Source organism: Impatiens glandulifera, chromosome 3, assembly GCF_907164915.1.
Source record: "Impatiens glandulifera chromosome 3, dImpGla2.1, whole genome shotgun sequence".
NCBI lineage: Eukaryota > Viridiplantae > Streptophyta > Magnoliopsida > Ericales > Balsaminaceae > Impatiens > Impatiens glandulifera.
Genome location: NC_061864.1, coordinates 39983730 through 40055818, shown reverse-complemented (window position 1 = coordinate 40055818; position 72089 = coordinate 39983730).

Genomic DNA, 72089 nt, shown 5'->3' with positions numbered 1-72089 from the left:
ACTGGCAAGTTCCACTCGTGTTTTTTCTATCAATTTTGCACCCTGCATAATCTGCATCTGAGAAATTGATCAAATTGAAACTGGAATCCTTTAGATACCACAATCCCACATTTTGAGTTCCCTTAAGATATTTAAAAATGCGTTTAGTAGTAGTAAAATGAAAAAGTTTAGGATTAGCCTGAATTCTTCCACAAACTCTAACGACAAACTGAATGTCTGACCTACTAGTAGTCACATATAGCAAGGATCTGATAAGTCCTTTGTAGGATGTTACATCAACACTTTGACCAGCTTCATCTTTATCCAATTTACTAGAGGAGCTCATTGGAGTAGCTCCTATTGAGTAGTTCTCTATTTCAAACTTCTTTATCAGTTCTTTGGTATACTTGGCTTGATTGATGAGGGTCTCTTTTTCCAACTGACGGACTTCAAGCCCAAGGAAGAACATTAATTCTCTCATCATGCTCATTTCAAATTTGTCCTGCATCAGCTTATAAAATTTCTCACACAATTTGGGGTTAGTTGAACCAAAAATAATATCATGAACATATATCTGAACAAACAGAATTTGAGAATCTTTAGTGAATATAAACAAGGTTTTATCCACAATTCCAATAACAAAATCATGATCAAACAAAAATTCAATTAAGGTGTCATACCGAACTCTAAGAGCTTGTTTCAGACCATACAATGATTTGTCAAGCTTATAAACATGATTAGGTAACACATGATCTACAAATGCAGGGGGTTACTCAACATACACTTCTTCACTCAAATTGCCATTTAAAAATGCACTTTTCACATCCATTTGAAAGACCTTAAAGTTCTTAAATGATGTATATGCTAGGAAGATTCTTATTGCCTCAAGTCTTGCTACCAGTCGAAAAGACTCATCAAAGTCGATACTTTCCTCATGTCTGTATCCTTGAGAAACTAATCGATCTTTGTTTCTAATGACTAGACCATCTTCACTAAGTTTGTTTCTAAAGACCCATCTTGTTCCTATGACTGACTTATCGGTTGGTCTAGGAGTTAGATGCCACGCTTTATTTCTCACAAATTAGTTTAACTCCTCCTGCATGGCATTGATCCAATCTGGATCAACTACGGCTTCACCAATTTCTTTGGGTTCAATTTGAGAAATAAATGTAGAATTGGCCATTTCATTCATCAATTGATGTCTTGTCCTTCGAGGAGAGAAGGGATTTCCGATGATCATTTCAGGTGGATGATTTCTGTTTCATCTGAAGTTGGATCCAAAGGGATTGGTCATCTGAACGGGTGACTTCGCGACGTCTAAACTCTCAACATCTTGTTGAACAGGAGTTTGTACGTTTGGTTGAACCTAACCGGATCATCCACTAGATCAGACAATGCAATCCGTTTATCGAGAGCTTCTTCTTCTTCACTCACAGACTCAAAATTTGTCACTTTTAGTCTGTCAGCAAGATCAATGGAGTCAATGGATTTTCTCTCAATAGGCTCATCAAAAACTACATGGACGGATTCCTCAACGGTTTGCGTTCTGTTGTTGTATACTATGTAAGCCTTGCTTACTGAAGAGTATCCCAACATGAATCCCTCATCTGCTTTAGCATCAAAAGCGGTAAGATAAACCTTTCTATTGTTATGAATAAAACATTTACACCCGAATATCTTAAAATAAGAAACTGTAGGAATTCTCCGATAATACAGTTCATAGGGAGTTTTATCAAAACGTTTGTTGATTATTGACCGATTTTGTGTATAGAAAGCAATGCTTATGGCTTCTGCCCAGAACCTCTAAGGCACGTCTGATTCAGCTAGCATGGATCTCGCTGCTTCCTTCAGAGTCCTCACTCTTCTCTCAGCATGGTCTTACCCTTCTTGTTGTCACCAAAAGTAATCTTAGGTCCAGAGCAATCTGCAATATCAGTAAGAAGCCATCTATTTCCTATCATATGCCTGGAACAGTTGCTATCAAGATACCATACAGATTCCTCCAGCCCATCTTTTATTTGTAACTACATAAAGGAATATTTATAATATTTTGGTACCCACTTTTAATTGGGTTCTTGGTCAATTAGTCCCTTAAGAATCCATATTTGAGTTATTCTGATGGATTTCCCATTTTGTACTGTGATTAATGCGTATGATTTTGTCATAGCAGACGCCTTCCTGCTAGCCACTGATCCTTTAACTTTTGAAGACGATTTTCTTTTAAAACTCCTTGACTTTGAGTCAGGTTTTAGATTTCCAGATTTGCTAGATGCTTCTAACTTATTTTTCAGCCATATAATAGTCGGCGGAACATAAATTATTTCGTTTTTGAAAGCTACTTCTTCGTGAATAGGATCAGATTCACTATCAGTCACACTCCTTTTTACAAAACTTATTGGCCTAAGCTTGCTATTTTCTTAGTTTGACTTTTTGCAAGTCAAGTTAAGGTCATTTCTATCAAATCCTAAAACGGATCTAGATCCAGCAGGTTTTAACATACTGATCTAATGTTTGACATCATCTCTAGACATTGTCCAAGCACTAACTACATAAATTAGCCTTTTGTTTTCAGCAGAAAGAGTTTGAATATGTTCTTTGAGCATTTCATTTTTTGATAAAATCTCTACTTCTTTCTTTTCAAAAACGTTTGTTTCAGAAGTTTTATGAGAGGAAGAGGTGTTGGCCTCATATTTTATTTTCATCTCATAAAACAAATCTAATAACTTCTTGTACTCAATGTCCATTTCATTGAGTGCAGTAGTCAACTCTTCATTTGTAAATTCTGGTGTAGAAACATCATTTACATTGGATTGGTCGTCTGCCATCAAGCATGTAACAACTTCAGTCTCTCTTTCAACAGGAGACTCCTCTGAATCACTATCAGCCCATTTGGATTTGTTTTCAACACACATGAAAACTTTCAGGTCCTTCTTTGCTTGAACGTTTCTACCATAGATCTGAGTTAGCTTATCCCATATTTCTTTAGTAGAGGAACATGACTTGATTTCATAGAAAACGTTCATGTTGATCGACTAATACAGAATGTTCCTGACCACATTATCTAGGTTGTTGGTCATCTTTTCTTCAGTAGTCTACTCACTTCTTGGCTTCGAAATCTTTATGGGGCCATCAGTAATGACGTTACACATATCACAATCAAGAGCAGCCAAGTGAGCTTGCATTCTCATCATCCAATATTCACAGTTGTCTCTTGACTGAATAGGGATCTCATTGATAATAGACATGATTCATGTTTTAAAAGCTTGAGAATAGAAACAGAGCTCTGATATCAATTGATAGGATCGACTTAATCAATAGAGACGGGAGTCTGGCGATTGATGAAGGCTTAGGGAAAAACGGTTTGAAAGAAATCTTGTTAAGGATTTAATTCACTTTCTATTCTACGCAAACCCTTGTAAACACTTGAAACAAAATCAAGTGCGGAAATGTTTACTTAGGTTTGAAGCTTAGGATCAAGAATGAAAAGATGACAGAAAGGAACAACACAATAGTTTGTTTATGGATTTTCGAAGCAAACTCTCCTAAGTCACCCCTTCTTCCAACCACCGGAAGGATTCACTATAAAATGATTTGAATCAAATACAGTTTGCACGAATAGCTCACTGTTGACCAGAACAGACTCTGTTCAACTTACAATATCATGAAGAATATCACTCAGCTAAAATGATGCTTTGATTCTAACTCTCTCTTGATTAACACACTGTAAATCAGGAAAACAACTGACAGTTTTCAATAGAATAATCTTAGTATCAAATGATCGATTCAATTGTTCGTCTTGTTCACTCAAAGTTCTGGTAGTTCGTCCATTGTCCTTGAGATTCTTTAAATAAGGAACATGAACTAACAGTCAAATCTTCATAATGACACTTGGCGAGCTTCCATTGGAACGCCTCCATAGTACACAGCAGACTCTAAATACAAGGATCATGGCCATACACAACTGGTAGTGCACCAAATATTCTTCAGATATGTACCTGCAAAACAAGTAATGTGAAGAATATTCGCTTATGTGGCATTGGTTGATTGGTTGCAGCTGACTATCGTATTGATCTTCACTAGAAAGTGAAGAAGGAGTAACGTACAGCTAGAGCACGTGGGTAGGCGGGTGCTAGCTTCAAGCAACTACTTGAGCATGACATGAGACGTATTTTAATTAGACGACCTCGTCTAATGAAATCAGACGTCCCCGTCTAATAACAGGATCCATTAGACCACCTGGTCTAATGGGATTAGACTTCACGTCTAATTACAATCACTTCAGACTAATCTGAAGGAGTTAGACTGCACGTCTAACTTTCACTAGTTAGATTGCACGTCTAACTTTCACCAGTTATACTGCACATCTAACTTTCACATTCCATTAGACTTCACGTCTAATTACGATTCCATTTCAGACTAGTCTGAAGGAGTTAGACTGCACGTCTAACTTTCTCTTTCCATTAGACTCCACGTCTAATTCAACTGGTTAAACTGCACGTCTAACTCCGTGTGTTAGACTGCTCGTCTAACTCCGCTAATTAGACTGCACGTCTAACTCCATGTGTTCGACTGCACATCTAACTCCGCTAGTTAGACTGCACTTCTAACTCCGCTAGTTAGACTGCACGTCTAACTACGCTAGTTAGACTGCACGTCTAACTCCGCTAGGTAGACTACACGTCTAACTCCGCTAGTTAGACTGCACGTCTAACTCAACTAGTTAGACTGCTCGTCTAACTCCGTGTGTTAGACTGCTCGTCTAACTTCGCTAGTTAGACTGCACGTCTAACTCCGTGCATCTAATGCCAAGTCGGTATAATGAACTTCATTAGGACCAAGTCTAATAAAGTCTGATTATGATACACTTGCACCAAAGACAATTAGACACATATATATTCATTCATCATCAAAATTATAATAGTCAAACTATTTCGACACTTAGTCAAAATAATTTGACCCAACACATCATCATCATCATCTTCGTTGGTCGGAATTTCAGAGTTAGGATCAGTTTTTACCGGTTTAGCAGTTTCCGATCCGTTGTTCATTGCAGCCGACTCCTCATCCTTTTTTTAAACGCCGCCCTCGTCTTTTTAGCAATCGGAGGGGATACCTCCTTTTTTTAGCCGCTCTTTCATTTTTTTCCTCGACTACCTTAGCCTTGGAATTTTCTTCATCTTGAATCCGCTAGGCGGCTTCTTCATTCAATCTTAGTTTTTCGGCGTCAGCAAAGCTTTGATTTTTCACCATTTTTTGAATCTGTATAGAAATAGATTGAACCGATGATAGATTTTGTTCGGTTACCTCTTTGACTTGCGCCAGATTATTATCATGAGATTGAGATGATGACGCTTGTTCTTTCCGAATTTCATTGACCTAAACCTCCATGGATGCCTTCCACGGGGCTATGGACTTCTTGATCATTTCCTCAATCAACATTTTTAATTGGTATTAGAGAACCGACCGAGTGATGTTGCACTAGAGTCACGTCGTGAGAATGAGCGTGAAGAGACATTTCCGTACATGTCGGTTTATCAATGCTAGTTTTTCTCGATTTATTTCGGTTAGAGAACTTATCCGATGGAGTCTTAGCCGATTTAAATGGAGATAGATTGGCGGTTTCCTTGTCTTGTTCCTCTTCGTTTACCGTATTGTTGATAGGAGAGTTTGGGTGACCGGAGGAGTGTTCGTTTTCTGACCCATGTTGCTGGTCCCCGATTTAAAAAAATTCTTGTACCGATGGAGACTGTGGAAGTTTTGAAGATTGACCGACCTCATAATGTGATTTCTTGGCTTGGTTTTGATCTTGTTGAATATCATCTTCTTCGTCATCCGATGTTTCGTCATTCTTGTAAGCTATTGCATCAAGATCTTTCATTATGTTTTTCAGCATGGAGAGGACAAGATCGTTCACTCCAGTGACATCTTCATCTGATTTGAAGTTCTCTTCCCTCTTCACAATGATCGGTAGCAGTTCATTCCATCTTGTGTTATCTTCGACGACATGATATCTTTATAAAGCTTCGTGGACGGAGGTTGTGTTTGCTAAAAAAATCCACTTCTTCCAACTATAGAAGGTCCGACCATTTCTTCTCCTCCAGAATCTCGGGAAGAGCATTTTTGAAACTGATCTCCATTCTTGTAATGGCCCATACATTGAACATGTTAGAGGTGTGCAGAGCCCTTTCCTCTACCTCTTTAAGAATTTCGTTCACAATATTTTCGGCCTCTTGCTCTTTATCTTGAGGGCCGGTGTTTCAATTAAATTTTCAACAATAACTTCCTCCTTACGAGGACTTGGATTGACTCTAGTTTCGGTTCAATTCATCTCCTGATCTTCATTTGATTTTATCTGCTCCTTGGCTTTGTCTTGCTCAAGGTCAGTTTACCGATCACCTCTAGTCAGTTTTAGCATTCTGACCGGTTGTATCAATATTACCAGTCAGATTGGTTTCTTCCATCCGATTGACTCCATCCACGCCGTTATTAATTACATATGACACTGTCTATTGAACATTTAAGGTCGCAAGCTCAACCGACATGGTTGCAGTATCCTTGACAACAGGAATAGAAGAGGAAGTAGGAATATTTACCTCATTGTGAACGGATTGTTCTGGGAGGGGTTCCCTTAGATATAAAGCGTCTTGCCTCACTGGAGGTAGACTCAGCACGAGTCTAAATGTTGATAGGGGTGACCACGCGGTTTTTAGGAGCGGTGGGTATGGAAGCAGTTGGTAAGGGAGCGGTTTGTATTTCCTCGTTGTCGGTTTCGGTTTCTTCAACAACCTTTCTTTCACCTTCGGTTGTTTCTTTGCCTTAGGTTCCTTTACTTTGGGTTCTTTACCCTTAGCGCCTCTAACACAACTTTTCTCAATATTTTTAGAATTTAGTATCTCGATGTTAGATAGAAGGATACCATGCCCGGTAGGAATATTGAGATAGAGCAGACTCTTGCTGATCTGTATAGCATATCCTAGGAACCGATTGGTCTTAAGAGACACCATCTCGCATAGACTTTCGAAAAGAATACCCGCCCAGTTTTACTGGTCACCTGATAGAATACCGGACATCATTTTAAATTTTGAACGGGTGATGTTGTCGAAATTACCCATCTGGCCTGAAGTGCCTTAGAAACGATGTTGTAGAGGATCCAATATTCGAACCGCAAGGAGCCTTTCTTTCCGTTCAATTGCTCTGGTTCACCGGTGTTGGAAAGGATCATTTGAAAGTTTAGAGTCGAATCTTCTAAAAGGTCGGTTGAAAAGTCACGCCCCTCTGTTGGAAGATGAAGGGCTTCGGAGAAAACTTGTTCAGAAACCTCAAATTTTACTCCGCCTACTTTAGTATGGATGATCTTCTTCTTTATTTTTGCTGTATTGAAGAACTCTCAAACAAAACCTTGATAGCATATGAACGAACCATCGCGGAAGTTCTCCAACCTAGATTTCTTTATGCTGTCCATGATCTTCTAAATTTTGATTGTTCTAGTGTTCTTGATATCTTCAAAATTGACCTGAACAATGTGAATAAACAACGTATTATCTCGTCCCATGATTAAGCTTTGAAGATTTAGTGAATTTGTAGAGAGAGAATGCAAAGGTAGAAGGATTTAAAAAAAAGTGATGAGTTATGATTTAACATTTGTACAAGAATCCTTATATAGGGTGAGTGTGATGGTTAAATTACTGAACCGTCACACGTTATCGTACGGCCGCCTTGAAAGGGCGCAAAAAGTTTCCCTTCAAAATTTAGGCGGTAACTTTTTGTCGGTAAATTTCTGCGGTAAATTTCTGCGGTAAATTTAGGCGGTAAGGTAATTAAAATCAGTACATTAATGCGTGGTAATTTTGCATCGTTTTAAAATTGAACCGATTTAGAAAAGAGACCGAATTAAATGAACTATAGGCTTTTAAAGATAAGCATTTAAGTTAAAAACATTTAGGAAACACAGAGCGGTCAAATTTAAAGATGCAACAACCGGTAGAGAAACAAAACAATAGGTTGTTCATCTAATACAAATACATGAATGATAATCTTAATGCTTAGCATCTGTCCTCTCAATCCAACTTTCTACCGATTCCTTAGTTAGCATGTTGGCCGGGCTCACAAGGGATCCCGGTCCGATATTAGAGTAGCGAGCTTGAATGATTCGACTAAGCTGAGGAGTGTAGCCGATCCTCCTTCGAGAAGATAAAATCATCATCTTCAAGTTTTTGAAGATGATTGAGGACCAGTTAATTGGGCTGTTGGAAACAATGGAAACCATCATATCATAGACCTTTCTTGTGTAGAACTGATTTGGTATCTGGCACAAGATAGATCTGCAGATAATATCACGAAGGAATTGAATGTGTGGGCTCAAGTTGGATTTTAGACCGTGGTTGTCGACCGGTCTTAAGGAGTTGGAGAAGAAGAATAAAAATTATTCGTTTGCATTTGTGAGAAGGGAGGGGAAATCAGAATATCCTTCGGAGTGAAGATCGAAAAACTGAGAAAAGAATTCATCATTGAACTGGATGGGTTCTCCTCTTACAATAGATACAATTACTCCATCCATTACGACGATGTAAGTAAAGAATTGAATGACATCCCTCTCTAGGATAGTTTTGGACCCTTCGAGGAATTTTCTCAAACCGGAGTACTCAAGGGATTCGAAGATTATTTCTTTTGTTTCGCTGTCACGAGATGATAGAACTGAATCAAAGTTAATGACAAGAGATGTTCGAAAGGTTGAAAGATTCTTGTTGAAGATATGAATAAAATAGAGAAGATCTGAGTTTAGAGAGATAATCGAAGCAGGAATGTTCTGGTTTGAATGAAAGGTATTTGCTCATTAAATAGGATATCGTTTTTGAAAGCATTTAAGAGTCTCATTAAATGAGGAATATGTTCGTTATGAAAAATCTTGTCTAATTTCCCAAAAAGGTTACTTTTTAAGACTTGAAAAGTAGTTACTTTTTTAGAAGAATATCTTGGGAATGTGCAAAGAGGACTGACTAATTAAAAAGTAACGGGAAAATTTTAAAATACATGCTTGCGAATATTTTTGAAAATGACCGGTATTTTGAAATAACCAATTTTGATAGGAGAGGCGACAGCTTCTCCCTGAGAGTATGTCAGGTTGAAAATAAGGTAACCAAAAATGAATTTTTGAGGTTAACTATTTAAAAAAAATTCAAATATATTTAAGCCGATGATTCATTGAAAAGATAATACATAACCGATCTGTGAGGCAAAATAATCGGTTTACTTTTAAAATACATAAAGATGTTTGATCCTAGGATTAAAGATTTGGATGTCCAAGAGCTGAGTTTCTTCTGATTCTTTCATTGTTCACCCGGTCGATGTATGCGTGGATCTTTTCCTTTGTTAAAAGTTGGTTGGGATAGAGGATAGTTGCTCGACCGAGGAAGACATCAAGGTCGAAGAATAAACCGCACAGCTGGGGGGCATATCCGATAATTCTTCCGTTTCAGGAGATCATTTTCTCCAAATTGTTGAAGACGATCCTAGACAAATTCAACGGAGTGCCTCCGGTTATGGAAACCATCATCTCGAAGACCTTTTGGGAATATGTTTGAGTGTTTCCTTGGCAAGGATATTCTTACCAATGACCTCAATCAAAATCTGGAATTCACTTTGAAGAGAGCTTTTGGCAGCATAAGTGTTGACCGGAGTCATGGTTCCGGAGTAATGATGGCGCATCTCATTGATGAACATGGGTGAAAAAGAGAGGTCGGTGAAACATTCAGTAGGTAGTTCGCAATAACGTGCGAAGTCTATCTCGCTGAAGACAAAGGATTGGCCTTGGAATTCGGAAAGGATGAGATCCTCAAGAATGTCCTTGGCAATGCTAAAGAATTCGAGAAATACATCATAGTTTATGGCATATCTGTCCTCTAGGAATGGTCTTAGACCGGAATACCCAATCTTCCGGTAAGTTCTGCAGATCTCAATGTTGTCACTTTGTGAAATTGATTCGAAGTCGGCTAAAAGGATTGTGTTTGAGAGAGATTGAGACATTTTTTTGAAGAGTAGTTTCCTTGTTTGATAGAGTGTGATTTGACAAGATGAAGGATGTGTTATTAAATAGCCAATGAATCGGTTTACATTCTAGGTACAATCTAAGTATAGTTAGATATGAATAATGGTTATTTCAAAAATGTTTATGTCTGTCTTTCAAAAATCTAAGGGTAAATGTGTTATATTTTCAAGAAATACTATTCTAGTGATATGTCTGTCTTTCCTTTAAACAGTGATAGATATAGATCTTCACGTTATTTGAGATTGTTTCTCTTTTCACAGGATTATATTCACGCATATATGACAAAAATTGTCCAGTTATCCCATGTTGACTGGGAAATGAAGTTACCGAATTTATAGAGTAAGTAATTGGTTGGCTTTCGGTGACCGGTTTTATAGAGATAGGTTATTCTGTTATGAAGAAATACCGCTTCCGCTTGAAGTAAAAAATCATTAGGTGGCAGTTATTCAGTTTAGAGAATAATCCATCTATTATATTCGATTCACTTAGACCGCTTAATTTATTTACAGTTATTTCGTTAAAGTAATTTAACCGATATTAACTGGAGACAACTGCCCAGTTTTATATACTTTATTTTATTTCCTTTTGATCTTTTATGCACATAACAAATGCATGTCAACGTTTGATCGGTTTTATAGATAATGCAAATATTTGAAAAATTCAATCAGTTTTATAAAAGACTTGAGAGCATGATTTGAGAAGCGGCAACTTCTCCCTGAGATCATGCCCAGTTTTTCATGAATGTAAGTTATGAGAAAATATTATTTTTCTAGAAGCATGCAAGAGCATTTAAGGAATAAGTTCACCGTTATCAGTAAGTCCCAAAATAGTTCTAAAATAAGAGAACATAGCTTCCTATAGTGGCTTTGTAAGATGTCGGCCACTTGCTGTTCGATTGAGACACACTCTAGCCGGATATGCTTCTGTTGCACATGCTCCTAGATGAAGTGATGCGTAATATCAATTTGCTTGGTTCTTGAGTGTAACACCGGATTATATGTTATCGCTATTAAACTGGTGTTGTCACAGAAGATTGGAGATTCCTCAGACGTAATAGTCCCTCAATTGTTGTTGAATCCATAGAAGTCGAGCACAGCAGTTGTAGGCCGCAAGATATTCCGCTTCCGTTGTTGAAGTTGCAACTGAAGTTTGATTCTTGCTATGCCAAGAAAAAAGTCGGTCACCTAAGAACTAGCATGTCCCACTGGTACTCTTACGGTCAATTTTACAACCTACATAATCTGCATTAGAGTAGCTCGTTATATTTAAAATGGAATCCTTTGGATACCACAGTCCCACATCTTGAGTCCCTTTTAAACATTTTTAAAATTCTTTTAGCTGCAGTATAATGAGATTGTTTAGTATTAGCCTGGAATCTCCCGCATACTCCGACCGCAAACAAAATGTCAGGTCGGCTAATTGTTAAGTATATAAGTAATCCGATTATTCCACGATAGGATGTGATGTCCACTCCTTGACCGTCTTCATTCTTATCCAGCTTGATTGATGAACTCATTGGAGTGGAAGCTGCAGAGCAGTTTTCCATCCCAAATTTCTTTAGAAACTCCATTGTATACTTGGATTGGTTTATGAAAATTCCTCCTTCGATCTGCCAAACCTGGAGACCTAGAAAGAAATACTTAACTCACTCATCAAACTCATTTTAAACTTGTCAGTCATCATTTTCGAAATTTTTTCACATAACTTAGGGTCGGTTGAGCCAATAATAACATCATATACATAAACTTGAACAAGTATGATATGTTCCTTTTTCTCAAATTTAAATAGGGTCTTATCTACCGATCCTATAGTGAAATCATGGTTGAATAAAAACTTTGTTAAGGTGTCATACCAAGCTCTAAGAGCTTGTTTTAAACCGTAAAGTGCTTTATATAGCCTATACACATGACTAATTAAATCAGGATTTTTGAAGCCTGGAGGCTGCTCAACACTTAATTCACAATTTAGAAATACACTTTTAACATCCATTTGAAAGACTTTGAAATTTTTGAAACTTGCAAATGCAAGAAATATTCTAATTGCCTCTAGTCTAACCAGAAGAAAAAATGATTCTTTAAAATCAATGCCTTCTTCATGTTTATATCCTTGGGCCATTATTCTAGCCTTGTTCCTCGTATCCAAACCGTTTTCATTGAGTTTATTTCTGAATACCCATCTTTTTTGGGAGAAAATAGCTTAGTGCCATTTCATTAAAAAAAACCCAAAAGAGAGAAAAAAATTACAAATGTTTAAGATCAGATCTAGAAAATTTCTAGATTTGACAATGAAATAATAATTGAATTACAGACAATAACAATAATCAATTAGAGCCTACAACGTTTTTACTTTTATTCTACTTGTGACCTTCTCAAACGAAATATCCCATATATGGAAGAGCTTTCTATTCTCTTCATTCCTTTCGATTCCTCTCCAGGATTGAATGAGTGCATTTCCATCTGAAGTTCTATTTCTCCAAATATCTTCAGCGGTTCTACTTCTTCCACTGTGAGTTCTTGAATTTCTTTTTTCTAGATATTATAGATTACTGCTCTAAAGTAGCATTTCAACATACTTACATAGAAGGATCTTCCTTTTGATTTATTCTTCATCCACTCTTGGATTTCTTCCCATATTCGTAAAAATTTGATGGAGTTCATGTTTGCAGCATACATACTCTAGATTTGTATTACAAAAGAGCATTCCCCAAATAAATGGTTTATGCTTTCCTCAACTCCCGAACATAGAACACAGTTGATATCAGGAATGTTTATGTATTTTTGAATTTTGTCTTTGGTTGTCAACCTTTTCCTTTATACCAGCCAGAGAATAAATTGGTGACGAGGAATAATCTTTGGAGACTATACCACATTATGCCAATTTACCTCATGTCCTCTTGTTCTTACCATTTCCCATGCCTTTCCTGTAATAAACTTCTCATTGCTTTCTGTTTTCCAACATATTTCATCATTACTTTCATTGAGTTTCTTCTTCCTCATTAAGTTTAGGATTCTATCACCTTCTGGAATACGCCTCAAAAGTGAATCACAATTACCTTCATAGACGTCTCTAAATGAGTACTTGATGTATTCTCTTCTAACTCTGTTTCCTTTCATTTCTTCTTTGAATATAATGGGAATATTATCCAGCCAAGGATTATGCCAGAATAATACCCCTCTTCCATTTCCAATTGTGATTTTCACCATTTGAAAGGCATCTTTTCTTGTTTTTAGGATTTTCTTCAATGACCATGTCATTATTTCATTGATGATTCGTGTCCAGATACTCTGCTCTTCTTTCATAAATCTTGTATGTACAAATTTGACCCATAGGGAGTCCGCTTTTTGCTCCAACTCCCATAAGCTCTTGATGGTGAGGGCTTTGTTCCATTTAACACAACTTTTTATTCATAGTCCTCCTTCTTCTATGGGAGTGCAAACATCCTCCCATTTGTCTTTTTTTCCACCTATGCCTTGTATTCCCCAGATGTAGTCTCTCATGATTCTATAGAGTGCATCCATTACTTTCTTTGGGATGATATCTGTTGTGCCCAATAGCCAATAATTTCAAAGATGACCCTTTTAGAGAGATCGATTCTACCTACATAAGACAGTTTTTTCGTAGCCCAACCAAGAAAGAATTTCTAACCTTTTCTACTAGTTGTCTGAAGTGATTGTATCAGAGTTGTTTTGATGACAAAGGTACTCCAAGGTATTTCACTAGTAGTTCACCTTTCCCGATTCCGATAATATTGAATATGTTTTCTTTCCTTTCTTCATTAACTCCTCCATAGAAAGCCTGACTTTTGTCCTCATTGATATATAGACCTGTAATACTCGAAAAGATTGTTAGAGCTTCTTTGATTATACTAACAGATTCAACATCCGCATAAGCCACAAAAAATAGATCATCTGCAAAACATATATGGGTTATTGCTTCTTCTTTGCAATACGGGTGAAATTTCAAATGATGACTTCTCAAAAGCATTTTTAAAATGCAGTCAAGAATTTCCATTAGTAAGACGAATAGGTAAGGAGATATAGGGTCTCCTTGCCTTACTCCCCTTTCACCTTTGAAAAAGCCTCTATGAATACCATTCACGCTCACAACAAAGTGAGGAGTGGAAACACATTGCATAATCCAATCAATGAAAATAATTGGAAAACCTGCAGCAAGGAGGAATTCGTGGATTGATCCCCATCTGATCGAGTCAAAAGCTTTTTTAATGTCAATTTTGAAAGCCACACGTGGCGATATATTTTTCTTGCCATATTCATTCAATAAGCTCCGCATGAGTAGAATGTTATAGGAAATAGAGCATTTAGGAATAAATGTTGATTTCCCTAATCATACAAGCTTATCAATAACTGTTTTCAAACGTTGCGAAATAATTTTTGAAATAATTTTGTAAATAACATTGCAGCATGAAATAGGATGAAAGTCCTGAATTTTTTCCGAAATTTAATTATTAGGAATCAAATTCAACACTGTGACGTTCCATTGCTTCAACATTTTCTTGTTTTGGAAGAATTCTAAAACCCATTCGCTTACATCTTTACGTACTATTTCCCAGTTTTCTTTGAAAAAGTTCGCGTTGAAACCATCTGGCCCTGGGCTTTTATCCCCCTTCATCGAAAACACAACTTTTCTGACTTCTTCCATACTGACTCTTGTAATCAATTAGTTACCACTTTCTTCACTGATTTTTCTTTGCACAATCTGTTGAAGCAATCTTTGGTTGTTCTCTATTATTGTGCTCACTTCTATTCCAATCAGCTCTTTGTAGAAACATATTGCTTCCTCATGAACTGTCTTTTGTCCCTGTAAACATCTCCATTTGAGTTTGTGAGCCTTAGGACTTGATTTCTGAAATTCCTTGATAAACATTTTTTATAGAAGAAAGAAGTATTATTGTCTCCTAATGAAAGCCAATTTTCTCTAGATTTTTACTTAGCAAAACTTTCCTCTTTACAACAGAGGTCTCTAAATCGCGTAAGAGCTTCTTTTTCCTATTCTCTATTATAAGGTAAATTTTGGTCTCTTAGTGCCTTGCTTTGTATTTCCTCCAGTTTTGTTCTGACTTCCTCTACTCTTTTAGAAATCCCACTATATTTTTTCCGGTCTAACTTAGTCAGCTTCCCTTTTAGTATTCTTAGTTTCTCACAAACTCTGAACATCTTTGTTCCATTAATTCTGATGTTCCATGTTTTATTAAGGATTTCATTAAATTCTTCATCTTTCATCCAGAAGTTGAAGATCTTAAAAGGTCTTTTCTATTTTTTCTCCTTCTCCCAAAAGAATTTCAAAGGGCAGTGATTAGAGATACCTGGTTGCAAAACCTTGATTTGGCTTATTGGGTAAAACTCCACCCATTTTTCATTCACTAGGCCTCTATCAATTCTGCTCTTTCTCATGTTGTCCGCCCCTCTTGTAGTTGACCATAAAAATAGATTACTCGAGCAAGATGGTTCAATGAAGCTTATGTTTCGAATGCATTCATTGAAATCCTTCATGTCTTGTGTTATGTCTGTCTCAGGCTCTCTTTCATTTCTATATCTTATAACGTTAAAATCTCCCATAATAACCCACAGTTCGTCGTCCGTAATGCTTCTTCTCAAATCATTCGAAAGTGTCTTCCTCTCTGTCCTAGAGTTTCTTGCATAGACTACCGCAAATAATATTTATACCCTTGTCACCACATTGATAACCTCTGTCAAAATAACTTGCTTGCTTTCAAAAAATTTCTTGATTTTAACTCTTCTTTTATCCCATCCTATCCATATTCTACTTTTAACCCATCAAAGTTATGAATAAATTATGTTAGGATCTAGATCGGGGATGGCGGACCGGGGTTTGGCCGGTTAGTACTTTCACTCAACGGTTGGCGCTAATCCGGTTAGAGATTAACATCGGGTTTCAATACTACACAAACTGTCACAAACCCATAAACTGAGTTCAAGTGCAGAAGTGGTTTGTTTCAAGTTCAAGCAACACACACACAAGATGAATAAAGATAGAATTTGGATAATATCGGTTTGAAGATTAGGAGGTCGGTTTAAGGTATAGTGAATCGGTTAGAGCGGTGCAAATCGGTTAGTATGAGTCGGTTAGAACGTAGAGCCACAGAAAGTAAAGAACAAGACACATATTTTTATGGACGTTCGGAGATAAAACTCCTACGTCACCCCTTCTTCTCGAAACCGCGAGAAATATATTCACTAAGAAATACACAAACACAATATCCGATCGAGACTTATTTGCTGCTCGATAAACAATCGTACAATTCTCACCGAAATTGTAATCTCACTTCAAATGCACACTTAAGCTTTTTAATCTTAGAGAGATAAAAACAACTTATAACTTGGGTTGTTAGAACTCTTAAATGTTGTCTATTGTAACTGCATTTACTCCTCTTCAGCTCCTTATTTTATAGGTGAAATGTGCCAACGGTCATATTTCTTCAACGGATACCTTCAGGGTAATCCTTGAATCTGATTGATTGGGCAGAGGTTCAGTGTTGCAGTACTGGTTGTTTAATCTCCCAAGGCATAGGTCAAACCGGCTAGGTTTGTCTTTTACTTAATGTAGCAAATGTCGGTTGGACAGTTGCCTGCATCTGGAAGGTTGCGCCTATAACTTATCGCAGAGGGGAAAGATCTCTTCAGGCAATCTTCTGCAGCCTGCAGAGTATCATCGGACTTGTATGGATATGGCAATGTTATAGTCTGTTCCTTTGGTATCATCTTCCGCAGATACTCAAAGTATCTGTTTGTACCGATTTGTAAGTTGTTCTTAGTTTGATATTCTTGGCTTCTTTCTCTAAGTAGTCTCTTCACCGGTTTTCCGGTTGGATGCATTTCGGTTTAGGATGTCTACCGGTTGTTCATAGCTTTAGCTTAACCGGATAGCTTTCCGGTTTTGGATACATCCTCTTCTTCTTCTTCTAACCGGTTAGATTCTTTGGTCGGTTGGATTCTTGATCGGTCAGATTCTTGACCGTTCCTGGTTCTTGACCGTTCCTGCACAGGAAATTTGTTTTTTAAGTTCTTATTTTTAACCGGTCTAATTTATCTAACAAATTCCCATTCTTCTTTGAAGAAACCCTAGGCAACATTCTCTATTTGGCTTTGTCTAACTTTTGTTTCAATAATTCCAAATACTATGATTTCATTCCTTTCTGCTATTATTCTAACCTCTCTTCTTTTTATAAGGTCATTTAACCCTCTAATATTCCATGTCATTAAGTTCATTAATGAAAAGAAGATGTTCCAACTTTACTTCCCCTTCCTTTACTTTTTCTTCCTTTCTGTTTTTCCAATATAGCAGGGCTATAAGGAATTGTATTTTTCTTAATTTTCTTACCTTGCTGTTTTGGGATTTTTGTATTTCTCTGGTCAACTTTCTTTTGAATTGGAGATTGTACAGTTTTAACCGATTCAGCTGTCTCTTCTTTATCTTTCATATTTTCTTTACCCACTTCCCCTTTCTTGCTTTCTCCCACGCTTTCTCTTTCCATAGCCTCTTCGGTATTGATTCTTGCTTCTAGTTCAAGTTTCTTTGTTACCTCTTCATTCTCAACCTTTGATTCTGAATCTCTTACCACTCTATCTTCCTTCCCCTATTCTTCAAAACCATATTCTGAATTTCCTTCCTTATCTTGATCCTTCTGTTTACTCAATACTGATTCTTTAGTAACCTCTTTCTGCCTTTCATTCTCAACCTTTTTCTTTTACAACATTTCTTGTTCTTCTTTCTATTTCTTTTATGTCTCTGTCTTTGTCTCTTTCTCGATCTTCTTTTTCCTTTATTCTTCAATTATTTTCGGACACTTGTAACAGACATGTTCGAATGCATTACAGTCAAAGCATCTCTTCGGCCTCCACTCATATGAGATTCTCATAATTGTGGGTTCACCTTTTCTGTATATTACCATCATCTGGTTTGGAATATTTGATCTCGGGTTTATCTCAATGCACATCCTAGCATAAGTCATATGCTCAACTTTTTCTGTAGTTGGGTCCATGTAGAGTGGACTCCCCAATAGGCTCACAAAGTGACTTAATGCTTCAGGGTTATACATGTGGGGAGGGATGTTGCGCAATTGGAACTAAATTTGCGCAGTTTCTTTGGGCTTGCTGAAGAGGTTCATACCTTTTGTCCATTTTTCGAGTTTCATGTAGTTTTTCCCAACAAATGTGTGCCCGTTTATCATAATACTTTCGAGATCTGATCCTTCTTTGAATTTGAGAAAGTAAAAGTCATGAATGTTTGATGTTACATTTTCTAGATCATTTTCCCCCAATTGTTCCATTAGAGTTTTTTTGGTTACTAGAAATGGCACTTTATTTCTTCCGATGAAGTTTCTCACTATGACATTCTTCCATGACTTTGCGCAATTTTCCTCAACTACTTGGGGTAGTTTGAATTCAAACGGGGAACCGATAATTTCAACTTTTGGTTTAAATGTTCCAAGGAAAATCTTTCCCCTCTCTTGAACTAGATTGTTAGCTTTAATTTCCCCTTTATTCTTCTGCTTTGCATTCTGTTTATGTTGTTCATTCTGCTCGTTACACTGGTTTTGCCCTATTTTCTGATCCTTCCCTTGAGTTTTACTTTGTTCTTCAGCTTTCTTCCAGACCTGGTCTACATTCAAATTAAAATTGTTCTTGATGAAGTAGACTCTAGTTTTGGGGCATTTAGAGAGCTCTCTCAAAATTTCAACAGACCAACTCACAATAGTATCGTACTCCTCTTTTTTAAGGAGATTCCAGTCTTGTAGGTAATGTAAGTTGAGCTGCTCTGTTGGGTCAAATTATTTTGATCATGTGTTGAAATAGTTTGACTATTGAAATTTTGATGATGAAATGATGAATGGATTATATATATGTCTAACTGTTCTTGATGCAGGTGTATCGAAATCAGATTTCATTAGACTTGGTTCTAATGAGGCTCATTAGATTGATTTGGTATTAGATGTATGAAATTAGACGTGTAGTCTAACTTGTGGAGTAAGACGTGCGGTCTAATAGATCTCGTAATTAGACGTGCAATCTAACTCATGGAGTTTGGCCCTACTAACGTTGATCATATTGGTCATGTTCAGGGCACCGGTCCTAGGGATTCTGTTTTCTCAAGAATAGGTCCTATTCAAAATGTCAGTCCTGGTCAGGGTATCGGTCCTGATAAAGCTGGACATAGACACACCGGTCCTAGAGCTTCTCATAAAGCTACTGTTCCTAGCCATATTGACCATATTAAGTCTGGTCTTGGACTTGTTGATCATGAAACTACTCAAGCTACCGGACTTGCTACTACAGGTCCTGATGAAAAGTGTGCAACCATTTCTGATCCCGGCTATATTGGTCCTAATACTGGCACAAGTCCTATTATTGTGGATGATACTATTGTTGGTCCTAACTCCACCGATCCCAATACTGATCAAAGAACTGGTCTTGAAGTAACTACATGTCCTAGTTCCAAAGTTTCTGAAATTCAAAGATCTATGGGACGGGGAATACTTGGCCCATATGAAACAAGCAAAATTGGATCTGAAGGCACTCCAATAGGTCGTGAGTCTACTCTTCACAGTTCTAGGAATGCAAGCAGGAACCTAAAAAACAATGTCATCAAAATTCGAAATGACCTGACCCTTGGGCTCAGAGCCACCTTTCGAGATGATGAACAGGAGAATCTTGGAATAAGTAATAAAGAAGCTCTTGAAAATGGACTGGGAAATCTTGGGTTTTGTGAAATCAAAAGATCAAGTGCAGAAGAAGACAATTTGGTCTTGAATAAGGCAGTGAGCCTTAATTCTGAAGTAGGGCGAATAAAAATCGATAACAAACATGAATCTAGTAGTGAAGAGGTTCAAAGTCAGAAAAAATCTATTAAAGCAGAACAAGATGAAAATCGAAGACAAAGCAGAAAGATCCTGGATCCAGAAGCTACTAAATCTATCACGGGAGAAGATGAGATCTACATGAGGCAACCCTCACTCAATGGCAATAGTATTCCATGTAATCAAACTGTAGCCATTGAGGATAGTGAGGCAAGTGATGCTTATGATTTCTCTGATGAAGAGGTCCAGGACAGTCTGGAAAGTCAGGAACCCAACACTTATATTCATTCATGAATATAGTGACATGGAACATAAGGGGAGGATCATTTAGAATCAGAAGATCACTATTATGGGTATTCTTGAGACAAAAGTCAAAAGTCGGAACGTTGAGAAGGTTAGCAAACTGTGTATTGATAGTAGCTGGGAAATCATTCATAACTCAAATGACAAAACGGGCAGAATCTGGGTTATTTGGGATAACAAAGTTGTTGAGGTGATGAATCTTTTTTCGAATGATCAAGCAATCCTGGTGGAGGTCAAAGACAAAATCACAAGAATCGTGTTTAATCTTGCTATTATCTATGGTAGCAACTCAAGCACGTAAAGAAGACTCCTCTGGAATTGTCTTAGAAACTGGATCGGTATTGATAAATCTTGGGCTGTCCTCGGTGATTACAACGTAACTAGAAACGAATCTGATCGTAGCCCAAAATCTGAAATTACTCGGGATATGATTGAATTTAATGACTGCATCAGAGATATGGGTTGTATCGAGCCTATCAATTCTGGGAACTTCTTCACTTGGTCTTCTACGAGAGGGAATGAACAAATTAGAAAAAGTAGAATTGACAGATGTCTGGTAAATGAGAACTGGATTAACCAATTTCCGAGAAGTCAACTTCATGTTTTGAATCCGGGTATATCTGATCACTGCCCAATTAAATTGTTCTGGGAAAAGGAAGAAAGGTTCAAAAGGCCCTTTAAATTTTTCAATTTTTGGATGGATAACGATAAATTCAAGGGTATCCTCGAAAGTGTATGGTCAACAGATGTCAGAGGTTCCAACATGTACAGGGTTTCTAAGAAGCTTAAGCTCCTGAAGAATCATCTCCAAAGCTTTTTTTTTTTTTTTTTTTGGGAAAACGACTTAGCGTCATTTCATTAAAAATTCTCAAAAACGGGAAAAAAAACCACGAGTTTAAGAGATCATTCTAGACAGGCCTAGAATGATTTTGAAGTCGTAACATTCTGAATAAAAGCTAAAAACGTAAATGAATTATCTGTTTACAATGCTTTCAATTCTAGTGAGTTTAAAAAATGGTAAATTCCAATTCCTGCAGATATTCCAGTTCTGCTCCGTGCTTGGAATTCCTCTCCACGTTCCCGCGAGGGCACTGCAATCCGATACAATATCTTTCCATAACTCGTCAATGCTCCTACGGGTTCTGTCATATACCCTTGCATTCCGTTCTTGCCAAATGTTATACACCACTGCTCCAAAGCCGCACTTGAACACGCTTGTTGCAAATATATTTCCCTTGGCTTTGAGTAGTGCCGCTTCTTTGATTTCATTCCATTCGCTCGGGAAACTGATCAGCTCCAGGCTTTTATAGAATCTGTCCCAAAGCTCCGAAGCAATACAACAGCTCCCAAATAGGTGATCTATGGTTTCTTCATTTCCTATGCATAGAAGACAGCTCGCGTCCGGGATGCTCATATACTTACTGATACGATCACGTGTGTTGAGTCTTTCCCAAAAGGCGAGCCATAGGATGAACTGGTGTCGAGGGATAATCTTCGTTGACCATACAAGAGGAGCTCATTCTACTTTCTGCGCTTTTTCCCGGATTACCTCCCATATTTTCTTCAATACCAGCTTCCCATTGTCCTCAGCTTTCCATTCATGAATATCCGGTCTGTCGTGTAGTTGTATGTTACTTATATGATCAAGTATCCTCTTTCCTTCTGGAATTCTTCTCAAGAGCAAGTTCCAATTCCCGTATTTGATGTCTCTGATTTTCGCTTTTGCGCAGTCCCTTCTGATACGAGTATTTTGAAACTGCTCCTTGTCGATGATGGGCTGGTTTTCAAACCAAGGGTCGTGCCAGAATAGAGTGCCTTTCCCGTCCCCTAGTCGGATGTCATAAAGATCTGCAATATCGCTTCTTAGTTTAAGAATCTTTTTTAGAGACCAGCTCATACCTTCGTGAATTTTGCAGGTCCAGATGCTGGTTTCGTGTTTCATAAATCTCGTATGCACCCATTTGATCCATAGTGACTCCTGATTGCGCTCCAAAGCCCACAGATGCTTGAAGGTTAGAGCCTTGTTCCACTCGATACAGTTCTTCAAGTCGATGCCTCCCTCGTCCTTCGGTTTGCAGAGAGCGGTCCATTTGACTTTCTTTCCTCCTCTTCCACTATTACCCTAGATAAAGTTTCTCATCAGTGTGCCGAGTTCCTTCATTACCTTTTTCGGAATGACCATTTGCTGCGCCCAATAGCCAACTATGCCCATAACCACGGTTTTGATAAGTTTGATCCTCCCTGCATAAGAAAGTTTTTTCGCTGCCCAGCCAGATATCGTGTTTTTTACCTTTTCAATTAGCGGCTTGCAGTGTGAGATCTCGATCTGCTTTGCAGTTAACGGAATTCCTAAGTACCTTATGGGAAATCTGCCTTCCTTGATGCCCATGATGTTGAAGATGTCCTGTTTTGTTTCGTCCTTCACGCCTCCATAAAATGCCACACTTTTGCTTTCATTAATAGTTAAACCTGTTACCTCAGAAAAGAACGTTAGTGCAGCTCTAATAGTTTTAATGGAATCAACGTCCGCGTGCGCTAGAATGAACAAATCGTCAGCAAAGCATAAATGTGTTACCTCCTCTACCTCACAAAATGGGTGAAAGATGTATGGACGATTCTTTCGGAACATTGCGAAGATGCTCTCAAAGATCGCCATGATAGCTACGAAAAGGTAAGAAGAGAGGGGGTCCCCTTGCCTTACCCCGTTTTCACCCTTGAAATAGCCTCTGTGGACTCCATTGACGCTAACAACAAAGTAGGATGATGAAACGCATTGCATAATCCAATCGATAAAAATCATAGGAAAAGCAGAAACAACCAGAAAGTCTCGAATGGCTTCCCATCTAACAGAGTCAAAAGCTTTCTTGATATCTATTTTGAAAGCCACTCTCGGGGATATTTTCTTTTTCCCGTAACCTTTTAATAGGTTCTGCATGAGAAGAATATTATGAGAGATTGTCCTACCGGGGATGAATGCAGATTGATTAAGATTTATTATTTTTCCTATAACATTTTTAAAACGTTTAGAAATGATTTTGGAAATTATTTTATAAATCACATTGCAGCAGGAAATTGGTCTGAAATCTTGTACTTTCTCAGGTACCGCAGTTTTGGGGATCAAGGTTAGGACCGCTGTATTCCATTGCTTTAACATCTTCCTGTTTTTGAAAAACTCCAGAACCCCATCAGTAACATCTTTACCCACAACCGACCAATTATCTTTGAAGAACTGTGCATTAAACCCATCAGGACCCGGACTTTTATTCCCATCAATACTAAACAGAGCTTCTTTAACCTCAACCTTCGTGACCACCCTTATCAACTCGCGACTATCTTCTGCAGAGATTTTCCTATCAATAATTTGATACAAGGTATTCAGGTGACTTTAATGCTGCTTTCTTGTACCCATAAGCTGCTTATAGAAATCAATAGCCAGATCTTGGACACCCTTTTGACCCTGAACATATTCACCATCATCATTCTTCAGCCTGTACACATTGTTTCTCATGTTTCTAGCCTTGCATTTTCTGTAGAAGAAAGCTGTGTTTTTGTCACCCAACGAAAGCCAGCTCTGTCTTGATTTCTGTCTAACAAAATTCTCTTCAAGCAGACTCAGCTTCCTGAAGTTTTCAAGCGCATATCTTTCTGTTTCATTGAGTTGTTCATCACTATCATCCCTTAATAACTTTTTCTGAACCTCTTCCAGTTCTTCTCTAGCAGTCAGAACTCTATTAGAGATATTGCTGAACTTTTTCTTGTCAAAGCTTTGGAGATGATTCTTCAGGAGCTTAAGCTTCTCAGAAACCCTGTACATGTTGGAACCTCTGACATCTGTTGACCATACACTTTCGAGGATACCCTTGAATTTATCGTTATCCATCCAAAAATTGAAAAATTTAAAGGGCCTTTTGAACCTTTCTTCCTTTTCCCAGAACAATTTAATCGGGCAGTGATTAGATATAACCGGATTCAAAACATTAAGTTGACTTCTCGGAAATTGGTTAATCCAGTTCTCATTTACCAGATATCTGTCAATTCTACTTTTTCTAATTTGCTCATTCCCTCTCGTAGAAGACCAAGTGAAGAAGTTCCCAGAATTGTTAGGCTCGATACAACCTATATCTCTGATGCAGTCATTAAATTCAATCATATCCCGAGTAATTTCAGATTCTGGGCTACGATCAGATTCGTTTCTAGTTACGTTGTATCTCTGATTAAGTAACACATGATCTACAAATGCAGGGGGTTACTCAACATACACTTCTTCACTCAAATTGCCATTTAAAAATGCACTTTTCACATCCATTTGAAAGACCTTAAAGTTCTTAAATGATGCATATGCTAGGAAGATTCTTATTGCCTCAAGTCTTGCTACCAGTCGAAAAGACTCATCAAAGTCGATACTTTCCTCATGTCTGTATCCTTGAGAAACTAAACGAGCTTTGTTTCTAATGACTAGACCATCTTCACTAAGTTTGTTTCTAAAGACCCATCTTGTTCCTATGACTGACTTATCGGTTGGTCTAGGAGTTAGATGCCACACTTTATTTCTCACAAATTAGTTTAACTCCTCCTACATGGCATTGATCCAATCTGGATCAACTACGGCTTCACCAATTTCCTTGGGTTCAATTTGAGAAATAAATGTAGAATTGGCCATTTCATTCATCAATTGACGTCTTGTACTTCGAGGAGAGAAGGGATTTCCGATGATCATTTCAGGTGGATGATTTCTGTTTCATCTGAAGTTGGATCCAAAGGGATTGGTCATCTGAACGGGTGACTTCGCGATGTCTAAACTCTCAACATCTTGTTGAACAGGAGTTTGTACGTCTGGTTGAACCTAACCGGATCATCCACTAGATCGAACAATGCAATCCGTTTATCGAGAGCTTCTTCTTCTTCACTCACAGACTCAAAATTTGTCACTTTTAGTCTGTCAGCAAGATCAATGGAGTCAATGGATTTTCTCTCAATAGGGTCATCAAAAACTACATGGAGGGATTCCTCAACGGTTTGTGTTCTGTTGTTGTATACTATGTAAGCCTTGCTTACTGAAGAGTATCCCAACATGAATCCCTCATCTGCTTTAGCATCAAAAGCGGTAAGATAAACATTTCCATTGTTATGAATAAAACATTTACACCCGAATATCTTAAAATAAGAAACTGTAGGAATTCTCCGATAATACAGTTCATAGGGAGTTTTATCAAAACGTTTGTTGATTATTGACCGATTTTGTGTATAGAAAGCAATGCTTATGGCTTTTGTCCAGAACCTCTAAGGCAAGTCTGATTCAGCTAGCATGGATCTCGCTGCTTCCTTCAGAGTCCTCACTCTTCTCTCAACATGGTCTTACCCTTCTTGTTGTCACCAAAAGTAATCTTAGGTCCAGAGCAATCTACAATATCAGTAAGAAGCCATCTATTTCCTATCATATGCCTGGAACAGTTGCTATCAAGATACCATACAGATTCCTCCAGCCCATCTTTTATTTGTAACTACACAAAGGAATATTTATAATATTTTGGTACCCACTTTTAATTGGGTTATTGGTCAATTAGTCCCTTAAGAATCCATATTTGAGTTATTCTGATGGATTTCCTATTTTGTACTGTGATTAATGCGTATGATTTTGTCATAGCAGATGCCTTCCTGCTAGCCACTGATCCTTTAACTTTTGAAGACGATTTTCTTTTAAAACTCCTTGACTTTGAGTCAGGTTTTAGATTTCCAGATTTGCTAGATGCTTCTAACTTATTTTTCAGCCATCTAATAGTCGGCGGAACATAAATTATTTCGTTTTTGAAAGCTACTTCTTCGTGAATAGGATCAGATTCACTATCAGTCACACTCCTTTTTACAAAACTTATTGGCCTAAGCTTGCTATTTCTTAGTTTCACTTTTTGCAAGTCAAGTTAAGGTCATTTCTATCAAATCCTAAAACGGATCTAGATCCAGCAGGTTTTAACATACTGATCTGATGTTTGACATCATCTCTAGACATTGTCCAAGCACTAACTACATAGATTAGCCTTTTATTTTCAGCATAAAGAGTTTGAATATGTTCTTTGAGCATTTCATTTTCTGATAAAATCACTACTTCTTTCTTTTCAAAAACGTTTGTTTCAGAAGTTTTATGAGAGGAAGAGGTGTTGGCCTCATATTTTATTTTCATCTTATAAAACAAATATAATAACTTCTTGTACTCAATGTCCATTTCATTAAGTGCAGTAGTCAACTCTTCATTTGTAAATTCTGGTGTAGAAACATCATTTACATTGGATTGGTCGTCTGCCATCAAGCATGTAACAACTTCAGTCTCTCTTTCAACAGGAGACTCCTCTGAATCACTATCAGCCCATTTGGATTTGTTTTCAACACACATGAAAACTTTCAGGTCCTTCTTTGCTTGAATGTTTCTACCATAGATCTGAGTTAGCTTATCCCATATTTCTTTAGTAGAGGAACATGACTTGATTTCATAGAAAACGTTCATATTGATCGACTAATACAGAATGTTCTTGACCACATTATCTAGGTTGTTGGTCATCTTGTCTTCAGTAGTCCACTCACTTCTTGGCTTCGAAATCTTTATGGGGCCATCAGTAATGACGTTACACATATCACAATCAAGAGCAGCCAAGTGAGCTTGCATTCTCATCATCCAATATTCACAGTTGTCTCTTGACTGAATAGGGATCTCATTGATAATAGACATGATTCATGTTTTAAAAGCTTGAGAATAGAAACAGAGCTCTGATATCAATTGATAGGATCGACTTAATCAATAGAGACGGGGGTCTGGCGATTGATGAAGGCTTAGGGAAAAACGGTTTGAAAGAAATCTTGTTAAGGATTTAATTCACTTTCTATTCTACGCAAACCCTTGTAAACACTTGAAACAAAATCAAGTGCGGAAATGTTTACTTAGGTTTGAAGCTTAGGATCAAGAATGAAAAGATGACAGAAAGGAACAACACAATAGTTTGTTTATGGATTTTCGAAGCAAACTCTCTTAAGTCACCCCTTCTTCCAACCACCGGAAGGATTCACTATAAAATGATTTGAATCAAATACAGTTTGCACGAATAGCTCACTGTTGACCAGAACAGACTCTGTTCAACTTACAATATCATGAAGAATATCACTCAGCTAAAATGATGCTTTGATTCTAACTCTCTCTTGATTAACACACTGTAAATCAGGAAAGCAGCTGACAGTTTTCAATAGAATAATCTTAGTATCAAATGATCGATTCAATTGTTCGGCTTGTTCACTCAAAGTTCTGGTAGTTCGTCCATTGTCCTTGAGATTCTATAAATAAGGAACATGAACTAACAGTCAAATCTTCATAATGACACTTGGCGAGCTTCCATTGGAACGCCTCCATAGTACACAGCAGACTCTAAATACAAGGATCATGGCCATACACAACTAGTAGTGCACCAAATATTCTTCAGATATGTACCTACAAAACAAGTAATGTGAAGAATATTCGCTTATGTGGCATTGGTTGATTGGTTGCAGCTGACTATCGTATTGATCTTCACTAGAATGTGGAGCAGGAGTAACGTACAGCTAGAGCACGTGGGTAGGCGGGTGCTAGCTTCAAGCAACTACTTGAGCATGACATGAGACGTATTTTAATTAGACGACCTCGTCTAATGAAATCAGACGTCCCCGTCTAATAACAGGATCCATTAGACCACCTGGTCTAATGGGATTAGACTTCACGTCTAATTACAATCACTTCAGACTAATCTGAAGGAGTTAGACTGCACGTCTAACTTTCACTAGTTAGATTGCACGTCTAACTTTCACCAGTTATATTGCACATCTAACTTTCACATTCCATTAGACTTCACGTCTAATTACGATTCCATTTCAGACTAGTCTGAAGGAGTTAGACTACACGTCTAGCTTTCTCTTTCCATTAGACTCCACGTCTAATTCAACTGGTTAAACTGCACGTCTAACTCCGTGTGTTAGACTGCTCGTCTAAATCCGCTAATTAGACTGCACGTCTAACTCCATGTGTTCGACTGCACATCTAACTCCGCTAGTTAGACTACACTTCTAACTCCGCTAGTTAGACTACACGTCTAACTCCGCTAGTTAAACTACACGTCTAACTACGCTAGTTAGACTGCACGTCTAACTCCGCTAGGTAGACTGCACGTCTAACTCCGCTAGTTAGACTGCACGTCTAACTCAACTAGTTAGACTGCTCGTCTAACTCCGTGTGTTAGACTGCTCGTCTAACTCCGCTAGTTAGACTGCACGTCTAACTCCGTGCATCTAATGCCAAGTCGGTATAATGAACTTCATTAGGACCAAGTCTAATAAAGTCTGATTATGATACACTTGCACCAAAGACAATTAGACACATATATATTCATTCATCATCAAAATTACAATAGTCAAACTATTTCGACACTTAGTCAAAATAATTTGACCAAACACATCATCATCATCATCTTCGTTGGTCGGAATTTCAGAGTTAGGATCAGTTTTTACCGGTTCAGCAGTTTCCGATCCATTGTTCATTGCAGCCGACTCCTCATCCTTTTATTAAACGCCGCCCTCGTCTTTTTAGCAATCGGAGGGGATACCTCCTTTTTTTAGCCGCTCTTTCATTTTCTTCCTCGACTACCTTAGCCTTGGAATTTTCTTCATCTTGAATCCGCTAGGCGGCTTCTTCATTCAATCTTAATTTTTCGGCGTCAGCAAAGCTTTGATTTTTCCCCATTTTTTGAATCTGTATAGAAATAGATTGAACCGATGATAGATTTTGTTCGGTTACCTCTTTGACTTGCGCCAGATTATTATCATGAGATTGAGATGATGAGGCTTGTTCTTTCCGAATTTCATTGACCTAAACCTCCATTGATGCCTTCCACGGGGCTATGGACTTCTTGATCATTTCCTCAATCAACATTTTTAATTGGTATTAGAGAACCGACCGAGTGATGTTGCACTAGAGTCACGTCGTGAGAATGAGCGTGAAGAGACATTTCCGTACATGTCGGTTTATCAATGCTAGTTTTTCTCGATTTATTTCGGTTAGAGAACTTATCTGATGGAGTCTTAGCCGATTTAAATGGAGATAGATTGGTGGTTTCCTTGTCTTATTCCTCTTCGTTTACCGTATTGTTGATAGGAGAGTTTGGGTGACCGGAGGAGTGTTCATTTTCTGACCCATGTTGCTGGTCCCCGATTTAAAAAAATTCTTGTACCGATGGAGACTGTGGAAGTTTTGAAGATTGACCGACCTCATAATGTGATTTCTTGGCTTGGTTTTGATCTTGTTGAATATCATCTTCTTCGTCAGCCGATGTTTCGTCATTCTTGTAAGCTATTGCATCAAGATCTTTTATTATGTTTTTCAGCATGGAGAGGACAAGATCGTTCACTCCAGTGACATCTTCATCTGATTTGAAGTTCTCTTCCCTCTTCACAATGATCGGTAGCAGTTCATTCCATCTTGTGTTAGCTTCGACGACATGATATCTTTATAAAGCTTCGTGGACGGAGGTTGTGTTTGCTAAAAAAATCCACTTCTTCCAACTATAGAAGCTCCGACCATTTCTTCTCCTCCAGAATCTCGGGAAGAGCATTTTTGAAACTGATCTCCATTCTTGTAATGGCCTATACATTGAACATGTTAGAGGTGTGCAGAGCCCTTTCCTCTACCTCCTTAAGAATTTCGTTCACAATATTTTCGGCCTCTTGCTCTTTATCTTGAGGGCCCGGTGTTTCAACTAAATTTTCAAGAATAACTTCCTCCTTACGAGGACTTGGATTGACTCTAGTTTCGGTTCAATTCATCTCCTGATCTTCATTTGATTTTATCTGCTCCTTGGCTTTGTCTTGCTCAAGGTCAGTTTACCGATCACCTCCAGTCAGTTTTAGCATTTTGACCGGTTGTATCAATATTACCAGTCAGATTGGTTTCTTCCATCCGATTGACTCCATCCACGCCGTTATTAATTACATATGACACAGTCTATTGAACATTTAAGGTCGCAAGCTCAACCGACATGGTTGCAGTATCCTTGACAACAGGAATAGAAGAGGAAGTAGGAATATTTACCTCATTGTGAACGGATTGTTCTGGGAGGGGTTCCCTTTGATATAAAGCGTCTTGCCTCACTGGAGGTAGACTCAGCACGAGTCTAAATGTTGATAGGGTGACCACGCGGTTTTTAGGAGCGGTGGGTATGGAAGCAGTTTGTAAGGGAGCGGTTTGTATTTCCTCGTTGTCGGTTTCGGTTTCTTCAACAACCTTTCTTTCACCTTCGGTTGTTTCTTTGCCTTAGGTTCCTTTACTTTGGGTTCTTTACCCTTAGCGCCTCTAACACAACTTTTCTCAATGTTTTTAGAATTTAGTATCTCGATGTTAGATAGAAGGATACCATGCCCGGTAGGAATATTGAGATAGAGCAGACTCTTGCTGATCTGTATAGCATATCCTAGGCACCGATTGGTCTTAAGAGACACCATCTCGCATAGACTTTCGAAAAGAATACCCGCCCAGTTTAACTGGTCACCTGATAGAATACCGGACATCATTTTAAATTTTGAACGGGTGATGTTGTCGAAATTACCCATCTGGCCTGAAGTGCCTTAGAAACGATGTTGTAGAGGATCCAATATTCGAACCGCAAGGAGCCTTTCTTTCCGTTCAATTGCTCTGGTTCACCGGTGTTGGAAAGGATCATTTAAAAGTTTAGAGTCGAATTTTCTAAAAGGTCGGTTGAAAAGTCACGCCCCTCTGTTGGAAGATGAAGGGCTTCGGAGAAAACTTGTTCAGATACCTCAAATTTTACTCCGCCTACTTTAGTATGAATGATCTTCTTCTTTATTTTTGCTGTATTGAAGAACTCTCAAACAACACCTTGATAGAATATGAACGGACTATCGCGGAAGTTCTCCAACCTAGATTTCTTTATGCTGTCCATGATCTTCTAAATTTTGATTGTTCTAGTGTTCTTGATATCTTCAAAATTGACCTGAACAATGTGAATAAACAACGTATTATCTCGTCCCATGATTAAGCTTTGAAGATTTAGTGAATTTGTAGAGAGAGAATGCAAAGGTAGAAGGATTTAAAAAAAAGTGATGAGTTATGATTTAACATTTGTACAAGAATCCTTATATAGGGTGAGTGTGATGGTTAAATTACTGAACCGTCACACGTTATTGTACGGCCGCCTTGAAAGGGCGCAAAAAGTTTCCCTTCAAAATTTAGGCGGTAACTTTTTGTCGGTAAATTTAGGCGGTAAATTTCTGCGGTAAATTTAGGCGGTAAGGTAATTAAAATCAGTACATTAATGCGTGGTAATTTTGCATCGTTTTAAAATTGAACCGAATTAGAAAAGAGACCGAATTAAATGAGCTATAGGCTTTTAAAGATAAGCATTTAAGTTAAAAACATTTAGGAAACACAAAGCGGTCAAATTTAAAGATCAACAACCGGTAGAGAAACAAAACAATAGGTTGTTCATCTAATACAAGTACATGAATGATAATCTTAATGCTTAGCATCTGTCTTCTTAATCCAGCTTTCTACCGATTCCTTAGTTAGCATGTTGGCCGGGCTCACAAGGGATCCCGGTCCGATATTAGAGTAGCGAGCTTGAATGATTCGACTAAGCTGAGGAGTGTAGCCGATCCTCCTTCGAGAAGATAAAATCATCATCTTCAAGTTTTCGAAGATGATTGAGGACCAGTTAATTGGGCTGTTGGAAACAATGGAAACCATCATATCATAGACCTTTCTTGTGTAGAACTGATTTGGTATCTGGCACAAGATAGATCTGCAGATAATATCACGAAGGAATTGAATGTGTGGGCTCAGGTTGGATTTTAGACCGTGGTTGTCGACCGGTCTTAAGGAGTTGGAGAAGAAGAATAAAAATTCTTCGTTTGCATTTGTGAGAAGGGAGGGAAAATCAGAATATCCTTCGGAGTGAAGATCGAAAAACTGAGAAAAGAATTCATCATTGAACTGGATGGGTTCTCCTCTTACAATAGATACAATTACTCCATCCATTACGACGATGTAAGTAAAGAATTGAATGACATCCCTCTCTAGGATAGTTTTGGACCCTTCGAGGAATTTTCTCAAACCGGAGTACTCAAGGGATTCGAAGATTATTTCTTTTGTTTCGCTGTCACGAGATGATAGAACTGAATCAAAGTTAATGACAAGAGATGTTCGAAAGGTTGAAAGATTCTTGTTGAAGATATGAATAAAATAGAGAAGATCTGAGTTTAGAGAGATAATCGAAGCAGGAATGTTCTGGTTTGAATGAAAGGTATTTGCTCATTAAATAGGATATCGTTTTTGAAAGCATTTAAGAGTCTCATTAAATGAGGAATATGTTCGTTATGAAAAATCTTGTCTAATTTCCCAAAAAGGTTACTTTTTAAGAATTGAAAAGTAGTTACTTTTTTAGAAGAATATCTTGGGAATGTGCAAAGAGGACTGACTAATTAAAAAGTAACGGGAAAATTTTAAAATACATGCTTGCGAATATTTTTGAAAATGACCGGTATTTTGAAATAACCAATTTTGATAGGAGAGGCGACAGCTTCTCCCTGAGAGTATGTCAGGTTGAAAATAAGGTAACCAAAAATGAATTTTTGAGGTTAACTATTTATAAAAAATTCAAATATATTTAAGCCGATGATTCATTGAAAAGATAATACATAACCGATCTGTGAGGCAAAATAATCGGTTTACTTTTAAAATACATAAAGATGTTTGATCCTAGGATTAAAGATTTGGATGTCCAAGAGCTGAGTTTCTTCTGATTCTTTCATTGTTCACCCGGTCGATGTATGCGTGGATCTTTTCCTTTGTTAAAAGTTGGTTGGGATAGAGGATAGTTGCTCGACCGAGGAAGACATCAAGGTCGAAGAATAAACCGCACAGCTGGGGGGCATATCCGATAATTCTTCCGTTTCAGGAGATCATTTTCTTCAAATTGTTGAAGACGATCCTAGACAAATTCAACGGAGTGCCTTCGGTTATGGAAACCATCATCTCGAAGACCTTTTGGGAATATGTTTGAGTGTTTCCTTGGCAAGGATATTCTTACCAATGACCTCAATCAAAATCTGGAATTCACTTTGAAGAGAGCTTTTGGCAGCATAAGTGTCTACCGGAGTCATGGTTCCGGAGTAATGATGGCGCATCTCATTGATGAACATGGGTGAAAAAGAGAGGTCGGTGAAACATTCAGTAGGTAGTTCGCAATAACGTGCGAAGTCTATCTCGCTGAAGACAAAGGATTGGCCTTGGAATTCGGAAAGGATGAGATCCTCAAGAATGTCCTTGGCAATGCTAAAGAATTCGAGAAATACATCATAGTTTATGGCATATCTGTCCTCTAGGAATGGTCTTAGACCGGAATACCCAATCTTCCGGTAAGTTCTGCAGATCTCAATGTTGTCACTTTGTGAAATTGATTCGAAGTCGGCTAAAAGGATTGTGTTTGAGAGAGATTGAGACATTTTTTTGAAGAGTAGTTTCCTTGTTTGATAGAGTGTGATTTGACAAGATGAAGGATGTGTTATTAAATAGCCAATGAATCGGTTTACATTCTAGGTACAATCTAAGTATAGTTAGATATGAATAATGGTTATTTCAAAAATGTTTATGTCTGTCTTTCAAAAATCTAAGGGTAAATGTGTTATATTTTCAAGAAATACTATTCTAGTGATATGTCTGTCTTTCCTTTAAACAGTGATAGATATAGATCTTCACGTTATTTGAGATTGTTTCTCTTTTCACAGGATTATATTCACGCATATATGACAAAAATTGTCCAGTTATCCCATGTTGACTGGGAAATGAAGTTACCGAATTTATAGAGTAAATAATTGGTTGGCTTTCGGTGACCGGTTTTATAGAGATAGGTTATTCTGTTATGAAGAAATACCGCTTCCGCTTGAAGTAGAAAATTATTAGGTGGCAGTTATTCAGTTTAGAGAATAATCCATCTATTATATTCGATTCACTTAGACCGCTTAATTTATTTACAGTTATTTCGTTAAAGTAATTTAACCGATATTAACTGGAGACAACTGCCCAGTTTTATATACTTTATTTTATTTCCTTTTGATCTTTTATGCACATAACGAATGCATGTCAACGTTTGATCGGTTTTATAGATAATGCAAATATTTGAAAAATTCAATCAGTTTTATAAAAGACTTGAGAGCATGATTTGAGAAGCGGCAGCTTCTCCCTGAGATCATGCCCAGTTTTTCATGAATGTAAGTTATGAGAAAATATTATTTTTCTAGAAGCATGCAAGAGCATTTAAGGAATAAGTTCACCGCTATCAGTAAGTCCCAAAATAGTTCTAAAATAAGAGAACTTAGCTTCCTATAGTGGCTTTGTAAGATGTCGGCCACTTGTTGTTCGATTAAGACACACTCTAGCCGGATATGCTTCTGTTGCACATGCTCCTAGATGAAGTGATGTGTAATATCAATTTGCTTGGTTCTTGAGTGTAACACCGGATTATATGTTATCGCTATTAAACTGGTGTTGTCACAGAAGATTGGAGATTCCTCAGACGTAATAGTCCCTCAATTGTTGTTGAATCCATAGAAGTCGAGCACAGCAGTTGTAGGCCGCAAGATATTCCGCTTCCGTTGTTGAAGTTGCAACTGAAGTTTGATTCTTGCTATGCCAAGAAAAAAGTCGGTCACCTAAGAACTAGCATGTCCCACTGGTACTCTTACGGTCAATTTTACAACCTGCATAATCTGCATTAGAGTAGCTCGTTATATTGAAAATGGAATCCTTTGGATACCAGAGTCCCACATCTTGAGTCCCTTTTAAACATTTTTAAAATTCTTTTAGCTGTAGTATAATGAGATTGTTTAGTATTAGCCTGGAATCTCCCGCATACTCCGACCGCAAACAAAATGTCAGGTCGGCTAATTGTTAAGTATATAAGTAATCTGATTATTCCACGATAGGATGTGATGTCCACTCCTTGACCGTCTTCATTCTTATCCAGCTTGATTGATGAACTCATTGGAGTGGAAGCTGCAGAGCAGTTTTCCATCCCAAATTTCTTTAGAAACTCCATTGTATACTTGGATTGGTTTATGAAAATTCCTCCTTCGATCTGCCAAACCTGGAGACCTAGAAAGAAATACTTAACTCACTCATCAAACTCATTTCAAACTTGTCAGTCATCATTTTCGAAATTTTTTCACATAACTTAGGGTCGGTTGAGCCAATAATAACATCATATACATAAACTTGAACAAGTATGATATGTTCCTTTTTCTCAAATTTAAATAGGGTCTTATCTACCGATCCTATAGTGAAATCATGGTTGAATAAAAACTTTGTTAAGGTGTCATACCAAGCTCTAAGAGCTTGTTTTAAACCGTAAAGTGCTTTATATAGCCTATACACATGACTAATTAAATCAGGATTTTTGAAGCCTGGAGGCTGCTCAACACTTAATTCACAATTTAGAAATACACTTTTAACATCCATTTGAAAGACTTTGAAATTTTTGAAACCTGCAAATGCAAGAAATATTCTAATTGCCTCTAGTCTAACCAGAAGAAAAAATGATTCTTTAAAATCAATGCCTTCTTCCTGTTTATATCCTTGGGCCATTATTCTAGCCTTGTTCCTCGTATCCAAACCGTTTTCATTGAGTTTATTTCTGAATACCCATCTTTTTTGGGAGAAAATAGCTTAGTGCCATTTCATTAAAAAAAACCCAAAAGAGAGAAAAAAATTACAAATGTTTAAGATCAGATCTAGAAAATTTCTAGATTTGACAATGAAATAATAATTGAATTACAGACAATAACAATAATCAATTAGAGCCTACAACGTTTTTACTTTTATTCTACTTGTGACCTTCTCAAACTAAATATCCCATATATGGAAGATCTTTCTATTCTCTTCATTCCTTTCGATTCCTCTCCAGGATTGAATGAGTGCATTTCCATCTGAAGTTCTATTTCTCCAAATATCTTCAGCGGTTCTACTTCTTCCACTGTGAGTTCTTGAATTTCTTTTTTCTAGATATTATAGATTACTGCTCTAAAGTAGCATTTCAACATACTTACATAGAAGGATCTTCCTTTTGATTTATTCTTCATCCACTCTTGGATTTCTTCCCATATTCGTAAAAATTTGATGGAGTTCATGTTTGCAGCATACATACTCTAGATTTGTATTACAAAAGAGCATTCCCCAAATAAATGGTTTATGCTTTCCTCAACTCCCGAACATAGAACACAGTTGATATCAGGAATGTTTATGTATTTTCGAATTTTGTCTTTGGTTGTCAACCTTTTCCTTTATACCAGCCAGAGAATAAATTGGTGACGAGGAATAATCTTTGGAGACTATACCACATTATGCCAATTTACCTCATGTCCTCTTGTTCTTACCATTTCCCATGCCTTTCCTGTAATAAACTTCTCATTGCTTTCTGTTTTCCAACATATTTCATCATTACTTTCATTGAGTTTCTTCTTCCTCATTAAGTTTAGGATTCTATCACCTTCTAGAATACGCCTCAAAAGTGAATCACAATTACCTTCATAGACGTCTCTAAATGAGTACTTGATGTATTCTCTTCTAACTCTGTTTTCTTTCATTTCTTCTTTGAATATAATGAGAATATTATCCAGACAAGGATTATGCCAGAATAATACCCCTCTTCCATTTCCAATTGTGATTTTCACCATTTGAAAGGAATCTTTTCTTGTTTTTAGGATTTTCTTCAATGACCATGTCATTATTTCATTGATGATTCGTGTCCAGATACTCTGCTCTTCTTTCATAAATCTTGTATGTACAAATTTGACCCATAGGGAGTCCGCTTTTTGCTCCAACTCCCATAAGCTCTTGATGGTGAGGGCTTTGTTCCATTTAACACAACTTTTTATTCATAGTCCTCCTTCTTCTATGGGAGTGCAAACATCCTCCCATTTGTCTTTTTTTCCACCTATGCCTTGTATTCCCCAGATGTAGTCTCTCATGATTCTATAGAGTGCATCCATTACTTTCTTTGGGATGATATCTGTTGTGCCCAATAGCCAATAATTTCAAAGATGACCCTTTTAGAGAGATCGATTCTACCTGCATAAGACAGTTTTTTCGTAGCCCAACCAAGAAAGAATTTCTAACCTTTTCTACTAGTTGTCTGAAGTGATTGTATCAGAGTTGTTTTGATGACAAAGGTACTCCAAGGTATTTCACTAGTAGTTCACCTTTCCCGATTCCGATAATATTGAATATGTTTTCTTTCCTTTCTTCATTAACTCCTCCATAGAAAGCCTGACTTTTGTCCTCATTGATATATAGACCTGTAATACTCGAAAAGATTGTTAGAGCTTCTTTGATTATACTAACAGATTCAACATCCGCATAAGCCACAAAAAATAGATCATCTGCAAAACATATATGGGTTATTGCTTCTTCTTTGCAATACGGGTGAAATTTCAAATGATGACTTCTCAAAAGCATTTTTAAAATGCAGTCAAGAATTTCCATTAGTAAGACGAATAGGTAAGGAGATATAGGGTCTCCTTGCCTTACTCCCCTTTCACCTTTGAAAAAGCCTCTATGAATACCATTCACGCTCACAACAAAGTGAGGAGTGAAAACACATTGCATAATACAATCAATGAAAATAATTGGAAAACCTGCAGGAAGGAGGAATTCGTGGATTGATCCCCATCTGATCGAGTCAAAAGCTTTTTTAATGTCAATTTTGAAAGAGACACGTGGCGATATATTTTTCTTGCCATATTCATTCAATAAGCTCCGCATGAGTAGAATGTTATAGGAAATAGAGCATTTAGGAATAAATGTTGATTTCCCTAATCATACAAGCTTATCAATAACTGTTTTCAAACGTTGCGAAATAATTTTTGAAATAATTTTGTAAATAACATTGCAGCATGAAATAGGATGAAAGTCCTGAATTTTTTCCGAAATTTAATTATTAGGAATCAAATTCAACACTGTGACGTTCCATTGCTTCAACATTTTCTTGTTTTGGAAGAATTCTAAAACCCATTCGCTTACTTCTTTACGTACTATTTCCCAGTTTTCTTTGAAAAAGTTCGCGTTGAAACCATCTGGCCCTGGGCTTTTATCCCCCTTCATCGAAAACACAACTTTTCTGACTTCTTCCATACTGACTCTTGTAATCAATTAGTTACCACTTTCTTCACTGATTTTTCTTTGCACAATCTGTTGAAGCAATCTTTGGTTGTTCTCTATTATTGTGCTCACTTCTATTCCAATCAGCTCTTTGTAGAAACATATTGCTTCCTCATGAACTGTCTTTTGTCCCTGTAAAACATCTCCATTTGAGTTTGTGAGCCTTAGGACTTGATTTCTGAAATTCCTTGATAAACATTTTTTATAGAAGAAAGAAGTATTATTGTCTCCTAATGAAAGCCAATTTTCTCTAGATTTTTACTTAGCAAAACTTTCCTCTTTACAACAGAGGTCTCTAAATCGCGTAAGAGCTTCTTTTTCCTATTCTCTATTATAAGGTAAATTTTGGTCTCTTAGTGCCTTGCTTTGTATTTCCTCCAGTTTTGTTCTGACTTCCTCTACTCTTTTAGAAATCCCACTATATTTTTTCCGGTCTAACTTAGTCAGCTTCCCTTTTAGTATTCTTAGTTTCTCATAAACTCTGAACATCTTTGTTCCATTAATTCTGATGTTCCATGTTTTATTAAGGATTTCATTAAATTCTTCATCTTTCATCCAGAAGTTGAAGATCTTAAAAGGTCTTTTCTATTTTTTCTCCTTCTCCCAAAAGAATTTCAAAGGGCAGTGATTAGAGATACCTGGTTGCAAAACCTTGATTTGGCTTATTGGGTAAAACTCCACCCATTTTTCATTCACTAGGCCTCTATCAATTCTTCTCTTTCTCATGTTGTCCGCCCCTCTTGTAGTTGACCATAAAAATAGATTACCCGAGGAAGATGGTTCAATGAAGCTTATGTTTCGAATGCATTCATTGAAATCCTTCATGTCTTGTGTTATGTCTGTCTCAGGCTCTCTTTCATTTCTATATCTTATAACGTTAAAATCTCCCATAATAACCCACAGTTCGTCGTCCGTAATGCTTCTTCTCAAATCATTCGAAAGTGTCTTCCTCTCTGTCCTAGAGTTTCTTGCATAGACTACCGCAAATAATATTTATACCCTTGTCACCACATTGATAACCTCTGTCAAAATAACTTGCTTGCTTTCAAAAAATTTCTTGATTTTAACTCTTCTTTTATCCCATCCTACCCATATTCTACTTTTAACCCATCAAAGTTATGAATAAATTATGTTAGGATCTAGATCGGGGATGGCGGACCGGGGTTTGGCCGGTTAGTACTTTCACTCAACGGTTGGCGCTAATCCGGTTAGAGATTAACATCGGGTTTCAATACTACACAAACTGTCACAAACCCATAAACTGAGTTCAAGTGCAGAAGTGGTTTGTTTCAAGTTCAAGCAACACACACACAAGATGAATAAAGATAGAATTTGGATAATATCGGTTTGAAGATTAGGAGGTCGGTTTAAGGTATAGTGAATCGGTTAGAGCGGTGCAAATCGGTTAGTATGAGTCGGTTAGAACGTAGAGCCACAGAAAGTAAAGAACAAGACACATATTTTTATGGACGTTCGGAGATAAAACTCCTACGTCACCTCTTCTTCTCGAAACCGCGAGAAATATATTCACTAAGAAATACACAAACACAATATCCGATCGAGACTTATTTGCTGCTCGATAAACAATCGTACAATTCTCACCGAAATTGTAATCTCACTTCAAATGCACACTTAAGCTTTTTAATCTTAGAGAGATAAAAACAACTTATAACTTGGGTTGTTGGAACTCTTAAATGTTGTCTATTGTAACTGCATTTACTCCTCTTCAGCTCCTTCTTTTATAGGTGAAATGTGCCAACGGTCATATTTCTTCAACGGATACCTTCAGGGTAATCCTTGAATCTGATTGGTTGGGCAGAGGTTCAGTGTTGCAGTACTGGTTGTTTAATCTCCCAAGGCATAGGTCAAACCGGCTAGGTTTGTCTTTTACTTAATGTAGCAAATGTCGGTTGGACAGTTGCCTGCATTTGGAAGGTTGCGCCTCTAACTTATCGCAGAGGGGAAAGATCTCTTCAGGCAATCTTCTGCAGCCTGCAGAGTATCATCGGACTTGTATGGATATGGCAATGTTACAGTCTGTTCCTTTGGTATCATCTTCCGCAAATACTCAAAGTATCTGTTTGTACCGATTTGTAAGTTGTGCTTAGTTTGATATTCTTGGCTTCTTTCTCTAAGTAGTCTCTTCACCGGTTTTCCGGTTGGATGCATTTCGGTTTAGGATGTCTACCGGTTGTTCATAGCTTTAGCTTAACCGGATAGCTTTCCGGTTTTGGATACATCCTCTTCTTCTTCTTCTAACCGGTTAGATTCTTTGGTCGGTTGGATTCTTGATCGGTCAGATTCTTGACCGTTCCGGGTTCTTGACCGTTCCTGCACAGGAAATTTGTTTTTTAAGTTCTTATTTTTAACCGGTCTAATTTATCTAACAAATTCCCATTCTTCTTTGAAGCAACCCTGGGCAACATTCTCTATTTGGCTTTGTCTAACTTTTGTTTCAATAATTCCAAATACTATGATTTCATTCCTTTCTGCTATTCTTCTAACCTCTCTTCTTTTTATAAGGTCATTTAACCCTCTAATATTCCATGTGATTAAGTTCATTAATGAAAAGAAGATGTTCCAACTTTACTTCCCCTTCCTTTACTTTTTCTTCCTTTCTGTTTTTCCAATATAGCAGGGCTATAAGGAATTGTATTTTTCTTAATTTTCTTACCTTGCTGTTTTGGGATTTTTGTATTTCTCTGGTCAACTTTCTTTTGAATTGGAGATTGTACAGTTTTAACCGATTCAGCTGTCTCTTCTTTATCTTTCATATTTTCTTTACCCACTTCCCCTTTCTTGCTTTCTCCCACGCTTTCTCTTTCCATAGCCTCTTCGGTATTGATTCTTGCTTCTAGTTCAAGTTTCTTTGTTACCTCTTCATTCTCAACCTTTGATTCTGAATCTCTTACCACTCTATCTTCCTTCCCCTATTCTTCAAAACCATATTCTGAATTTCCTTCCTTATCTTGATCCTTCTGTTTACTCAATACTGATTCTTTAGTAACCTCTTTCTGCCTTTCATTCTCAACCTTTTTCTTTTACAACCTTTCTTGTTCTTCTTTCTATTTCTTTTATGTCTCTGTCTTTGTCTCTTTCTCGATCTTCTTTTTCCTTTCTTCTTCAATTATTTTCGGACACTTGTAACAGACATTTTCGAATGCATTACAGTCAAAGCATCTCTTCGGCCTCCACTCATATGAGATTCTCATAATTGTGGGTTCACCTTTTCTGTATATTACCATCATCTGGTTTGGAATATTTGATCTCGGGTTTATCTCAATGCACATCCTAGCATAAGTCATATGCTCAACTTTTTCTGTAGTTGGGTCCATGTAGAGTGGACTCCCCAATAGGCTCACAAAGTGACTTAATGCTTCAGGGTTATACATGTGGGGAGGGATGTTGCGCAATTGGAACTAAATTTGCGCAGTTTCTTTGGGCTTGCTGAAGAGGTTCATACCTTTTGTCCATTTTTCGAGTTTCATGTAGTTTTTCCCAACAAATGTGTGCCCGTTGATCATAATACTTTCGAGATCTGATCCTTCTTTGAATTTGAGAAAGTAAAAGTCATGAATGTTTGATGTTACATTTTCTAGATCATTTTCCCCCAATTGTTGATTTAGAGTTTTTTTGGTTACTAGAAATGGCACTTTATTTCTTCCGATGAAGTTTCTCACTATGACATTCTTCCATGACTTTGCGCAATTTTCCTCAACTACTTGGGGTAGTTTGAATTCAAACGGGGAACCGATAATTTCAACTTTTGGTTTAAATGTTCCAAGGAAAATCTTTCCCCTCTCTTGAACTAGATTGTTAGCTTTAATTTCCCCTTTATTCTTCTGCTCTGCATTCTGTTTATGTTGTTCATTCTGCTCGTTACACTGGTTTTGCCCTATTTTCTGATCCTTCCCTTGAGTTTTACTTTGTTCTTCAGCTTTCTTCCAGACCTGGTCTACATTCAAATTAAAATTGTTCTTGATGAAGTAGACTCTAGTTTTGGGGCATTTAGAGAGCTCTCTCAAAATTTCAACAGACCAACTCACAATAGTATCGTACTCCTCTTTTTTAAGGAGATTCCAGTCTTGTAGGTAATGTAAGTTGAGCTGCTCTGTTGGGTCAAATTATTTTGATCATGTGTTGAAATACTTTGACTATTAAAATTTTGATGATGAAATGATGAATGGATTATATATATGTCTAACTGTTCTTGATGCAGGTGTATCGAAATCAGATTTCATTAGACTTGGTTCTAATGAGGCTCATTAGATTGATTTGGTATTAGATGTATGAAATTAGACGTGTAGTCTAACTTGTGGAGTAAGACGTGCGGTCTAATAGATCTCGTAATTAGACGTGCAATCTAACTCATGGAGTTTGGCCCTACTAACGTTGATCATATTGGTCATGTTCAGGGCACCGGTCCTAGGGATTCTGTTTTCTCAAGAATAGGTCCTATTCAAAATGTCAGTCCTGGTCAGGGTATCGGTCCTGATAAAGCTGGACATAGACACACCGGTCCTAGAGCTTCTCATAAAGCTACTGTTCCTAGCCATATTGACCATATTAAGTCTGGTCTTGGACTTGTTGATCATGAAACTACTCAAGCTACCGGACTTGCTACTACAGGTCCTGATGAAAAGTGTGCAACCATTGCTGATCCCGGCTATATTGGTCCTAATACTGGCACAAGTCCTATTATTGTGGATGATACTATTGTTGGTCCTAACTCCACCGATCCCAATACTGATCAAAGAACTGGTCTTGAAGTAACTACATGTCCTAGTTCCAAAGTTTCTGAAATTCAAAGATCTATGGGACGGGGAATACTTGGCCCATATGAAACAAGCAAAATTGGATCTGAAGGCACTCCAATAGGTCGTGAGTCTACTCTTCACAGTTCTAGGAATGCAAGCAGGAACCTAAAAAACAATGTCATCAAAATTCGAAATGACCTGACCCTTGGGCTCAGAGCCACCTTTCAAGATGATGAACAGGAGAATCTTGGAATAAGTAATAAAGAAGCTCTTGAAAATGGACTGGGAAATCTTGGGTTTTGTGAAATCAAAAGATCAAGTGCAGAAGAAGACAATTTGGTCTTGAATAAGGCAGTGAGCCTTAATTCTGAAGTAGGGCGAATAAAAATCGATAACAAACATGAATCTAGTAGTGAAGAGGTTCAAAGTCAGAAAAAATCTATTAAAGCAGAACAAGATGAAAATCGAAGACAAAGTAGAAAGATCCTGGATCCAGAAGCTACTAAATCTATCACGGGAGAAGATGAGATCTACATGAGGCAACCCTCACTCAATGGCAATAGTATTCCATGTAATCAAACTGTAGCCATTGAGGATAGTGAGGCAAGTGATGCTTATGATTTCTCTGATGAAGAGGTCCAGGACAGTCTGGAAAGTCAGGAACCCAACACTTATATTCATTCATGAATATAGTGACATGGAACATAAGGGGACTGAATGACCCTCTAAAATGTAAAGAAATTAGGAGGATCATTGAGAATCAGAAGATCACTATTATGGGTATTCTTGAGACAAAAGTCAAAAGTCGGAACGTTGAGAAGGTTAGCAAACTGTGTATTGATAGTAGCTGGGAAATCATTCATAACTCAAATGATAAAACGGGCAGAATCTGGGTTATTTGGGATAACAAAGTTGTTGAGGTGATGACTCTTTTTTCGAATGATCAAGCAATCCTGGTGGAGGTCAAAGACAGAATCACAAGAATCGTGTTTAATCTTTCTATTATCTATGGTAGCAACTCAAGCACGGAAAGAAGACTCCTCTGGAATTGTCTTAGAAACTGGATCGGTATTGATAAATCTTGGGCTGTCCTCGGTGATTACAACGTAACTAGAAACGAATCTGATCGTAGCCCAAAATCTGAAATTACTCGGGATATGATTGAATTTAATGACTGCATCAGAGATATGGGTTGTATCGAGCCTATCAATTCTGGGAACTTCTTCACTTGGTCTTCTACGAGAGGGAATGAACAAATTAGAAAAAGTAGAATTGACAGATGTCTGGTAAATGAGAACTGGATTAACCAATTTCCGAGAAGTCAACTTCATGTTTTGAATCTGGGTATATCTGATCACTACCCGATTAAATTGTTCTGGGAAAAGGAAGAAAGGTTCAAAAGGCCCTTTAAATTTTTCAATTTTTGGATGGATAACGATAAATTCAAGGGTATCCTCGAAAGTGTATGGTCAACAGATGTCAGAGGTTCCAACATGTACAGGGTTTCTGAGAAGCTTAAGCTCCTGAAGAAAAAAAATCTCCAGAGAAAATTTCTCTCTCTAAGTGCGTTTTTAGTGGTTTTGGAACCAATCTCTCTCCAAAGCTTTGACAAGAAGAAGTTCAGCAATATCTCCAATAGAGTTCTGGCTTCTAGAGAAGAACTGGAAGAGGTTCAGAAAAAGTTATTAAGGGATGCTAGTGATGAACAACTCAATGAAACAGAAAGATATGCGCTTGAAAACTTCAGGAAGCTGAGTCTACTTGAAGAGAATTTTGTTAGACAGAAATCAAGACAGAGCTGGCTTTCGTTGGGTGACAAAAACACAGCTTTCTTCTACTGAAAATGCAAGGCTAGAAACATGAGAAACAATGTGTACAGGCTGAAGAATGATGATGGTGAATATGTTCAGGGTCAAAAGGGTGTCCAAGATCTGGCTATTGATTTCTATAAGCAGCTTATGGGTACAAGAAAGCAGCATCAAAGTCACCTGAATACCTTGTATCAAATTATTGATAGGAAAATCTCTGCAGAAGATAGTCGCGAGTTGATAAGGGTGGTCACGAAGGTTGAGGTTAAAGAAGCTCTGTTTAGTATTGATGGGAATAAAAGTCCGGGTCCTGATGGGTTTAATGCACAGTTCTTCAAAGATAATTGGTCGGTTGTGGGTAAAGATGTTACTGATGGGGTTCTGGAGTTTTTCAAAAACAGGAAGATGTTAAAGCAATGGAATACAGCGGTCCTAACCTTGATCCCCAAAACTGCGGTACCTGAGAAAGTACAAGATTTCAGACCAATTTCCTGCTGCAATGTGATTTATAAAATAATTTCCAAAATCATTTCTAAACGTTTTAAAAATGTTATAGGAAAAATAATAAATCTTAATCAATCTGCATTCATCCCCGGTAGGACAATCTCTCATAATATTCTTCTCATGCAGAGCCTATTAAAAGGCTACGGGAAAAAGAAAATATCCCCGAGAGTGGCTTTCAAAATAGATATCAAGAAAGCTTTTGACTTTGTTAGATGGGAAGCCATTCGAGACTTTCTGTTTATTTCTGCTTTTCCTATGATTTTTATCGATTGGATTATGCAATGCGTTTCATCATCCTGCTTTGTTGTTAGCGTCAATGGAGTCCACAGAGGCTATTTCAAAGGTGAAAACGGGGTAAGGCAAGGGGACCCCCTCTTTTCTTACCTTTTCGTAGCTATCATGGCGATCTTTGAGAGCATCTTCGCGATGTTCCGAAAGAATCGTCCATACATCTTTCACCCATTCTGTGAGGTAGAGGAGGTAACACATTTATGCTTTGCTGACGATTTGTTCATTCTAGCGCACGCGGACGTTGATTCCATTAAAACTATTAGGGCTGCACTAACGTTCTTTTCTGAGGTAACAGGTTTAACTATTAATGAAAGCAAAAGTGTGGCATTTTATGGAGGCGTGAAGGACGAAACAAAACAGGACATCTTCAACATCATGGGCATCAAGGAAGGCAGATTTCCCATAAGGTACTTAGGAATTCCGTTAACTGCAAAACAGATCGAGATCTCACACTGCAAGCCGCTGATTGAAAAGGTAAAAAACACGATATCTGGCTGGGCAGCGAAAAAACTTTCTTATGCAGGGAGGATCGAACTTATCAAAACCGTGGTTATGGGCATAGTTGGCTATTGGGCGCAGCAAATGGTCATTCCGAAGAAGGTAATGAAGGAACTCGACACACTGATGAGAAACTTTATCTGGGGAAATAGTGGAAGAGGAGGAAAGAAAGTCAAATGGACCGCTCTCTGCAAACCGAAGGTCGAGGGAGGCATCGACTTAAAGAACTGTATCGAGTGGAACAAGGCTCTAACCTTCAAGCATCTGTGGGCTTTGGAGCACAATCAGGAGTCACTATGGATCAAATGGGTGCATACGAGATTTATGAAACACGAAACCAGCATCTGGACCTGCAAAATTCACGAAGGTATGAGCTGGTCTCTAAAAAAGATTCTTAAACTAAGAATCGATATTGCAGATCTTTATGACATCCGACTAGGGGACGGGAAAGGCACTCTATTCTGGCACGACCCTTGGTTTGAAAACCAGCCCATCATCGACAAGGAGCAGTTTCAAAATACTCGTATCAGAAGGGACTGCGCAAAAGCGAAAATCAGAGACATCAAATACGGGAATTGGAACTTGCTCTTGAGAAGAATTCTAGAAGGAAAGAGGATACTTGATCATATAAGTAACATACAACTACACGACAGACTGGATATTCATGAATGGAAAGCTGAGGACAATGGGAAGCTGGTATTGAAGAAAATATGGGAGGTAATCCGGGAAAAAGCGCAGAAAGTAGAATGGGATCCTCTTGTATGGTCAACGAAGATTATCCCTCGACACCAGTTCATCCTATGGCTCGCCTTCTGGGAAAGACTCAACACACGTGATCGTATCAGTAAGTATATGAGCATCCCGGACGCGAGCTGTCTTCTATGCATAGGAAATGAAGAAACCATAGATCACCTATTCGGGAGCTGTTGTATTGCTTCGGAGCTTTGGGACAGATTCTATAAAAGCCTGGAGCTGATCAGTTTCCCGAGCGAATGGAATGAAATCAAAGAAGCGGCACTACTCAAAGCCAAGGGAAATAGATTTGCAACAAGCGTGTTCAAGTGCGGCTTTGGAGCAGTGGTGTATAACATTTGGCAAGAACGGAATGCAAGGGTATATGACAGAACCCGCAGGAGCATTGACGAGTTATGGAAAGATATTGTATCGGATTGCAGCGCCCTCGCGGGAACGTGGAGAGGAATTCCAAGCACGGAGCAGAACTGGAATATCTGTAGGAACTGGAATTTACCGTTTTTTAAACTCACTAGAATTAAAAGCATTGTAAACAGATAATTCATTTACGTTTTTAGCTTTTATTCAGAATGTTACGACTTCAAAATCATTCTAGGCCTGTCTAAAATGATCTCTTAAACTCGTGGTTTTTTTTTCCCGTTTTTGGGAATTTTTAATGAAATGACGCTAAGTCGTTTTCCCAAAAAAAAAAAAAAAAAAACTCATGGAGTTACACGTGTAGTCTAATAGATTTCGAAATTAGACTTGTAGTCTAACTCAGCGGAGTTAGACGTGCAGTCTAATGGATCTCGGAATTAGACGTGTAGTCTAACTCGTCGAGTTAGACGTGTAGTCTAATAGATTTCGGAATTAGACGTGCAGTCTAACTCGTGGAGTTAGATGTGCAGTCTAATGAATTTCGGAATCAGACGTGCAGTCTAACTCGTGGAGTTAGACGTGCAGTATAATGGATTTCGTAATTAGACGTGCAATCTAACTCAGCGGAGTTAGACGTGCAGTCTAATGGATCTCATAATTTGACATGCAGACTAACTCGTGGAGTTAGACGTGCAGTCTAATGGATTGTGAAAGTTAGACTTGTAGTCTAACTCCTTCACATTAGTCTGAAGTGGAACAGAATTAGACGAGCAGTCTAATAGAAAGAGAATGTTAGATGTGCAGTCTAACTAGTGAAAGTTAGATGTGCAGTCTAACTCCTTCAGATTAGTCTAAAGTGATTATAATTAGACGTAAGTCTAATCCTATTAGACCAGGTGGTCTAATGGATTCTATTATTAGACGGGGACGTTTGATTTCATTAGACGAGGTCGTCTAATTGAAATGCGTCTAATGTGTTCACAGTTTCCAACACTCTAGTTAGAATGAATAATTTGAAGGAAACTCATTCGGGTGCTTCCAGCCAACAGACGGGTGGAAAATCGATTATTCGATCTAAACAGCTAGCCACTTCCATCTTGTGAACGGGAGCAAAAAGATCCCAAGACTGTCAACGAATTAGAGGCTAATTCCAATAGCCTAAAGAGTTCTTCAAAGAAGGTTTCTGAAACTGTTAATTCCAGAATCAAGCAAGGTCAAGTTGAACTTGCCACCCTTCACATGTCTCCCTGTGTCCGGCTGCCAGTCAGTTGAGGAGATCTTCAAGGCCATCTATCTCAAGAAGTGACAAGTCAAAGGTGCCCCACGCGTTTATATCGATGAAGGCTTCATCAAAGGTAACCCCTTCTAAATCTCTGACCGATGTGCCCAAGTTTGATGTTCCTGTAATAGAACAAGATAAATCTGTTTTTATTCCTGAAAAGGAATATGCTGAAGGGTCTGCTGTTGAGTTAGCTGGTCCAAATGTTGAGAATATTGACATGACTGAGTCTCCTGTTCAACAACCTGATCAAGTAACCGCTGGTGCTACAGAACTTGCCCAACCAGAACAATGTGCAATACTAACCCTTGTTGCTTGTAATGATGCCGAAAAAGAACCCTCTGCTTCTGTAGGAGAGCCACTCTCCACCGACCCCATTTCGGAGGATTCAATAGTTACCGGGAAAGTCACTCGAGGAGAGTTTCCTCCTGGACTTTTCAAGAAACTTGTATCGGCTTATGAACTTATGCATTACACAAGGCAGTCAGGTGGAATATTTTTTGGTGAACCAAGTCCCTCTCCAAAACCTGTTGAGGTTGGTGAAATAGGGAAAAATGTTGTCATTGAAGAAAGTGAAGATGTTTCTGAGGAAACATGTATTATTGACCTCATGATGAATCAAGTCAAGGATATTACAACTGAGAAAATGGAAATCTTTGAATCTTGGAGTCAGAACAAATTATCTATTCAGTATGATGAGGTAATCACGAGTTCAGGGATAAGTACTTAATGGTGCAAGCTTGTAGCAGATGAGAAAAAGGTTATCAAATGGGCTAAAACTCTGAAAGTGTCGAAAGCTCTAAAAAGGAAAGATGTTATCAAAGTCTGTCTGAGAGGAAGAGCTTTATTCCCCATCCTTGAAGCCAGAAAAGTCAATTTTAACCCCATTGAAAAAGGTGTTGAAGTTGAAGTAAAAGTCCTAAAGAGATTAGACGAGATTATGGCCGCCTATCTGTCTATAGTCACTCTATACGTTGATGGATCTAACTGCTTAGGAGTGAGCTATTTTGGCATTTTATCTGATAAAGACGAACCAATGGATGTCTCTGTTGATAATGATGATACAGATGAGCAAGCTGCTGCTCTTTTGATAGATTTTGGAAACCTTTCTATAGAAGAAAGACGTTTAATGGCTCAACCCATTGTCGAGCTAAATAAGGAGCCCATTCAAGAGAATCCATCTCTAGAGGAAGAAGAAGAAGAAGAAGAGATAATTCAAGAGCCAGAACAAGCTCTTGTAAATCAATAAGAAGTTGTTGATGAAGAGCTGGGTCCAAGCTCTTCTAACTCAAGAAAACGAAATTGTTATGGAGACTGTTCAGGTTCCAAATGAAGAAGAGGTTGTAACATCCCCTATTGTAAGAACAGAGGATGCTCAAGAAAAGGAGGCTGAAGATAATCAGCTTGAGATTACCAGATCTGAGGGGGAACCCTCAAAAGACAAAGATGCAGAAGAAGAGAGTTCCACTTCTGAGGGGGAACATGAGAACTTCCAAGTATTATTTTTGGTAGTGTTCATGAGAACTTTCTTCATCCTCTCCACAACAAGGGAAATCTGTATGAAAGATTTCAAAGAGCAGAAAGGGAGCTAGAAGAAGAAGAACATAATAAAACTGGTGATGAGTCTGAGAAGGGTGAACCCGAGCAATCTTTGCATATTCACACTGAAGCTAATCCCATTCAGAGCATGGCTGCAGAATCACAATATGATTCATCCAATGAAGGATCCTTTGCTGATGGTACCAAGCTTCTGAAGTCGATGACATCCTAGCTTTCCTCTCTTCAGACAAATGTGATGGCTATGGGATCACATGTAGTAAATATTTTGAAAACTCAGAAAGAGGACAGAAAAGAAGTTGTTGAATGTGTCAAAATCCTTACAGAATTGGATAATACTCTGAAGAAGAATACGTATGAGACTCATGTTGCAAATCTAAATTTCTCCAAATTTGAAAAGCAGCTCTTTAGTCGGCAATCTGAAATGTTGAGTCTTGAAAGACAAATCAATTTTGATAATTATCGTGAGGTCTTGGAATCAATGGAATTATACAAGAATCAGCTCATTGAAATTCAAGGAAGTCTAAGAAAAACAGATGGTGAAAGATTGGAGTATGCTGACTCCATTGCAAGAAAGTTTCAAGAGAAAGAGAATGCTAAAGCTGCTGCTGAAAGAGAATAGTCTCGTATCACCCAAGGTGAGCCTAGTAGAAGAGGTGAAGGTGTATCAACCGGCACCAGATCTTAGCGAGCACCAACCAACGATGAAAATCCAAGGCCAACCAAAAGTGAGGAGGTCGAAGCGGTGGTGATCGCGGAGGCCGAAACAGTAGTGGTGGTTGTGGTGGGCAATCTAGTAATGATGGAGGAGGTCATTCCAGTGGTGGTGATCGTGGTGGGAGATCAAGTGGTAGCGGTCGTGGTGGTCGTGCTCTTCCTCCGTTCCAAAACCTGCTAACTGGTGAAGGAATAAGTGGTGGAGGTTTCAACTATCCAATCGATCCTCGAGTGAAAAGGGAAGAACAATGATTTCCTTTCTCTTACTTTGATTTAAAACTATGTTTCTTTGACTGTGTTTTTGGAATATTGGTTGTTGGAAGTGGTTATGTGTGATGGATGAACAAGTTTTACCCTGCATTTATATGATGAATGCTTAATTTGTTATCAATGTCATGTTTCAATCTCATCAACAAAAAGGGAGAAATTGTTGGGTCAAATTATTTTGACCATGTGTTGAAATAGTTTGACTATTGGAATTTTAATAATGAAATGATGAATGGATTATATATAGGTCTAACTATTCTTGATGCAGGTGTATCAAAATCAGATTTCATTAGACTTGGTTCTAATGAGGCTCATTAGATTGATTTGGTATTAGATGTATGAAATTAAACGTGCAGTCTAACTCGTGGAGTTAGACGTGCAGTATAATTGATCTCCTAATTAGACGTGCAGTCTAACTCGTGGATTTAAACGTGCAGTCTAATAGATTTCGAAATTAGACGTATAGTCTAACTCAGCGGAGTTAGACGTGCAGTCTAATGGATCTCGGAATTAGACGTGCACTTTAACTCGTGGAGTTAGACGTGCACTCTAATAGATTTCGGAATTAGATGTGCAGTTTAACTCGTGGAGTTAGACGTGCAGTCTAATGGATTTCGTAATTAGACGTGCAATCTAACTTGTGGAGTTAGACGTGTAGTCTAATGGATTTCGTAATTAGACGTGCAGTCTAACTGAACGGAGTTAGATGTGCAGTATAATGGATCTCATAATTAGACGTGCAGTCTAACTCGTGGAGTTAGACATGCAGTCTAATGGATTGTGAAAGTTAGACGTGTAGTCTACCTCCTTCAGATTAGTCTGAAGTGGAACAAAATTAGACGTGCAGTGTAATAGAAAGAGAAAGTTAGACGTACAGTCTAACTGGTGAAAGTTAGACGTACAGTCTAACTGGTGAAAGTTAGACGTGTAGTCTAACTCCTTCAGATTAGTCTGAAGTGATTGTAATTAGACGTAAGTCTAATCCCATTAGACCAGGTGGTCTAATGGATTCTGTTATTAGACGGGTACATTTGATTTCACTAGACGATGTCGTCTAATTGAAATGCGTCTAATTGATTTGCTTAAGCAATTGCTTGAAGCTAGCACCCTTCTACCCACGTGCTATAGTTGTTAGCTACTTCTGCTCCACGTTCTTGTGAAGATCAGTACTACAACCCTATGCAACAAATTAACTAATGATTTTCCACTACTTGTTTTACAGGTAAATCTCTGAAGAATATTCGGCGCACTACCTGTTGTGTACGACCACGATCCTTGTATTTAGAGTTTGTTGTGTACTATGGAGGCGTTCCAATGGAAGAGTGCCACGTATCATTCTGAAGATTCGACGGTTGGTATCTATGCATATTTAAAGATTCCTAAAGAAAACGGATGAATGGCCGAATTTACAGAGAGAGAAATCAGTCGATCATCTTGCTTACTGAGAAATCAAGCCTTTGAACATTTATACTGTGAAGTTGCTTTCCTGATTGTATTGTGTGTTAATCAAGAGAAAGTTAGAATCAAAACATCCTTTAGCTTAGTGATATTATTCATCTTGTAAGTTGAACAGAGCGTGTTCTGTTCAACAGTGAGCAAATTGTGTGCAAACTGTATTTGATTCAAATCATATTATAGTGAATCCTTCTGGTGGTTGGAAGAAGGGGTGACGTAAGAGAGTTTGCTCCGAACATCCATAAACAAATTGTTGTGTTGTTCATTTTTGTCATCTTCTCATTTTTCATCTTAAGCTCCAACCCAAGTAAACATTCCGCACTTGATTCAGTTTCATGTTTTTACAAGGGTTTGCGTAGAATAGAAAGTGAATTAAATCCCTAACAAGATTTCTTTCAAACCGTTTTTCATAAGCCTTCATCAATCGCCAGACTCCCGTCTCTATTGATTAAGTCGATCCTATCATGCTATGTGTACTGTTGGCTTTTCTCTTTTCTTAAAACGATTTGGCCTTTCTTTCCCAATATCAATAATTTCGTTATATGATTTCTAAGCCCTTTTAGATTGGCCCTTTCATTAAAACTAACCCTCCATTTCCTCAGGTCTGATTCTTTACCCAATGCTATCACTGTCATGCTTTGCGTTTTTCATGTTTCACCCAAATTTTATTCATTAATTCTTTCTCTTTCTAATTCTTTCTAAATTACTTTCTTTGCTTCTTCGTCTGAGTCAGGTATCTCAGTAGTCTCAAGTTGAATTTTATTCCCATTGGAATCTGAGTTAATGACATGTGCATTATTATTTCCTAGACTATTTTCCAAAACTACTCTATCTTTTCCTAGAGCATGTCCTAGACTATCACAATCTAGGCTATCAGAATATATTCCACTAACAGTTCTATTATCATTTGCATTCATCTCATGAGTATTATTGGGATTGGTAGAAAACATACCTGACGTGTTCACTGCAAAATCCTTATTATTGCTCTTACTCGCGTCAGTTATATTTTCACTATTTCCTCCTGACTTTGGAGACCCATGATTTTCAAAGAGGATATTCGTGTTATTCTCTCCTAAGCCTATGTGGAGGTTAGTTGCATTCGAATTTTCTGTCTTAGGATCAGGGGAGTATGTGTTGGATTCACCCATTGCCCGATTAAGAGAGTTGACCGGGCTTGTACCAACTGTTGACAAAGAGGGAATTGCATGTACTGCTGAAGCTACGATGTTTACAAAAGTCATATTTTAAGTGGCCGACACGGACGGATTCGTGTTAGCAAAGCTTTTAACAACTTTACAGTACACATAGGTTTGAAATTGATTTCCTGATGTACTCTAGTCTTGACTGAGAGATCGATGAGTATATTTCTACGAAAAGACGACCCTTCCGACCGAGAGATGAAATCACGACGCACACGAAACACGGATCGCACAGATGACACAGTTAGCACGACAACGAACGGTGTGTGATTTCTTTGCGACTACGACCGAGGGTTTCTTCAACGACGATTACGACTGCGAATATATTATAGGCATATTGCGGCACACACGGAACGCTAATCGCACAGTTTGCACTTCACCTAGGTTTTTGCCGTCCGCTTACAATGTCTGAACACCCATCTTGTTCCGATGACCGATTGGTTTGTCGGTCTTAGAACTAAGTGCCAGACTTTATTTCTCTCAAACTAGTTTAATTCCTCTTGCATCACTAGAATCCTATCAGGATCTAACAATGCTTCATCCTCCTTTTTCGACTCAATTTGTGATATAAAATTTGAGTTTTCATATTCTTCCAAAAGTTGATGTCTAGTTTGGATGGGTAGAGAGGGGTTACCTATAATAAGCTCAAGAGGATGATTTTTGTTCCATTTGAGATTCGGTCTAGAGATGTCTTCTAAATGATCGGTTATTTAATCAAGGTTAGACAGACATGTAGGCTGAACAATGTCAAGCCGACCGATTTCCTCAACAGACACTAAGGTTTCAACTTCATGCTATGAAGCAGCTTGATCTGGCTGAATTTCAGCGTTAACCGTTTGGTCATATACAAATATTTTGTAGACCGGAACCTCATCGTCACCATTAGATTGAATATTTAAATTTTCCAATCTGTTATGTAAATCAAAGGATGATGTAGTGTTACTTTCAACCGATTCATCAAAGACAATGTGTGATGATTCTTCAACAGTTAAAGTCCTAGTATTTTACACTCTTTATGCTTTACTAACTTTAGAATAACCTAGCATGATGCCAACATTGTATTTTGCATCGAAAGAAGTCTGGTAATTTTTTCCATTGTTATGGATGTAACATTTAAGGAACTATTAATAATAAGGTACACGTTTATGATGGCTTATATAGACTTATTATAAGTTAGTAAGATTTTTATTGACTTGTGTTTCATGTTTGTAAACATCCAATTCATGTATATCTTAATCAAACTAATTTATGATATATCTATATAAACCATCATAGACATATAACTTATTATTAATACATATCGTTTTATAAACTTCAAGAACTTGTATTTTTTTTATTACATTTCATGTCTACCTTTTTATTTCTTAATGATAACATTATTGTCGAATTTATGTTTATTTTAAATTGGAGTACTCTACATCTTATAAGATTCTTAAATAGTGATTGTGTCATTGATGGAAGAGTATCATGATTTTCTTGGGAGAGATGAAGTGCAGTCTTAATAAATGATTTTTCGGATTAATTGGTAAGGACTTTGAGGATGATGCAAGACAGGGCCATTCATAATGTTGCAAAAAGTAGAGCTATTTGTATTTACATTAATTTTGTTTATTATTTTTTCTTTTATATCGTTTCAAATACTTTGGGTAATTTAGAAGTAAAATTTTTCATTTACTATTATTCATTTTTTTTTTATCAATCCTCTATATTAACTGTACAAACATAGGTTATTGTTGTCCAGTCTATCTAGTTCTCTCTAAATAAAGATTATATTAATGCTAAACAATTATATTTATAAGTTTAGATAAAATACATTTTAAACTTTGTGAACATCTTAATTTGAAACTTGTATTATAAATATGGAAATAATGTTTTTTTAATCAAACATTTGAAAACAAATCAAGAAGAAAATAACCGTTCCTAATTTGAAATTGCAAAAATTTACTTTTAATAAATATGTGATTTAATTAACTATTTAGATTTTAATATATGATTGTTCAAAAAGAAATGATTATGGGTATAAAGTGGTAAAAATATTACAATACAAGAATATTAATTTTATAATATATAATTTGAATTTAAAATAAAATTTCAACTCTTTTTAAATGTTGGTTTGAATTAGAGTCATAAAATATTAAATAACAATTTTTTTTATTTCAAGTTAAAATTAAGGAAAAGAATTGAAAAAACATTAAAAATAGTGTAATATCTGATAATTAGTATATTATAATTCCTACAATAAAAACATTATATCAAATTAAACATATTAAAAATTAGAGTGGTCTCAATTGTTTAAGCTAATTAATAAAAGTCCATAATTCAAGATATAGAAGCAATTTTTTGAATTATACGTTTACCCATTTATAAAATACCAAAAATCACCTTTCAACATTGACTTCAAACAACGATCGACACGAACGTCACAATCGACACCAACGACACAATTCGCGAAGTAAGTGTTGATAACTCTAAATCACTTAGAATTTTGTTAATAGATTTTCTAGATGCTTATTTTCTGATTATGAGCGTTGATGTATCTCTAATCTTTGGTGTTCTCGAAAGATTGCCTTTTGAAACAATTTTGTTGCTAAATCTTTAGGGTTTCTGAATTGCCCTACTTCTACATTTACTTTACTTTATTATTTTGTTCTTCTCTTCAACAATGGGAAAAAAGAAAAGTAATAAAGCCAAAGAAGTTAAAGAGTTTGTTATAGAAGGTCTCAAGGAGATTTTTGAAGAAGTCAATAACAAAACAGGACAAAAGCAAAGAAAAATAAAATGTTGTGGACAATTTTGAAAAAAATAATGCATGAAAATAGGGGAAAAAGTTTTTAAAGAAATTAATGCAAGAAAGCAAGGAAAGAAGGAAGGAGTCTGAAAGGTTGGTTACAATGAAAGAATCAATCTGTTTGGCCTCAAAAACTACATTACCAAACTTCTGATGCATTCTAAAAAAGGATAGATCGTTCATAATAATGAAAAAATCCAATATATAACAATTCAACTCAATATTCATTATTTTCAGGACTAGAATTTGCTAAAGAAAGAGGAATATGAAGATATAGTAAACTTGTCAATGAATATAATGAGGGAGCTGATGAAGGCCCTTAAATCAAAGACCTATACCATCAGGAGCAACTCTACCTAGAAAGTAAATGAGGTATGTAAATCGAGCGGTTCAAATGACTCGGATAAAACAGATGGTTTATTCCTTAATCCGAATAAATGTCATTCAAACTCGACATTTCTTCACAGGGGAATAAGCTATCTCAATAAACCAGTCATGGAAAACCAACCGATAAATTACATTATAATTTCGGTAAGTGAATTTTCGGTTAACTTGGGACAGCTGGACGCTGTTGTCATGCATTCTTAATAATTACCCTATGAAAATAAAATAGTATAACTCTCAATCAAAATGAAGACACATGTCTATCATTGAAAGCGAAAGACTAACACTCCATCTGAATATCTTACAATCATAATTGTAGACACTCATTTTTCACACGTAATTTTATAGTTTATGCTTTTCATAAATCTGAGTCTATAAAATTTTCTCGAATTCATTCACGGACTCATTGCATAATTTATATTAGAGACGGTCATAATTTATATTAGAGATAGTAATTTGCTATGTTACAACACTTAGGGAAGTTATTATACTTAGAATATTCAAGGTTTTATTTAATTAATTACCTTGGGTATTTATAAAAAAAATAATAAAAAATAAAAATATTCTACAAAATATATATTAACGTTTTTATAAAATTTCGTTAGGTATATTTTGTTTTTCTTTTAATTAGATTAGTTGTTATATTAGTTTTTTAGATTAGTTGTCAATTAGATTTTATTTTATTTTTGAATAAGTTAGTTAGCATTTTCTTTTTTAATTAGAATTGTTCCTTATAAATAGGAATAATTAAAAATAAAATTGTTTTTTTCGTGTTTTTAACAAAATCTTTTTTTGTAGGATGAAGGGGGTGTAAAAGGGATAACGATGTAAAAATAGAAGATAACTGTGTCTACACAATCGTGAGAAGCAACCTAGGTCAAAGAAAAAAAAAAAGAAGTAAGAAGTTGTTAAGAAAAAAGGGAAGAAGTTACGAAGGATTCAACCGTGAGCGAGAATGCTTGGTCATTTTTTTTAATTAAAAATTAAAATAACCAAGTATTACATCATTTATTTATTAAAGCTTAAATCCCATTGGATATTCCATGACATTTAGTGACATGTCAAGTCGAGATTGCTTCATTTAAAATATTTTGACATATTTTAAAATGGAAAAATCTTTCCAACGTCAAGGGTGTTAAGTGAGTCTTTGGGCCCTAGGGTTTCCCTTGTGAATTCCCTATAAATACCCCCTCTTAACACCCTAAAAAGGACCTCCTGAACTTCAACTCTCGACCTTCAATCTTCACCTTCTTCTCTCTCTAGGCTGCCTATTTGAAAATCCTAAGCAAACTTCACTCTTGTTAAGTTGGTGACAAGATTTGCTTAGAAAATCTTAGATAAAATACCACCCTTTACATCAAAAGAGTAGTCCCATTGTAAGCTCTTTGTCTCTTTATTTTTCTTCTTAAATTGAAATATGGATTTTGCTTCTTTTTTTTAATTACATTCATTATTGTTTCTTCAATATCTATTTTGATAGGCGTGTAGGTTTTATTTTTTGTATCTTAATAATGTAAATAGGTAGAATATAAATATCATGTAAATAAATGAAAACAAAAAAAGGGCAGAAAAAGTTTTTCAAGGACACTACAAAATACAAAAAATAAATATAAAATCTGCCTTATTTTGTATAATTGATTTTTTATTTTTTTAAATAACTAGATCTAAGGTTTTTTATTTATATAATTGTTTAATTGTATTATTATAATGTTTCTGCAAAGTTTCATGTTAATTGGGATCCATTTGGATCACCAAATAATTTTTTAGCTAGGATTAGGTGAAAAAATCAAAAAAACAGCAAGTTATTCTACAAGGCGACGCTTGTTCTTTAGCCTTCCAGCACTTCTTCAAGGGTCTCGGCGCTTTCCAGACGAATCAGACTTCTGACGCTTCCCAGGCGACGCTGGCTGCAGTCTTCAGCTTTTCCTTTTTTTATTTGTTTATTTTTTTATTTGTTTATTTTTTTATTTTTTTTATTTCTGCATTTTAGATTAAGGTTTATTTTTGTTTGACATTTTTTTTGCTTCATAAAGATCAATGGAATATTTTTCAATCCCTATTAATCTTCCAGACAATCTGTATTTCAAGTTGTGATTCAAAATTTAATTTTTTCAAGTTGATCTTTGTTGGGTAAAATTATTCTGATAAAGATAATTAAGAGAATTAGTTTATTGTATGCCAACTTTGTTTAGATGATATGTGATTAAAACATAACTGTGATTAAAACTTAATCGTGATTAAAACTCAGTTATGAATAAAACTAAGGTGTCTAATTGTGTTTGTTCAGGTGCATCAGACTTTGACAACTTAGACGTGGTCTAAGCAGGCTAATTAGACGTATTTCGTAGTTAGACGTTGGCATCTAACTCCTTTAGAAAAGTCTGAAGTGATACATAGTTAGACGTTGACGTCTAACTCCTTCAGAGAAGTCTTATGTGATACGTAATTAGACGTTGCAGTCTAACAAATACGTAGTTAGACGTTGAGGTCTAACAGATACGTAGTTAGACATTGAGATCTAACAAATACGTAGTTAGACGTTGACGTCTAACTCCTTCAGACAAGTTTACAGTGATACATAGTTAGACGTTGCAGTCTAACAAATACGTAGTTAGATGTTGAGATCTAACAGATACAAAGTTAGACATTGAGGTCTAACAGATACGTAGTTAGACGTTGGCGTCTAACTCCTTTAGACAAGTCTTAAGTGATACGTAGTTAGATGTTGCAGTCTAACAAATACGTAGTTAGACGTTGCATTCTAATAGATACGTAATTAGACGTTGAAGTCTAACAGATACGTACTTAGACGTTGAGGTATAACAGATACGTAGTTAGACGTTGGCGTCTAACTCCTTCACACATGTCTAAAGTGATATGTAATTAGACGTTATAGTATAACAGATACGTGGTTAGACGTTGCAGTCTAACTCCATTAGACTTGTCGGTCTAATGGAACATGCTATTAGACGTTGATGTCTAACTCTCTTATACTAGGGAGTCTAATGTAACATGTTTAATGTCTCGCTTCAGCAGTTGTCTGAAGTTAGCATACGTCTACCCACGATCAACTAGTTGTCTTCTACTCTGCTTCACTCAATCCTGCGTAGTCTGACAAGCCAGCTATTTGCATCTAATGAACGAATGCCACGTACGCAAATTTCATTCCAACGGTTTGTCCAGTACAAGACAATATTAGAGAGGATATTCGGCGCACTACTAGTTCGGTACGGCCATGATCCATTTTCTTAGAGTCTTCTGTACTCTTGTCCTTTGGGAGGCCTTCCAATGGACGCTTACCATGTGTCCATGAAGAAGATTCGACCGTTGGTGTCCTTCCATTACAAATAGATGCTCAAGGACAACGACCGAATCACTAGTTACTTTGCTCACTTTTACAATCTTTCAAGCTTACTCTTGCCTTACTGATTTCTATCATCTTCTAAGTTCAAGAGAGAAAGAATAAAAAACTGTTTAGTTGAGGGAATATTATTCTTAATATTGTAAGTTGAACAGAAGTTGTTTTGTTCAACAGAGTGTTAGCTATATCAATAAACTGTATATGATTCAAAGAGTTTAGTGAATCTTCCGGTTGTGGAAGAACGGGTGACGTAGGAGAGTTTGATTCGAATATACATAAACAAATCTCTGTGTTCTTTACTATCTATCATACATCTTTCATTGGTTCAAAACTTCAAATTCGACGAACACTTCCGCCTTCGAAACCATTTCAAGAGTTCGAAGGATTTTTGAATAATAGAAATAGATTCTAACTTCTAATAGTGTTAAAATATAATATTTTATCGTAAACTGTTATCAATAGACAGACCATATTCTCTATTGTTAGCACCAATCTTATCAATTGGTATCAGAGCCAAATTTTCTATTCTAAAGCAACAAGAACCTGAATCATGTCTGTCATCAACCAAATTCTTGTATTCTTAAAGGAAAACTACGATTATTGGATGATGAGAATGCAAGCTCATATGGCTTCCCTTCATTTTAATATGTGGAATGTTATCACTAATGGTCCGATAAAGATTGAAAAGCTAAGATGTAGCTGGACGACTAAAGATAAGATGATGAACAACCTGGATAATATTGCCAAAACAATTTTTCTCAAGTCGATCAACATGAATATATTTAGTGAGATCAAGTCTTGCTCCTCTGCCAAAGAAATCTGGGAGAAGCTAATTCAAATCTATGGTTGTAATGTTCAAACAAAGAAGAACCGAACAATGCAGAAGGTTCTTATAAGTGCTGAAAGTAAGTCCAAGTGGGCCGATAGGATCGATGCAACTTTTTCTTTGAGTGTCTCATTCTTAAATGAGAGCTCAGCTACTTTGATAGGATCGATGTAACTAATAAAGACGGGGGTCTGACTATTGTTAGCAATTTATGATAAATAGATTGATAGAAATCATGTTAGAGATTAATATCATTTTTTATTCTTCGCAAACCTTCACAAACTCTTGAAACGATTCAAGTGCGAAACAATTTATTTGGGTTTGAAGCTTTGAACCAATTAGAAATGAAGGACTAAAAGTAAGAACACAACAAGTTGTTTATGGATGTTCGGAGCTAACTCTCCTACTACACCCATTCTTCCAACAATAATAAGGATTTCACTAAACGTTTTTGAATCAAATACAGCTTATTGAATAACTAACACTTTGTTGAACAGATCAAACTCTGTTCAACTTATAATATGATCAATAATATCTCTCAGCTAAACAGTGATTTTTATTCTCTCTTGAACTTGGAAAATGATTTACAATCAGTAAGTGTAAGAGTAATGAGTAAGAAGAATTCAATTCGATAACTAATCAGAAAGTAAGCGAGAGAGAGGGATTCGACCGTTGTCCATGAGCATATATTTGTAGTAGAAGGACACCAATGGTCGAATCTTCTACATGGACACGTGGCAAACAACAATTGGAACGTATCTATAGTACCAGAGTAAAGCAGACTCTATGCTCATGTATCAGGGCCGTATTGAACGGTAGTGCATCGGATATCCTTTTGGAATTGTCATGTACTGAACAAATAGTGGGAATAATATATGCGTACGTGGCGTTCATTCATTTGATGCGAATACCTGGCGTATTGAACTGCAAGAAAGAGTGGAGCAGGAATAGCGTATAGCTAGTTGATCGTGGGTAAACGTATGCTAACTTGAAACGGATGCTGAAGCAAGGCATTAAACATGATCCATTAGACTACAAAGTCTAAGGGAGTTAGACGTCAACGTCTAACAGCGAGTTCCATTAGACCACCAAGTTTAATGGAGTTAGACTGCAATATCTAACTTCGCATCCCATTAGACTACCATTTCTACTGGAGTTAGACTGCAGCGTCTAACTACATATCACTTCAAACTAATCTAAAGGAGTTAGACACTAATATCTAACTACGTATCTGTTAGACTGACACGTCTAACTACGTATATGTTAGACTGGCACGTCTAACTATGTATCTGTTAGACTAACACGTCTAACTACGTATATGTTACACTGGCACATCTAACTACGTATCTATTAGACTAGCACATCTAACTACGTATTTGTTAGACTTTTACGTCTAACTACGTATTTGTTAGACTAGCACGTCTAACTACGTATCTGTTAGACTAACACGTCTAACTCTGTATCTGTTAGACTAGCACGTCTAACTACGTATCTGTTAGACCGTTACGTCTAACTACGTATCTGTTAGACTGACATGTATAACACGCAACACGTCTAATTAGCCTGCTTAGATCACATATAAGTTAACCAAATCTGATGCACCTGCATAGAGAAAATTTGACGACTTAGCTTCTTTCATATTAAACATCATCAAAACTTAGTTGATTAATATTTAATAATATCTAAATTAATGAACTCTTAACTTAGTTTTACCCAACAATTTCTTCTGAGTTAATTAACTCTTTACTTAATTTTTCCCAACAATTTTCTCCTTTTTGATCATTTAAGTTAAATTATCACAACTAGGTGAGTTCATGAGTTTATCTAAAATCACGAGTTTTTCAAAAAAAAATCTTTTCATGATGTTAAAACCATGTAATCTTACTTAAGCAATGTAAGCACCTATCAAATATTAGATAAAAGTAGATTACCAAAAATATTCCAACAAAAGTTTTAAACTAACATAAGTTTTAAAATCTTCCAATCATAAGTTTTAGAATGAGAGAAGCAAAGAAAGAGATTTATGGTCCTTCCCTTTTCACGTTTGGATCAGCCTTTACTCCTGGAAGTGGATTGCCCATTAGAAGGTCCTCAAATCGAGTGATAGCACCTAGGCCTCCACTACTTCCACCTCCTCAGTCGCCTCCACGACCAGAGCCTTTCTTTCGTGGTCTTAGACCTTCTTCAATCTCTTTTACAGTTTTTCGTTTAGATTGGGTTCCTCTAGCAGTAGCTCCTCTAGAATCTCCACTTCTTGAACTACCTTTCCCCTTTTTAACATTATCAACTTCATCAGTAGTAGGGACTACAACACGGGTTATTACTTTTGAGGCATTGGCTTCTGCCACTTCAATATCTTGAATGGACCTATTAAATAGAATTAGCATGCTCCATTCTTTCTACTTACTCTCTACTCATTGATTTGGAAACTTCTACCATTTGAGCTTGAAGGAGATTTATTACAGATATGAGGACCTGATGAAGTTCCAAGGAGAAAGCCTTTGTCTCGGCATGCTACTCTTTTTGACGATTAATGAACTTTTCTCAAACTTGATGTTCTTAAATTTGCAATATTGACTTCGTGTGTGTTTCTGTGCATAGTCTTCTCCAATTATTTTTGAATGGTAAGGAAGGAAGACATCTTTCTGTCTTGACACAAAACCCTTTTCAAGATTGACCAATCTGGAATGGATATCCACCATATTCTGTTTGATGGAATTTATTGCATCCAACATTGTAGTACAAAAGTTTGCATTTCCGGGAAACGCCTCTTTGGGAGAGTGAGCAACTGAGGACACAGCTTGAGAGTGAGCCAGAATAGTCTGAATTGTACTTATATGCGTATTCACATATAAAGAACACTCTTGTTCTTTATCCTGAGAATGAGAAGAGGGGGCTTTGGAAGCATCCTTAGATTTGTCTTCTTTATTAATAATATCAGCACATACTTGGTGAATTCCCCCTGAAATATCTTCAGAATGCAGAGGTAATTCATTAACGTGGTCATCAATGTCTGTCGATGTCCTGATAGTAGGAGGCTCGACAAACGGCAGAGTGGGACCCTACTCACGTAATACAACAAAAGAATGTGTTTGAGCAATAACCTGCTCTATTTTGGTAGTGGTTTCAATAATACTAGTAGCCTCAACAGCTGTTGGCACTTCGAGGCGGACATGCAAAAAAACCCTGTCAACATTTTCAATAGTTGGACCGAATGGCTCAATAGTCGGCCCTATAGCTTGTTCCATCACAAGAACATCACAAATGGGCATAGAGGCCAAAAGATAGGAGGAGGTTACCTTAGAGGATTTTTTAGACGCCTTAAATACCTTAGACGCACTAGATGCCTTTAACTCCTTAGATGCCTTGGACGCCTTCTTTTGATCTACAGTTGGACCAGATGACTTGGTCGGTTTCTTCAACGGGTTGGGAGATGGGGAAAGTGATGAAATAGGACCAACGACAATAGGAGGAAGAATTCTTCTTGCTCTGGAGTCAACTACTCCAGAATCCTCTTCAGGGAGCTCTTCTAGCTATTCGTACTAGCAGCAAACACCATTAAAGATTTGGTTCGTTATGCCCCCGTAGACAACACAAAAGTAGTCTGTCTTTTAGAATGAGCGACCGACTGGCCACCTATCTGTTGGTTGGAAGAGCAAGAACCCACCTCCTTTGAGAGCTTCATTCTTGCAAGAGCGCTCTTCACGCAGAAATTAGTGTATATGCGACTCAAGTTAATAGCCTCAACCTCAACCATAGGAACACCCAAGTGCTTCAGAAATTGGTTGAGTTGGGCTGCAAAGCCCTCACTCTCCTTGTTCTTGGAATAAATCGACTCACATAGATTGGAAAAGAGTGTAGAAGCCCAGTTTATTTGAATACCTTTTGAGATGGCTGTAATGTAGTGGAAGCCATTCTGGCTATACAAGTCGAACGGACCTGCTTTTTCTTGGAGAGTCTTCGCTACAATGTCGTTTAAGATAATGAAATGCGGCTTTAGAGCCTTCTTCTTCCCGTTCAGCCTTATTGCAGAACCGTCGTTTGAGAAAACAGTGTTCATCTTGATGATAGTTTCTGCAGGAAATGCAAGATTAAAGGTGTGACCCTCTGTTGGAAGTTCAAGGAACTTCGCATAGGTAGATTCATTAAAGGATATAGGTATTTAGTTCACAGTCGCTGTAATAGATTCTCCGGCCAAGACTGCGAACTTAAAAAACTCTTGAACTTCCTTCTCGTAGAATATAAATAGACCGCCGAGATACTTTCCGAGACCGGAATACTCCAAAGAACGGCACATACCAACCACGTTCTGTTGATCAAAAGTATAAATCGAGGCGAAATCCACCTACAGAGTGCAGTGACCAAGAGTAATTTTCTTGTTAGCCATTTGAGAAGAGATAAAGAAGATGAACACAATTTCTTAGAGAGAAGTTAGAAAAACCTAGGGTTTTTAAGAAATTAGTGGGCGTAAAGACTTCAGACGCATGCATGATGTTCTTAAATAGAATCCCAACAATTGCATGGCCTAACCGTCACATTTAACAAAGAGGGGCCCACCAATTAATATTAAACACCTTTTCCTAAAGGTAGTCATTATTAATTTTGAGGGTATATTAGTAATTCTCCTTAACATTGAGAGACACGCGTCTTCAAGTTACTAGGAGATGACTTGTTCAATATTTTGAGCGGTAAAGTTTGATGACAACGCATAAAGGATAGTTGTCGTTAATTAGTTTTGAAGATGAAGCATCTAATAATACATGTAGTTAGACGTTTCACTTACTTCTATAATCTATGTGGACTGAGTGTCCGTTAGACGCATGAGTCTATTAGACGCTGGCATCTAATCACATGTCTTATAGATGTCTAAACGTCTATTAGACGTAGACGTCTAATTTCGCATGAACAACACTTATTAGACGTGTGTTTGGTTAGACGTGAGCGTCTAATTACTCTTGTCTTATAAACGTTTGAAAGTATATTAGACATTGACGTCTTACCGTGTAGGTTTTTCACCAAGACATTTCGCAATAGATTGTGTAAATATGTATATATCTAAGTACTTACTTTTCTTTTAGACTTCCTCGTTTAATGGACTTCTTTTATGTAACTGACACGTCTAACTAGAAACACGTTTAATTAGCCTGCTTAGACCAAGTCTAACTTAACCAAATCTGATACACCTACATAGAGACAATTAGAAGACTTCGCTTCTTTCATATTAAACATCATCAAAACTCAATTGATTAATATTTAATAATTTCTAAATTAATTAACTCTTCACTTAGTTCTTCCCAACAATTTCTTCTAAGTTAATTAACCATTTACTTAATTTTTCTGAACATACTTTGTTTTCAGAAATTTTAGTTCATCAACTTGAGATGAAGAAGGGTTGTTAGATTCATATTTTAATTTCATTTCAATAAATGAGTCTGATAACTTCTTTTACTCACAGACCATGTCATTGAGTACAGTATTTAACTCATCTGTTGTAAAACCTTTTGAGAAAGCGTCAATACCTTGGATTGGTCATCTGCTATCAAGCATGTAACGACTTCAGTATCACTTTCGCTAGATGAGTCCTCTGATTCGCTATCGACCCACTTAGACTTATTTTCAGAAAATATAAGAACCTTGTGCTCAGTTCGATTCTTCTTTGTTTGAACATTACAACCATAAATTTGAACCAACTTTTCCCAGATTTCTTTAACAGAGGAGTAAGACTTTATCTCACTAAATATATTAATGTTGATCGACTTGAACAAGACATCTTTGGCAACATTATCTAGGCTGTTCATCATTTTATCTTCATGTGTACAGCTACATCTTGGCTTCTTAATCTTTATCGGACCATTAGTGATGACATTCCACATGTCACAATCAAGGGCAGCCAAATGAGCTTGCATTCTCATGATCCAATAATCATAGTTTTCTTTTGAGAGCACATGTATTTGGTTGATGACAAAAATGATTTAGGATCTTGTTGCTTGAGAATAGAAAATGAAGCTATGATACCAATTGATAGGATCAGTGTAACGAATAGATACTGGGTTTGACTATTGATCACAGCTCACGATTAACGATTCAATTTTAACTCTGTTCGAAGTTAAAATACGTTTCTATTCTTCACAAATCATTCGAACTCTTTAAACGGTTTCAAGGGCGGAAGTGTTCGTCGAATTTGAAGCTTTGAACCAATGAAAGATGAAAGACTGAAAGTAAAGAACACACCAAGTTGTTTATGGATGTTTTGAGCAAACTCTCCTACGTCACCCCTTCTTCCACAACCGGAAGGATTTTATTAAACTATTTGAATTAAATACAGTATACTGATCTAGCTAACACTATGTTGAATAGAACAACTTCTGTTCAACTTACAATATTAAGAACAATAATCTCTCAGCTAGACAATTTTTTATTATTTCTCTCTTGAACTTGGAAGATGATAGAATATCATTAAGACAAGAGTAAGCTTGTGAATTAATCAACAAGAAAGCAATTTCAATAGTTAATCAAAAGATCAGGGATTCAACCGTTATCCTTGAGCATCTATTTGTAGTATAAGGACACTAACAGTCGAATATTCTTCATGGACACATGTCAAGCATCCATTGAACGGTCGCCCAAAGGACAAGAGTACAGTAGAATCTAAACAAAAGGAACTTGGCCGTACATAACTAATAGTGCACCGAATATCCTTTATGATATTCTTATGTACTGGAAAAACCGTTGGAAAGACATGCACGTACTTGGCGTTCGTTCATTTGATGTAATTAGTTGGCTTGTCAGACTGCACAAGAGTGAGTGGAGAAGAGTAGTAGACAACTAGTTGATCGTGGGTAGACGTATACTAAGTTCATACGGATGTTGAAGCGAGGCATTAGACGTGCTCTATTAGACTGCCTAGTCTTAGGGAGTTAGACGACAATGTCTAATAGCGTTCTCCATTAGACCAACATGTCTAATGGAGTTAGACTGCAACGTCTAAATACGTATTTATTAGAATGAATGTCTAACTACGTTTCTATTAGACTGCACGTCTAACTACGTATCACTTCAAACTTGTTTGAAAGAGTTAGACGCCAACGTCTATCAACGTATCAGTTAGACTGCAACGTCTAACTACGTATCTGTTAGACTACACATCTAACTATGTATCAAATCAGACTTGTCTGAAAGAGTTAGACGCCAACATTTAACTACGTATCTGTTAGACTACACGTCTAACTATGTATCACTTCAGACTTGTCTGAAAGAGTTAGACGCCAATGTCTAACTACGTATTTGTTAGACTGTATGTCTAACTACATATATGTTAGACTGCAACGTCTAACAATGTATCTGTTAGACTGTACGTCTAACTATGTATCACTTCAGACTTGTACTCTACTCTAAATAGATGCTCAAGGACAACAGACGAAAACACACATCTGCTTACTGACTTACTGGTTTTCATTACTTGTTACATGATAATCAAATCTACACACAAACTGACTTGTTCTTACTTTTACTGATTTCACTTATCATTCAAGCTCGAAAGAAGAGATTTAATTAATGTCTAACTGAGAGAATATTGTTGCAAATATTGTAAGTTGATTAGAGGTTGTTCTGTTCAACAAAGAGTTAGCTAGCTCAATAAGTTGTATTCAATTCAAAGTATTTAGTAGGTATCCTTCCGGTTGTGGAAGAAGGGGTGACGTAGGAGTTTTATCTTCGAACATCCATAAAACTCTCTATGTTCTTTACTTTCTTCCATTTATCTTCTATCGTTCAAAGCTTCAAATCTGACGAACACTTCCACACTTGAATCAGTTTCAAGAGTTTGAAGGATTTATGAAGAATATAAACAAATACTAATCCCTCACATGATTACTTTCGAATCATTTATCATAAGCTATTCACAATAGCCTGACCCCGGTCTCTATTGTTAGCACCGATCCTATCAAGTGGTATCAGAGCGAGGTTTTCTATTCTCAAGCTTCTAAAGAACCTGAATCATGACTAAAGATGCCAGCTCCTCCAAGATTTCTATGTTTTCGAAAGAAAACTACATAGGGTGGAAGAAGAGAGTTCGTACTCATCTTGCTTCCTTACATGATGACATGTGGAGTTTCATCATAGAAGATTCTATAAAGATAGAGAAAGACAAATCTGATGGACAAATGAAGACAAGAAGAAGAACAATCTCGACAACTTGGCCATGGATATCTTATACAGATCTCATGATGATAGAATGTTTAACGACGTTATATCATGCGAGTCTGCCAAAGAAGTTTGGAAAAGACTCATTCAACTCTATGAAGAAAACGAGCAAACCAAAGAAAACAATATTATGGTTGCCACCTAGCAGTTCGACAACTTTAAGATGTGTCTTGGAGAGACGATGTGTGATTTTTATGCAAGATTCAGTAAAATCGTCACCACTCTCTCTATTTTGGGAAAGACTTACAGCAACAAAGAGATTGCTATAAAGTTCGTGCGATCATTGCCCAGGGAGTGGGAAATCAAGACTATGGTGATGAGGGAGTCCAAAGATCTCAATAAGATGGAGCTCTTTGACTTGCTTTCCAATCTAAAGGCCTATGAGTTCAAGTTGAAATCTAGGAATGAAGAGGTGCACCCCATATCCACCATCATAACCAAGGCTTTGATGACTGTTGAGGAGCCACCAATTGCCACTGAAGTAAAGACGGATGCCCAGCAGCTCAGCAGCGATGCAATGTCTCTCTTCGTGAAGATTCGGCAAATTCATGAAGAAGAGCAACTATAAATCAAGCTCTTCAAATGATAATAACAAGAATAACTCTATGTTTAACATGAAGTGTTTTAACTGTGACAAACTAGGTCATTAAAAATCGGAGTAAATGAAGTCGATACGTGATGAGAAGAATAAGAACAACGAGAAAGAGCTGAACGCTCTAATGGAAACTGGCAACAAAGCTAAATGGACCTACAACGACTTAGATGAAGTTGCTTGCTTTATGGTAATAGAAGAAGAAGACTTTGAGGAATCCAGAGTATTTGATTTCTCTTCAGAAAAGTTTACACGAGATGACTTGATAAATGCACTTAATGACATGATCATGGAGTACAAAAAGCTATCACACTCTCAGAATGAAATAAGGTCTATATCTGAAATCGAGAAACTATTTTGTCTCAAACTTAAGAACCAAAAGTTTTTAAAAATAACATGGTCGAGCTCTCATCTGAGAATTAGACGGTCAAGGAAAAGATTCAAACTCTTTCATATGAAAACAATTTTTTGACTTATGTAGTTAGTTCTTTTCCAAGGTTTGGAGAAGCTGTCAAACATCAGATTAATATGTTAAGGCATGCCAAATGCAAATCCGATTTAGGATATGACAAAGATAATTCATACATGGAAATTTGACGAAATAACCCTCATAAGAGGGTTATTTCCAAACTTAGCATAGGATAAATAATTTTTTTAAATATAACCTTTTGCCTATGGAAAAAGACAATTTTGCCCTCAAATTAAAAAAAAAATCAGTTTCTTCCCTCCCTCTCCTCTTCTCTTTTCATATTTCCAAACGGTCCCCTCTTCATCTTCCACCGAAACGCCTCTCCTTCGATGACGATCTAAGCTCCCGATCAAAGCCCCAATGACTATCCGGCTCTCGACGACTATCCTTACCCCGACGACGATCCAAGCTCCCGACGACGGAAAAAAGCAGGCAAATATGTGAGTTTTTCCCGTTTTTTGTCGTTTACCTTCCATGCATGCTGAATCGTTTTGGTTTAAGAAGAATGAATAAGTGTTTAGAGTTTAGGTTTAGGTTTATCGGCTGACTAAATCGTTTTGGGTTTAAAATGCATCTGTCGAAGGCGTTGCAGGCGACGATGCATCTGTTGCAGGCGATAGATGCACATTCGCATGCGACAGATGCAGGCGAATGTTGATGAAGGTGGACGTACCAGCGATGGTGAACGTGGTGGAAGATCATGTACAGGCGGTCATGGTGGTCGCGGCTATCCTCATTTCATGAACATGCTTCCTGGTCAAGAGATGAGTCCAACCGATCCTCGAGTTAAAAGGGAAGAACAATGATTTCTCTTCTTTTACTCTATTTAAATTTAGTGAACATGGTTCCTTGATGGTTTTTCGAATATTGGTTTTGGATGAATGATGTAAGTAAACAAGGTTTTTGTTTGTCTATATGGTGAATGCATGTTTTAATATATGTATGCAGGTCTGCAATTTCTTCATCAAAAAGGGGGAAATTGTTGGGTCAAATTATTTTGACTAAGTGTTGAAATAATTTAACCACTGATATTTTGATGATGAAATAACTTATGAGTTTTGATACAGGTGTATTGAGACAATATGTTATAAGACTTGAATCTAATGAGTATCATTAGACCGATTTTGGCTTTCATTGCATAAAATTAGACTTACAGTCTAACTCATCTAAGTTAGTCGTGTAGTCTAATAGACGTGTAAAGAATTAAACGGAAGCTTTAATGAATACACGGAATTAGACGTAAGTCTAATAGAATTAGACGTACAGTCTAACTCATCGGAGTTAGACGTGTAGTCTAATAGACGTGTAAAGAATTAGACGGATGGTCTAATGAATACACGGAATTAGACGTAAGTCTAATAGAATTAGACGTACAGTCTAACTCATCGGAGTTAGACGTGTAGTCTAATAGATGTAAAGAATTAGACGGATGGTCTAATGAATACACGGAATTAGACGTAAGTCTAATAGAATTAGACGTACAGTCTAACTCATCGGAGTTAGACGTGTAAAGAATTAGACGGATGGTTTAATGAATACACGGAATTAAACGTAAGTCTAATAGAATTAGACGTACAGTCTAACTCATCGAAGTTAGACGTGTAGTTTAATAGATGTAAAGAATTAGACGG